A 56,444-nucleotide genomic window follows, 5' to 3' on the forward strand; every position below is an offset into this window, starting at 1 on the left:
GGTGGCAAAATACCGACGTTCCTTGCTTAAATAAAAGTACAGATACTAGTGTTAAAAATAGTCCAGACTTAAATAAAAGTGAAAAAGTACTGGCTCTGAAATGCACACAAAGTAGAAAAGTAAAAGTAGCTCCTTGAAGAACATTTCTACCACCTCTTTTTATTGAAATATTGCTAACCGAACCTTATACTGCATGTATGTGATAGAATATAAACTTTAAGTCTAAACTTTAATTCTAATAAAGTAATTATATTTCACGATAATTTCAGTTGAGAGGGTGAGTAGATTTTCTCAGTGTCCCAGCTGTGATCAGGCTGTGACCTGAATTCAACAAGAATTCAACAAGATGTCCTGGTTGATTTTCATCCTCTACACTAACACCGTTTATGCTGTCTTTATATTCTACACTATCGGCCCGAGTCTTGCTTTAATCATGTGTTGTGCATCTTGTAGCATGGGGTAACGAGAAGCGATTAACACCTCACGACCAGCTCCCAATCATCAACCGTATGGTCGCAAGAAAATCAAACCTGTTTGAAATCCTGTTGCCCCTCATGAGGGTATCAATGCAACCTCTCAGACTGCGCACGCACAAACACAGAATAGAAGTGAAACAGACGGAGTAGCACGGCAGTGCAGCGTGTGATCTGGACACAAGTGATGGAGGCACAACTTGTAGAACATTAGCAAGCTCATCCGAGCCTTTTCGATGTGGCCTCACAAAATTATCACGGCCGCACCAACCGTGAAAAGAGATGGACATTGCTGCTCAATTGCAGCTGCCTGGTCAATGTTTTTCATTAGCAATTTAGCAAAGTTGATGGTGGTGTGTGTGTCTGTGTGAGTGAAAGACAGAGAAGGAGAGCGAGAGACAGCTTTTGTGTTATAAGCTTCATATTATCACTTCATGTTATAGACGCAGTGTGAGCACTCAGGTCGCATCAGAGCATTGGGCTGTATAGTGTGAGACCCTGCATCATGACCAACAAACTTCTAATCCCTGCATTTCAATCGTACAGTTTGAGCAGGAGCTGACCAACGCGACTGAAAAAACCGAACAGTGTATGCCCAGCTGACTTTTCATTTTTTTCTGTTTAGGGTCAAATTGGTTTGATGTGTCAAGGTCCACAGTGACATGAAATAATAACTCTCCTCAAATGCATCAAACCTAAAGTAACGAGCCCGTTTTGACGTAAGGAGTAGAAAAACACTGGGAGTGAAAGTCAAAAAGTTGTCAGAAAAATAAATACTCAAGTACAGAAATGAATTGTCTGTACTTCATTATTTCCCACCTCTAGTAGTAGATAATATGCTGCATGTTTTTAAAGGTGATTAATTTAATACTGCCTAGATTTCAAAATTTTCTTAATACTCAAGAATTTGGAAAATTGTAATTTCATTCTTTAGGATGATATTCCAGGCTCTGATGCTTTAAGAATAAAGATATATAATACAAGACTTGATCTGTGTTTTGTAATACAAGTTGAGAAAGAGCACAGAGGTTGAAGAGGCCACTACCCTCTTACACATCTAGACCTTTCTTCCTTCTTTTTTCTAGTCTTGTAAGATGCATCAGTCTAACCTGGCTGCTAAGACTTGTGATGGCCAGGTCAAATATTTTTAGCATATTGTTTCTCAATGTAAGATTGCAATTGCTGAACCACACCTTTCTTTGAGTACAGCTAGTTTGATATTCTAGCAAACATTTTTTTTAAATACATGTGCATAAAATGTTTTGATTTTAGGTTGAAATGTTACATTTAAGTAAAAAGCAACACAATCTCATTTTTGACATTTATTTTGTTACTGACACAGATGGTGTGGATATTTAAAGCTGTGCTCCTTTTTCCTTAAACCCAGCTGCTATATAATATCTCCATCTGAAAACCTACTCCAGACTTTAGAGGGCATTTGAACAATAATAAGTTTGTTATTCAACTGAAAATATTGGCAAATTTACTTTTACGAAACTGTAAATTTAAGAGCAAAACTTTTAATCAATGAGGTTGCCGGCCTGTTTCCTGCCACATATTATCTATATCTTTTTATAAAACAGTACTGTGGTGGTAATGTGCAAATCAATATTAACACTTAGTAAACAGATTTGTTATTTCATTTCTTCATCGACATCTTAAACCTGTCTTGGCAGAACTTTGGTTTTTACTGAAGTGAACTGGTTCTGTTTTATTATATAAATCATAGGGCAGTTAGAGCCCTCTAACTCCCTCTAACTATGATTGAAGCATCACAATAATTTGCCCGTTTAGTACATCTACCCTATAGCATACAAAATTTAATGTATCTAATTTTCTTATATTTCCCCTGTGCTGTCTACTTCTTCTTTCCTTTTACATTTCTAATGTTTCATGAATTCTTGCATTCCTTGGCTTCACTCCTTGTGTTTGCAGTTTTTCTCAATCGATTGGAGTCAGTTCTAACCACTCTTCATGCAGTTCTCAAAACAGTTAAGGCATTTTTCATAACAAAGAGTCACACTACAACAATCATTGACATTTCTCAGAACATGAATACTCAGTAAATCCTTTAAGCTCTGTGATGAATGAATAAAAACGTTTCACTTCTGACCTGACATCTAGGCCTAACGTATAGTACAAATTTTTACTTTGAATTTTTTTAAACTTTACAAAACTGATGAAGTGGAGAAAAGCAAAATTCATCATTCATCATATAGTTTCATCGTGAAACCAGTGGTGGTCCTAGCCTGTTTGGCCCCTCCCGGGCCCCTCTTCTGGCGCTCCCCTACCCCCCCACACACACATATACATACATAAAACATATTAAGGATTGTACATTGGGCCCCCTTTCCCTGGTGGGTCGCGGAGTGTGGGGGTGCCTACTGGGGTCAGCGGGGGAGCTGGCCCCAGGGAGGGGTTACCTGCCCCTCCCTTCCTTCCCTCCCCATCTCCAGCTGCCTCCCTCTTCCCGCTCCACCACAACCACCCACACATGCAGGACCTTGGAGTAGGGGTATGTCACCAGGGTGCAGAGGAGGCTACCCCCCCCCCCCCCCCCCCCGTCCCCTTCTGGCTGCCTCTGCCTCAAGTTTCTCCTCTTCTTTTCTATTTTTTCTAAACTTAGCACCTGATGACTTTGAACTTTTCTTGTCCATCTTCCATTGGTTTTAATTTTGCACTCCAGTATGAAGACAAATCCCCCATATCGAGGATCGCCACTACTTAACCTAATAGACCTACACCTTAGTTCACATATTTACTTTGTCTAAGGTGTATTTCTGGGATTTCGCACAACCCGGGATTCAAATCATGAATACATAATGGTCTTGGATTTACATCATTATGAATGAAATGTGCTCTATTTGGAAGCAGCCGGCCCCCCTCCCTTTCGACGGGTTGTGTGTGAGACTTTAAATCATCAAACTGTAAATTATACATTTTAAATTGTTATTGATCCCTTTACCCTGAGTCCTAAAGCGTATATTTATTTTCTTACTCTTCTTATATTTATTGTTTGTTTACTTGCACTGCTGTAACTGCAGCTTTGTCATCTCGTCTCTCTATATACTGGACTGTATATAGCAGAGATGACAATAAAGTTTACTTTGACTTCAGCACAGCAGCAAGCAGGCGCACCGAGGGCTCTCGCACTCACTTTTCGTGTATAGAATTTCAAAGAAAAACAATCGTTGTTTTGTTTTTATTTTGCGAGTTGGTTATTAGATGCCGCTCCAGCCAGCCAGAGAATCCCACTGCAGCCCCGCCCTCTCCTCCCTGTGCCACAAGCAGGAGGCGTACCTTGCAAATGGAGGGCGCCCTTACTCCCAGCAAATGGGCGATAGAAAACCGAACAGTGCTTATGCCATCCCCAATATGCGCTGGCTGATGTCGGGGCAGCATGAGTATGAGCAATTTTTTTTTTTTTTTTTTTTGCCGATGCCCGTGATGCCGCCCCGGGCAACTGCCCATGTCGCCCGTATCAAAAACCGCTACTGCATGAAACTATATTTATTAGAAAATATATACAATCTGAAAACCTATAATCAGCTATTGTATAGTGCAGTAAAGTCACACTACATGCATTTAACAACCACTTCATTAGGTACGCCTGTTCCACTGTTCATTACAGTAATCCAAATATCCAATCAGCCTTTGACATCACTAGCAACTCAAAGCATTTAGGCATGTAGACATGGTCAAGACAGCCAGCAGAAGTTCAAACCGTGCATCACAACAAGGAAGAAAGACGACTGAATGTGGCATGGTTGGTGATGTCAGACGGGCTGGTATGAGTATTTCAGACAATGATGATACTGGGATGTTCCCACATAATCATCTCCAGGGTTTACAGGGAATGGTCTGATATGAAATAATGAAAAATACCTTGTTGATGTTGGTTACTGAGTGTGTGCTTGGTGTTCATGTTGTTTTGTTTCTATTACTATTGGAAGATAAAGGTGACAAATTTGTAGCACCTAGATTGTTTTCTATTTAGTCAAAAGTTGGTACAGAATGCCTATAAAGGCATTCGAGCCTTTATATTGCAATATTAGGATACAAGGGAGACTAATTGTTGGGTCTGTGTTTCCACAAGCCCCGCTAGTTTAGAGACATATTCCTCATGAAGAGCTCAAGACATAACAGAACATCTTCAACCGGTTTTTCACTCGCTAACGAGGGAAGTTTTCTGATGAGTCACTGCCGTATAGAGAGACAGAATGATTGCAGACAAGAGTTGAATTCATGGTTTGAATTCTGTTTAAATGTTTCAGTATCAATAATATGACAACGATCTTGATGACCATTTTCTCGGTAAAGAGCTATTTCTTTTTTCAATAGCGGATTTATTTTGCTTTCTTCTGTTAACCTTATTACAGGCACAATAAAATAAAAACCTTTTATCTGATTATCTGACTAGTAACGGATTGCATTTCTATAGCGCCTGGTGGAGGCAAGCTACACCAGTGCTGGTAATGAAAAGGACTTTCTATTGCTTGTAACCTACAGGCCGCCCACTCATCTCCTTGTATGTGTAATAAATAACTCTTAGTGAAAAAAAGCCCCGTGCCCATATTCAGAACTCGGTCCTACTTAAACAATTAAACCTATTTCACTCTCGGATGAGGTATTTTGGTTTTGTGAGGTAGAGCTTTTCTTCATTTTTTTTTAAAAATGGTAAATGGCCTGTATTTGTATAGCGCTTTACTAGTCCCTAAGGACCCCAAAGCGCTTTACACAACCAGTCATCCACCCATTCACACACTGGCGATGGCAAGCTACATTGAGGCCACAGCCACCCTTACTTTTGGAAGTAATTTTACAACAGGTTCTCATTAGCAGACAATGCTCAATAGACAGAAAATGGCCTTGTTTTACCCACACCGCGGGTCAATAAGATCGGTTCATCCCGGTCAATTACCTCCGAGAGCTCAGGATGCTTGAACTTCCTCCGTCGGGTACCATAAGCGTATAAGCAAAACCCCAGAGAACTTATTATTTTTTAAAAGAAAGAGAGAGAGAGAGAGAGAGAGAATATCGATGTTATGTCCCCCCCGAAGGGGTCTAGGCATGCGAGTGAGGGGACCAGTAACAAATGGGTCCAGAAGAGAAAGAAAGGAGAACAGACAGGATTTTTTAGTAAATAAAAAAAGTCTTTATTATAGATAATAAACTTAACATAAAGAGCCAGCAACGCCGTTTTATCAATAACACTTGGAAAAAGGAAAAAGGCTAAGTGTGCAAAACACACAAGCCAACCTCTCTGAGGTAATTACTTTAATAAACTGGTTTTCAAGAGTTTCAGATTATTCAATTAACTGGCCAAAATCTACAGTTCTCCCCATTAACTGCTCCTTCCATAATTCTTCCTCTGCCCCACTGCAGTCCAGAAATATTAAATATTTAGGTATTAATGTCTCTCCTAAGCTTTCAGACTTAACTAAATTAAACCATATCCCACTTCTAAAGAAAGTAGAAGGCGATCTGACTAGATGGAAATCTTTACCCATATCACTCATGGGAAGGGTCGCCACTATAAAAATGATGATCTTGCCAAAAATAAATTACTTATTTTTGATGATCCCTAACAAACCATCACAAGATTGGTTCAGATCTCTGGATTCATATATTTCCAAATTCCTTTGGAAAGATAAACCCCCGCGTATCAGCTTAAAAACGCTACAAAGAACCAAGGATAGAGGAGGATTAGATCTGCCTAATTTTCACCAATACTTCTTAGCCAACAGGCTTCAGTTCATCTCAGAATGGTTAAAACATACCTTCTTAGTTGAGCCTTGGCTAGATGTTGAACAGGCACTATGCAAGGATCTAGAGATTTCAGACCTACCATTTATTAGCTCAAACATCAAAAGACATGAATGCTTTAAAAGTATCAACATCAGCTTTTCTCTGACAGCATGGTGGGAGTTTCTAAAAATAACGGAGTCTTCATTAATCCCATGCAAACGTACACCTATCTGGAATAACCCTGACATATTACAAAACAATAATATGATTAATTTCCCAGAATGGAGTTGTAAAGGAATTAAATACTTAGAACATATATTAGAGGGAACAGAATTTATTCCATTTGACAGACTAGTTGCACAATATGGGATCAACAAGACAAGATTTTTAGAATATCAACAAATTAAATCCATAGTAAAAAAAAAATTTAACCTCAGTCAAGTTGAATTACAAACACCACTAAGTGCGGCACATTTTCTTACTCTTAAATCCCCCAAATTATTATCTAAAATATACAGAACACTTTCTAAATTAGATGAATCAATATCCCTTCCTATTGCAAAGTGGGAAGCAGATTTATCAGTCAGCTTAGACCAAAACTTCTGGTCTCAGATTTGCTCAAAAACCTTTAAATTAATTAAAAATCCCAGTCTGCAATTAATACAATACAAAATACTACATAGAGTGCACTATACAGGTCATCGGATGTTCAAGATGGGCTTTACATCTTCCAACAACTGCTCACACTGTCAAGGCAATACACCAGACAATTACATCCACGCTCTTTGGTTCTGTCCACCAGTGCAAAAGTTTTGGCGCGAGATATGTGAAGACTTATCAAAGTGTCTGAAATGTAACATTCCAACTTCCCCCTTAGTGTGTTTACTGGGCAGCTTAGATAATGTCACTTCAGAAAAGAATATAGCCCATATGATTTTCACTGCCCTATGCATAGCCAAGAAAACAGTCCTCATGAACTGGAAAAATAAAAATAATCTTAATTCTAACCAATATAGAAATTATCTATTAGATTACATTAGTCTTGACACAGCCTCTGCCACCACATCAGATCAATTGCTCTGGGCTCCTTTTATCAGCTCCATCACCTAGTGGGGGTGGGGGGGTCATAGTTTGGTCCCGCCTTCACTGTTGTGATTGGTGTGGGGGTAGGGACAGGCTTAGGGCGTCGGGGGTTCCCCGGAGGCAACTTCCTTGGGGGGCTCAACCCGGGGTAGCAGTCATGTCTGGTTGGGGGCTCTGTTGGCTCTCAGGTGACTGTTCCCTCGCGGCTGCGTGCAGCGGGGCTAGGGGAGGGTCTGTGCTGATGGACGTGGGTTACTGACCTGGTAGCCTGGCTGGCCCTGGGTGGGTCCGGGATGGGCGTGAGGTTCTGGGGGTGCTCCGTCTCTGGGCTGGGGCCCGGGCCGGGCCTTGGGGGCTTGGGTCCTGGTTGGTGTGTTGCCGGGGTTGTGGGCGGGTGGGTGCATGGGGGCCCAGCCCTGGAGCAGGGTGCCGCCGGTGCGTCGAGCCGCCTGGGGGGCTCTTCACCTGGTGGGGGAGATGGTCACATCTTGCAGGAGCTCTCCTCTCTTCAGGAACTCTCTCTGCAGGAGGGGGAGATACAGGAGAGGTGGAGGAAGATCTCAGCCTGGGCGTTTACGGTCTTATGTAGTCTGGAAGATGAGTGGATGGTGGGGTGGGTGCAGTTTTCTCTGTGGTGGGGTTGGGTGGACTGTCCCGGGCTCTGTGGGGCCGGGGGGCGCTGCTGCACTGGGCCCCGGTCTGGTTGGGCCTGGGCCCCCTTTCCCTGGCGGGTCGCGGAGTATGGGAGTGCCTACTGGGGTCAGCGGGGGAGCTGGCCCCAGGGAGGGGTTACCTGCCCCTCCCTTCCTTCCCTCCCCATCTCCAGCTGCCTCCCTCTTCCCGCTCCACCACAACCACCCACACATGTAGGGCCTTGGAGTAGGGGTATGTCACCAGGGTGCAGAGGAGGCTACCCCCCCCCCCCCCCCCGTCCCCTTCTGGCTGCCTCTGCCTCAATTTTATCCCACAACTTAGACATTCACATTATTCACACTCTCATTACACATACATTTAGGATCTTGGGGGTGGGAACAATCACGGAGTCCAAATTACCATCAGGGTGTACACCTCACCCCTGGCGTCGTTGCCCACCTCTCAATTTTAAATACACTTAGACATTAAGGGCTATCAGGAGGGACTATGCGCTTACCTGCTGCTCCTTGGCAGGTAGCTCCATGCCCTCCTGGGTTTTAATTGCACCTTAGAACACACATGCATCAACACTACAATGAGCGGGTGGAGGGAGGTTTGGAGTCTTCTCCCACCCCCGTTCTCTGCGGCCTGCTGGAGCGGGAGGGCTAGGAGAAGTTGGCCGTCCGACTGCGGTCTGGGGTGTGGGGCCTCCCTGCTGCTACGGAGTCGGGGTGGTCTGCCTCTCCCCACCGCAGGAAAAAGGGTAACACCACCTGGGTCTGGGTGCAGTTCCCCCCTCCAGGGGCAAGGGTACCTAGACCCGGTTTGTAGAGTACGCTTGGGGAGTGTGATCGTGTGTACAGCGTCTCTTTATGTCTGTCTCCACGTTGGTTGAGTGTGGAGTAAGTGTACATGAGAGCATGAGGGTGGGAAAGAAGGTTTGTGTCTGTGTGTGCCTGTATGTCTGTGTCTATATGTCAGGTTGGGTATCAGACGCCACCTCTCTGGGGACACCTCAGGCCCTCCAAGGTTTGGAGGCCTATCTCCACCCACCACCACTTCCCCTGCCGGTGGCGGACTCCCTCAGGTGTCGGTGCGTTGGTGGTTCTTTGTGTCTGGGGGTGGGTGTCCAGGTACACACCGGCTCACTCCTTGGCGGCCGCTTATCGGGGCCTGGAGCCTGGGGCTCGCTCGGGCCCCTTCGGAGGTGGGGTGCCCCCGGCCTCTCGGCCTGGGGCTCGGTCACTCAGGCACAGCTGGGGGCCGGCGGAGCTCATGGGCGCGTCACTGCAACTCCCCCTGGCTTCTGCTCCGCGGCTGCTGAGTGAACCCTCATCTGGGACTCTCCTCAGCTCTTACTGGAACAGTGGCGCGGCTGCCCCTCTGTTGGTCTTCCATGGTCTCTTGTGTTCTGGGGGCCTCTGGATGTCTGGAGTTTTGACCTCCTCCATACCCGCTTCACACCCTGGAGGACGGGGCTGTGGCCCCCCCACACTCCCTAGCAGATCGTTACATGGAGAAACCTTTGGAATACAAGCATGCTGATCCACACAGGTGTACACACGGGTGTTCACTGCTCGTAGACCCAAATTACACCTTTCTTGGCCGCTACTTCGAAGCACATCTGTCCTGGGTGCTGCACAACAACATTGAATATTTAGTATTTACTGCTGTTTACACTTAGCTAGATTAATGCGATGGTGTTGTGTTTAGTATGTTGCTTTGTTTTTTTTGCTTGTTTTCTATTTTTCTCTCAACAGGTGATCCAGGAGATTTTTTTTCTCCCCCCCCTTTCTCACTGTCCCTCTCCCCTTCTGTTTTTCCTTTCCTTCCTCTTTCTTTCTTCCTTTCCTATCCCTCACTCATGTCTGTCCCGTCTGTAAAATCTGAAAATAAAATATAATAAATAATAAAAACAAAGATCGACCAAATGGACCAATACGGCAATGCCACGATGATCCATTTGGCAAAGTAAATCCATTGGGTATCCTTGTTGGTCTTCAGACAACAATTCTGATGGCTAAAGAACCAAATGGGACAGGCAAAAAAAAAAAAAAAGAAAAAAAAAAAAGGAAAAAGGTTGCAGCAACACAGAACACAACAACCAAACAAACAACTCCACACCAAGAGGAGGCACTTCCAGGGGCCCACAAGCTCACCCTGCCGCTAGCAGCAGCTAGCTTTACTGCTTACGAGGCCGACAAGCCCACACTACTCACGTGAAGAAGCTACTCTCCCCACTGCTCCTACAACTATACACCATAGGTAGGACAATCACACACCTAACACTCAAAGCGGAGACACCAGAGAACGCCACTCTCCCACATCCCCAGCTTATATAACCTCAGAGAGGTGATTGCTGACTGGGCCCAGGCGGTAAATGAGGCCAATGAGCAGCAGCTGTGTCCTGGGGAGAGAGAGAGCAAGAGAGAGACAGAGGGTGGAGCAAGAGAGGAGGAGGCGGAGAAAAACACCACGCCCACACAAGGGCAGGTTCAGGAGGCCCAGCTAGGGCCGTAACAATCGATCAAACTTTTCTACAACACGTTATACCACTCCAGGTCGGGAGAGGCTATATAGCATGGACCGGTCGGATGACTACGCCGGATGGAAGCATGACCGGAAGCGTGGCAGGGACTTTCCCTTTGACCTTCATCCTGCTCCATGATCAACCCTTAAATGTTTCCTCAATATTGCTGTAATGTAACGATGAAGTTAGTTTTTTAAGATCAGACAGGGGTCCGGTCCCAAAACATTCCTTACTCACCGAATTAGCATCTGTGGCACAAATAAGCTTCAGGGACTGACTTGTTTTTTAGAACCGACCTTTTAGAGGCCTTTGACAATTGGATGTTGGCTTAATTTTTACCCAAAGAGAAATTTGACCCTCACAAACTAATATCAGAAAAACAAAAAAATTATACTGTTTAGGTGTGGTAATCACTTACATCAACTTTGATGGGTTTATTTCTCAGCCATTTATTCTGAAAAGAATAAATGCGGTTGTCCGTTTTTCGCATCTCCGACTGTAATAATATCGCTTAGAGAGTGGTTATTTGTTTGCTTTATGGGCGACGGGCGTCTGACTCCTTCTTGCTAATGAGAAAACCCGCTTCCCTGTTGTAAAAGCAGCTCTAAAAAAAGAAAACTCTTTCCCACGGGGGTGGGGGGGAATTGCTTTAATAAAGTTATTTGAGTTCTGAATATGTGTGCGGTGCTTCTTTTTCACTGAGGGTTATTTTACATGTACAAGGAGATGAGGCCTGTATGAAATTCTTTGCTAGGTTACAAGCATTAAGAAATACTAATATTAATTAGAGGGGTTGTTGACTCCTTCTTGATGTGTGCAAAAAAAGCCGTTTTCTTTTAGGGTTTCTGTGTTTTTCTGTCTATTGAGCTTTTTCTGCTACGAGAAAACCTGTTGTAAAAGTAGCTCAAAAGAAAAAAAACTCTTTGCTTTGGTCTGAGGAGTGGCTGCACAAAACCAAAATACCTCATCAGGGTGTTTTAATTGTTTAAGTAGGACCGAGTTCTGAATATGTGCGCAGTGCTTTTTTTCCACTAAGGGTTTTTTTTACACGTACAAGGAGTTGCGGCCTTTATGAAATTCTTTGCTAGGTTACAAGCAATAGAAAGTCCTTCTTTTCATTACCAGCACTGGTGTAGCTTGCCTCCACCAGGCGCTATATAAATGCAATCCATTACAGGTCAGATAATCTTAAAGTTTTTTATTTTATTGCGTCTGTAATAAGAAAGTAAAAATACATCTAAAGCCGCTATTGTAAAAAGAAATAGCTCTCAGTCTTTACCAAGAAAATGGTTATCAAGATCTTTGTCATAATATTGATGCTATTAGTGAAACATTTAAATAGAATTCAAACTATGAGTTCAACTCTTTTCTGTTAAAAACTAACTGCTGCGATCATTCTGTCTCCCTATAGAACATGATCTCCACTGACTCATCAGAAATCTGCTGTGTTACCCCCCCTGAACTTTCCATGCCCCTGGAATGACCCTCCTCTGATCAGAATTATCCCTCAACCATCCTCCCTCCACCGACCCCTCCCTCTCTGGACAAAACATCAATTTTTTTTCCCCGCTGGATCCGATTAGTCACACATCTGGAATCGATTAGACACTTCCGGAGTACTTCCGGTAAGGTCAAAAGGTCGAGGTCAATCAAACTCGCATTCTTGAGTGACACAAGCCATAGTGTTATTTTTTTGATATTCATAGATTTTATCAGGCTCATCTAACTTATATTTATAGTGATATTTACTAAGCCTCTGAATTACTTTTTAGAGTGTATGGAACTTGGCCTTCAATTTGAAGATGGTACTGGGGCTCACTCAAAATAGTTTAGTTATGTGGAAAACTTTGAGGTTGCACTAAAGCACCAAAGCTCTATCCAGATCACTCAAATGTGGCCTGCTTGGAGCAGACACCAGCAGACCGTTCCAGCTATAAAAATGCTTTCCCCCACTATAAGATTTTTTACCAAGAAGAACTGTTACAACAAAGGGATAATCAACCAAACACAAATTTCCTTACTTGTTTAATGTTTGTTTTAACTTTACAGTAAATGTACAACAACAAATATGAGCTTTGTTATTCTGTTTGGGATTCATTTCCATCAGTTCCCAGTTCCAGATCGGTCTCTGCATTTTCATTCATCATCTATGGATATTTCCTCTTGAAAAACCCAGCCTAGGAGTGCAAGGGGAAAAAATGAAAGTGCAGAGATCATTCATTAGACTTACATTCAAAATTAAAGCAAATAACTACATGAGTAAATATAAACTCTTGAACTTTGTTTAAAAAATTAGACATACTCTCTAAAAACCTTTCACAGCTGTGTGATGAGTTGAGAAAGTGTAAGAAGAGTCTTTCACCTTATACAGGCCAGCAGTGAGTAAAGCCAGAAAAGCCAACCCTCCCAGGGATCCTCCTATAATCTCTTTGGTGAAATTTGTCTGAGGATACACTTCTACCTCGACTATAATCTGAGAGATAAGGTAACAGAATGTGAATGATATTCAAGCTCTTGTGTAACTCAAACGAGAGAAAGTAATGCTAAATCACCTTGCGAACAGGAGGATTGTTGTTAGACACTGTTGAAAAGTAGATGTACTGGCTTTGGTCATAATCCACAGTGGCTGTACTGGTCAAGAGGAATTTGGCAGATTGAAGTCCAATCTTAGAAAAAATGAAATGAGTTAAGCCTAAATTAGGTATTATTTGATTTAACTGTAAAATGGTTATATCTGAAGATTTAATGAAGGTACTCATACATACTCAGGAAAAGTATTAATGAAACAATTTTAAAAAACTATTCTTTAATTACCTGCTCTATCCATCCTGAACTGAGATTGCCAGAGATTTCGTATGTCCTACTCTGCAGTCTTCCCATGAAGGTGTTGCACTTGAACACTCTGCACATGGCTACAGAGCAGTCCTGTGGGTGATTTAAAGAAGACTGAATGAAACAAATCTTGTATTCAGTACAATGTTGTGTTTTGAATCTGTACCATGGTTCAGTTTTAACAGGTAGGTAGCAAAAGTACAGACGGATACTTACCACCACTTTATCCTTTTGTATCTGTGGAACAAAATCTTTGACACTTGGTTCTTCATCATTTTCTGTCTGACAGTCTACAATCTGAAATACATTTAAAATAGCGTCAGGGTGATTGGTCCTGTTTTTACCTCATTCACCCATCACACAGCTAAATCTGACCCATTTTTAGATCTTCTCACACATATATTACCTGTAGGCTGCTCAATACCCAAATCTCTTTTTCACCAAGCTTCACTGGAACCTTGATCACCACAGTGAAATTAAACGCTCTGATATCATTTGTAACCTAAAACATGGGGAGTAAAGAAAAAGCAGTCAAACACTATTATGGTTAAGTCTAATTCACACAGTCATATTTATTATATTTTATTACATTTTACCTTGATTAATTGTTGGACTGGTATCTGCAAATTATCCATCCCAAAAGTGAAATTGCTGTAACTGAAGGAGCTAAACAGATACATGTTAAACATTAAATACATACTGTGTAAAACAAAATGTGTAATTCATCTTATAATGAACAGAACAACACATACTTTTCAAATGTCATGAAAATGCTGTATTTCACATCAATCCATTTATTTTTGTAGATTTCACTCGTTGTAGCGTTCTCCTGATTTCCACTGAAAGACAGAAGTGAAATGATTTGTACTGTGTCTGTGGGGTTATTGCTTAAATGAGAAGCACCTGTGCTAAATGAACAGTACCTGGTGGCATTAGCAGTGATAAAGATCTTCCTCTCTAGTTGAGTGTTTGTTTCGATACCATATGAGACAATGAAGAAAGCCTTGATTGAATTGAAGAAGAGAGATCAGAGTGATTGCTCATTTTGTTAAACTGTGTAGAAGTTAACAGACAAAATCATACCACAATAACAAACCTTAGTTTTGCTCTTGAAAATTGGCTTGTCAATAGTACAGTCTGTCCTTCCTCGGGATAAACCATCTTCACTGTCCAAAGAGTTGCACTCAATTCTTCCCTTTATTAGAAAATAAAATGACTGCCGGATGCACTGGGTGAGCAGCAAATCAATGATGAACTTGATCCTGACACATTACCTGCTGAATGGTGAACTTCCTGTAAGAGAGTCCAGCTGGGTACGTGAAAATAGCTCGACTGTTGTAGGAGTTTTCTCCTCTGTTCTCCACTGTGACTGTGACATTCAAAAGCTCATCGATGCCCACTTTAACCTCTGAGGATCTAACAAGAATAAAGGAAGAAGAAAACAAGACTGCACTGTGATGCTGAACTTGTAGGAGGCTAAATATAGTATAGCTTTGTGTTGAATTCTAACATATTAATAGTGGCTGTGTGGAAGCTCGCTATATCATTTTAATTTGCTGTCATTTCCTGGTGATCATAAAACACAAAAAATAACTGATGATGCATTATGAAAAAAGCTGTTACCATCCATTGATTTTCGGACACTTATCCAGGTTTGGATCATGGAGGCCTCTGTCTAGAAATGCCCTGGGTTCTTTCTCTCAGCCAGCTCCTTTAGCTCATCCAGTGGGAAATCAAAGCATTCCCAGGCCAATAAGAGATCTTGAGTAATCTAGTAATCAGAATGGATGTCTCTAGGTGTCCTAGTCAGATGCTGACCCACCTCAACTGTTTCCTGGTGATGGGTGGGAAATAGGTTTTTTTGCTACAACAGACCAGTACAGCATCCAGCATAGTTGGAGCATACCCTTCAGCATTAGTTGGTTAGTCCCCAGGAGAGGCATCTTCAACTACCTCATACAGGGACTTCATGGAAGCTGGGTACACTGACAATCAAGACATGTTTTCAAACCCAGTGGTGTAGGAAAGCAACCCTCTAGCTGGGAAAACAAAACCACGGTCATACAAGTATACCCAGCCTTGCTCGTTGCCTTTCACTGATTTCATGTTTCTTAATTACTGTCAATAAACCAACATCTCAATGATTTGAGCTATGTTTCTGTCTGTCATGGTTTGTGGGAGCATTGTGCTGGATGTTTCTGGATGGCTCTTCGGTTACGCCCTCTGGCAGGGCCACCAGCGTCGCATCTGAATTTCATCAACAGGCAGTCATAAGAGGACTACTTCAGGCAGCATGGTCTGCTGCTCCGTTCAGCCACTCTCAGTGGTCCTACCTGCCTGCCCTGCACACTGGATAACAGTCTTTGTAACTTCATCCCTCTAGATTCTCTCACAAACGTTTACCCTTCAAGCTCCGCGGTCTGGCTCGGACAGTAAACACGCAGCATCATTATCCTGCTTTGCTCTCTCTCCTCTGCTTCCCCACAGTTAAGTAATTGTTTCCTCTTCTGTTTCAGTTTTCCCACGGTCTCAATAATGCATTTTCTCCACACTCACCTCCATTTTTGCTCCTGTTTCCTCAGGCCTGAGTTTAACTTTCACTTTCAGAGTTTGCTATTGTTTTCTCACAAAAGAAATTAAATGTATATAGTTCAGTGCTAAATTTGTGCTGAGTCTGCTTCTGGGTCCAGTATTCATGACCCTGTCTAAGGTTTAGAGAACCTCAATGCCTTCTTGGGGATTGGTATAATTTTGAAATAAATATTCTCTGCCATTGTTGGGTTTGTTTCTTTAATTTTAATATGTGGTGGTGATCTCTCAATCACATACTACCACCATTGTGTGTGTGTGTGTGTGTGTGTGTGTGTTGTCATTGTTTGTCTCTTTTATTAGAATAAAATGATGGAGACTAAATACCAAACTGTCCCAAAATATCTATGTGCTTCAAACTTCATGATAAGTTTAAGTGTACATGTTATGAAACCTAACAAGTGACTAAAAACACAAGCAAAGCTAAACAAAGTTTTGTAATTCTGCCTCACCTGGTGAAGTTGAAATCCACTTTCAGGTTATCAACACATTTGTTGTCAGTTCCACAGTTGATCTCAAACCCTAACTGTGGAGGAGAGTGTGATGTCAAAAACATTTATATTACACATTATCCATCCATCCATCCATCTTCATCCGCTTTATCCGGGGCCGGGTCGCGGGGGCAGCAGCCTAAGCAAAGAGGCCCAGACCTCCCTCTCCCCAGCCACCTCCTCCAGCTTATCCGGGGGAATACCAAGGCGTTCCCAGGCCAGCCGAGAGATATAATCTCTCCAGCGTGTCCTGGGTCTGCCCCGGGGCCTCCTCCTCTATTACACATTATTCACAGAATAAATGTAAACGTTTTACAGATGAATCCAGCAAACAATTTGTGTGTTCTACCCAATGCCGGGTGTAAGATAAAGTAAAAAGTAGCCTTCTATTTTTCAGTAATGCAGTAATGTAATGTGTTACGGTACTGAATTAAGTAATTACACTTCAGTTACAATTATATTGTTACTAGTGTTGCAAAGTTTCCTTTAGTTATCTGCTGGTTGGTTGGATAAAAATGGAAAAAATATCTAATAAAATAGTGTTTTCTTGTGTGCACTTGGGCTAAAATTAGCCCATTCCAGGTTGTGTGCAGGAGGAGGGAAATAGTTGAGTGATCTACAGTAGAAATATGGACATTACTTTTATTTTTTATTGCACAAGAGGAGAAGACTGCAATGGTAAAACGCAAACTGCATCCAGGACAGAAACAGCAGCTGTTTGCACAGCTAACACTAATTGGATAATTGGAAGCATCTTTGCAGACAGCATGCTAGCAAAAAAACTAGCCAACAGAGGAACGTTAAAGCTGAGCATATGCAGACCCCAGCCCAGCTGCCAGAGCCCAGTCAGGTAAGAAAGGCAGTGATTAGAAGTCGAGCTTGAAGCCTCCATTTCTATTCATTAATGTTTCTGAAGGAGAATCACTGTTACAACCATTTCAAAATCTCTTGTGTTTATATGTAAACACTAAAGGAAAGATCATATGTGTTTTCTCATTGGGATAGGGATTGCATTGGCATGTCAGACTGTAGCCTAAGATTTATATTATTAACTTATAATTATGAGACAATGCATTTTGGGTCATTTCATGGAGTAACAAGAAAATAATGTAATGATCAGTGTAATAAACTCCTTTAGTAATTTTGTAGCATATTGGATTACTAACGATTAATTTCTAATACACAAAGTTTTTAGAGTAATGACCCCAAATATGTAGCTGTGCCTGCTGTTGGTACTGGGAATAAAGTTCCTAATAATATTCTAGTACTAATTTCAACTAGAAATCTCTCCAGAATGTATGGCCTCAGCGCAAGACTGCCCTCAGATATCTGATTAATAAAGTACCTATAAAGGTTACTTACAGGATGAATGGTTGCTGTTTGAGCCTGCTGGGCAAGGCTTGGTCTGAGATTTGTGTTTGAGGGCAAACCATCAAACTTGAATTTGAGCTCATTGGAAAGTGAATTGAGAGCATCTTCTGGGCAGGCCTGCAAGAAGAGATGAGTGCTGAGTTTAGATTCAGTGTTGGATGACTCTTAAAAACAAAATGGAAATTAAAATATATTGTTACACCAAGGTGAACTTTCTGATGTTGTTATTTGGTTTTACCTCAACAAGGAACTTCACAGTTGAGCATTTTTTTCTTATTAAGTCCACAGTAAGTGATCCTGACTGCTCTTGTTTCCCACCAACATATGCCCGGTTGCTTGGAGGTTTGCGAGTGGCATCCAGTGTTAAAGTGTAATTAATCCTTGCTTGAGCTGGAATAAATCAGTGTTTGATTTCAATGCTGCAATTTACATACATTTAGAAAACATTAAATTGCTGGGCAGTGGCTTTGTAGTTCAGAAAAACCAAGAATGATGAACCTGTGTTGACTGTAGACACTCTGCTCATGGTAAAGCAAATTTCAGCTGTGTTCTGCAATGGTTTTGAGCAGTCTACATTCTGAGTAGGGATTTGGTTTGGGCTGAATGACACCTCAGCTTCAACCATTACTATGGGTCTTGATCTAGAAAGTAGGAAAACACATGTGAACAAGATTTGACTTTTTGTTCTGACCTGAATTAGTAACAAGACTTCACTCTAATCTTTCCTCTGCCCTAACATTTCATATGAACAACTACAGCTCAAACATTTTGAGACATTTAACACCTAATAGTCCTGAAACCTTTTAAATGATAGATGATGATTTATGGAATAATGAATTATAAATCAGGAATGCTTTTTAATGGAATATCTATGTAGATGTACATCAACATAGACCTATTTCCCATCACCATCACTCTTGTGTGCCAGTGGTGTAACTTCACAGTATTAATGGGTGGAGTAAATGATACCTATTTGATAATGTCAGCAGTGCTGAAACACATGGTATTGTATGAAAACATTTTTTATATTGCATGCATTTCCATTTCTGTATGAACAAAGTTACCGTTTCACACATTTACTGCTTTTTTTAAATCAGCAGAGCATTTTTCATCATGTGGTAAAATAATTTGAAAAAAATGTCTAATCCCTTTGACTCCATAAACTTTTTGCCATGATCCTGTGTTTATGTATTTGGACATTTTGATTCTATCTTATTTAACATTCTACAGTTCAGTTTACGTTCCTGGTTTTGGCTCTTTTAGTGTTGTTTCTGCTTTGTGTAATATTTGTATTTTGTGGTCTTTGTTTTGTCGTCTAGCCTTTAGGTACCTCTTACCATGTTTGTTTATCTCTTGTCCCTGTGTTTTATGTTCCCTCCTGTTACCCTGGTCTGTTGTGTCCCCTTGTCAGGTTACTCCCAATCCTAATGTCAAGTTCATGCATCTTAGTTTGTTTCTCAGTGTTGTTACTTCCTCTTTTATTTTGACAGTCTCTTGTCCTGTATACTTCTCATGTGCTGGTAGTGTGTAAGTAGTTTCAGCTGTTCTTCCACCTGTTGCGCATCCTCTCATAATCGCACGTATTTAAGTCCTCAGTCTCCCTTTGATCTTTGTCATGTCATCTCCGTCTGCTGTGTCTGCTCTTTTCTTTTCTTTTGTTCCATGTTCACTCCTAGTCGTTAATTCCAAGTTTCTTAGTCCTAGCTTCCAGTTTATCTTTTGTTTGTTTCTAATGCTTCTAGACAACAGTTTTACCCTCAATCTGTATTTCTTGAAAAATCATAAATCCCTTATAATGAATGACTCAATCATTTATGATGAATTTATTGATATGTAACCTATATGCAGTTCTTATTATGGTGACCTTTCAAATTTACCTAAGATTTGACAGGTAGTGCATTTGTTAAGATTGCAAATTAACAACAATGGTGGAATTACCACAGATAACTATAATGCATGACTGGACTATCTGGACTGTGACTTACCTCAGTAAAACAACTCTACCCTTTGAACCCACCGCTAAGTCAGGCAGTTCATCACCACTCTGATCAAAAGACGACTGACTGATTGACAGGCCAAAGAACTTCAGTCCTGACTGGACCTCAGAGCCAGTTATTCTCTGTGTACATGAAAACATTTTAATTAATTAAGCTGCAGATTGTATATTGATAAATACGTTTAGTCATCTTTTTGAATTCCTCGATGTTGTGTACCTGTGAGTAAGTAGGACTGATTCTTCCTCCTCCTTCACTGTGGAATATGTAGATGCTGCCTTCACTATTATATTCCAAAGGTGCTCCAACTGCCAAATCCCTGAATCCATCTGAGTTTAGATCAGGCAGCACAGCAAGAGAAGAGCCGAACCTTCCTTTGACAGCTGCACGTCCTCTTAGTATTAACGGATCATCAAAATTACACTCCACAAACTAAAAGCAGGAGAGTGAATATTATATGATCATTAGGGAAGTTGACAAATAAACTAATTCATTTAATTGAAGTGGATAAAACTTTGATTTACCAAACCAGTTAGTCTGCAAACATAAACTCTTCCCTCTCTATCAGGCTCCATGTACATTGGGGCTGATATGAAGATTAGATCAGTGATATCATCGTCATTTATGTCCATGGTACACACCTCTGCCCCGAAATATTCACCAGTCTGATACTGTGTAAGAAACACATTATTGATGAAAATAGTCGCATAAAGCCAAATGACAACAATTTGTATTTAAGAAAGTATTTACTACCAGTTAATAATCCCAGTCAGTTTTGTCTTGCTGTAAGTACATACCTGTGATGCCAATGGCTCAATCTTTTGGTTTTCAAAGCTTTCTCTGTTAACAGCGACCACAGCTCCTCTGTGTTTATATCTTGGAGCACCAACAATTGTCAGGGAACCACTTTGGGTTTTAGCAGTTGCCATGGAGTAACCTAGAATTTAGGTAGGCAAAAAGAGAAGATAGATATAAAATCTGATATATGTATTTGTGTGAAAGAATTACAGCAGAGCTGTGTATATACATGATCACATGTGTATGAGTTAGATTGTTAAAGCTGTAATATTCTTACCAAGATAACTGTCAGGCTCCAAAGACACATCCTCATATGTTTTCAGCTTCTCCCCTCCAGTTGTGTATTGCACGTAGCCTCCCTTCCACTGGTTTGCACCAACAATAGACATCTGAATTCCCTACAGTGCAGACAGGAAATACATTTTATATACAATTTATTTTACCTTTAAAATCTGGACTCTTGTTTTTATAAAAAGTGTTTGAATCTCTCTTTCTATGACTAGACTGTCTGGTGAGTTTCAGGTAGTTTTAATTACCTCGGGCACAATAACTGCACTGAATCCCTCTTGAGACATTTCCATTTTCAGAGAGACTCCACCGGTTTGAGATCCTGTAAAAATATAAAATATAAAAAGGTTTATTGATAGACACAACACAACGCATTACACTAGTAATTTAGTGTAATGATATCTGTTTATTATAAAGGTGCCTCAATAGTTATTTTTCATTTCACTAATGCTTCGACCTTTAGCCTCAAGCAATGATACAATAATGCAATGTAACATTTACAGAAATTTTATCAAAGCTTGCTAAATGTTAAATATATAACTTACCTTCAATGGAAAAAATTTTGTCCTGCAAACTCTGCCGGATTATTTCAAGTGCGTTGAAGTTCTGCACTTGAAACACGTGATTGTCTGAGGGAGACGATGCAATGGTGCGTAGTTCTTTTTTTGCTTCAGGCTGAATAAATGCATTCCCCACCTAGGGTTGTTTAAAACATGTGTTTACATTTAATGCAAAATTATTTATCTGATTTTATTAAAACTTTAATGCAGTTTAATACAAAGATTAATACAGTCTGTTTAATACAGACATTAATACAATATCCATTATTAATTTAGCTTTTTTATTTATTGAAATTTGAGCATGGTACTGTAATTAGATACCACTCCTGCATATTCAATGATCAGCTGTAAATGCTGGGAGTGTAAATGCAGCTCCTCGTCCAGTTCAATTCAGTTTAATTTTATTTATACAGCGCCAAATCATAACAGCCATCGCCTCAAGGCGCTTTATATTGTAAGGAAGACCCTACAATAATACATACAGAGAAAAAACCAACACACATATGACCCCTGATGAGCAAGCACTTTGGGAAGGAAAAACTCCCTTTTAACAGGAAGAAACCTCCAGCAGAGCCAGGTTCAAAGAGGGACGGCTATCTGCCATGCAGATGCAGAGAGGTCTATTAACACATAGTGAGTGAGAAAGGTGACTGAAAAAGAAATAATCAATGCATCATGGGAATCCCCAGCAGCCTACATCTATTGCAGCATAACTAAGGGAGGATTCGGGGTCACCTGATTCAGCCCTAACTTTATGCTTTAGCAAAAAGGAAAGTTTTAAGCCTAATCTTGAAAGTAGAGATAGTGTCTGTCTCTCGAATCCAAACTGGAAGCTGATTCCACAGAAGAGGGGCCTGAAAACTGAAGGCTCTCCCTCCTATTCTACTTTTAAATAATATAGGAACAACAAGTAGGCCTGCAGTGCAAGAGCAAAGTTCTCCAATGGGGTGATATGGTACTATAAGGTCATTAAGATAAGATGGAGCCTGATTATTTAAGACCTTGTTTGTGAGGAGCAGGATTTTGAGTTTAATCCTGGCTATTGTTAACATTAACTATTATTAATGTTAATTTCTCCAATAGAGGAGAAATTAACATTAACAATAGTGTGAAAACAGTGTGATGGTATGGCCTGGGTTTCCATGGTTTCTGTGTAGGTGGCTCATTACTTTGCTCCATATACTGTAGGAACATGTGACTGTAGTCTAATAAATAACCAAAACACATTATTAGTATAAATTTCAACATTATGCAGGTTTAAATAATGGAGGTACTTACCCCAATCACAAATCGAACAATGTTTTGATTCCCTGCTAGCTGTGTTGCATTTTCCAGGTCATACCGGTCATTAGATTGTCCATCAGTAATTACTATCAAGACTTTCTTCACATCTGGTCTGGAACCTCTTTGTGGTGTGAAAACATTGTTTCTGTCAAATTAAAAATAAACAAATCTAATTTCAACATAAAACATGTTTTTACAGTGCACATTTTGATCATAGAGTAAATTGCATGAATGATTATTATTTTGCATGCATCCATTTGTTTTGTATAATCGCTCATGGACATTTTAGTATTTTGAAAATCTAGTTAATGCAAATTCTTCTTTTAAAACTCTTGCATCAGTCAATACAGTTTTTAGTGTGGTCAGTCTCAAAAAGAAAATCATCTGCACAGGAAGTCTGTCCAGATGATTTAACTGTAGAGCTTCAGTAATATCATTGCAACCCTTACACAACATGTCTGATGGCCTTAGCTGTGTAAGTTGATCCCTCCAACTGTGTGATTCCATCGATTTCAGTCTTTAGTGATCCAGATGAGGAAAATTTCTTGAAATAAAAATGAACCCGAGGTAAGGAGGAAAACTGGGAAACAGAAAACTGAAGAAAGGGAGAAACAATATAAAAAAAATATAAAATAGCCTTTTTTTATGGAGATAAATGAAAAGCAGGTGAAACTATTTGTGTCTGTAATACGATATAACTGACAGGTAGTACAGTGTCTTACCTGTGCATCAACTGACAGAAATGCCTGGATTAGATCTTCCACAAACTTCATCATTGTTTGAAAATCAGGGACAGATACGCTGCCTGAACCATCCAACAGAAAAGCAATGTCTACTTGTGTCGGGCACACTATCAAAGAGATGAATTGAAATTGATTATTTTAGGTGAATTTTAACATTTTAGCAAATCTACTATGAATACCCACATATTTAGACAATTAGTCATTTAAAAGAAGAAAGAAAAGAAGAAATTAAGATTAAGAGATTAAATTAGTTTAAACAAGTCTTAAAACTGCTTACAGAAGCCTAAATTTGTTATTAAACTAATTTAGTTATTTGTAGCCTTGATTTTTGCATTCAGTTCTAATTACTTTAATTTTCTTCCTGTATTACAGTCATAGAAACAATGGTTTGTGTAGGGAAGAGGAAAATGGTGGAGATTTGGACAATACTTTTATTTTTATTTTTTTTATTTTTTTTATTTTTTTGACCATGAAGGGACACGAGCATGATGGTAACATGGAAACCCCATCCAGGACATAAACAGCTGCATTAAACTGCTAACACAACATCAGATGTTTGCAAACATCTGTACAGACAGCATGCTAACACAACGCTTTGAATCAACCCAGAATGATGTTAAAGCTGAGTGTATAGAGCATGTGTTCAAACTTACAACACTAAAAGAAAGACCCTCTGTACTGTATGTTCTTGTTACGGTTGGAATTTGTGTTACTGTGAGCGACAATAGCCTCATGTTTACGTTGTTCTTATGTAACAGGAATACACCATAATGTAACACACAGCAACACAAATTATTTTCTCCAGGAAAACCATAATACATTACTTATTTGCATACAGAGCTTTAAAGAAGTCGTAAGTAGCTTTAGAGGGAAGTAAACTTCTCTGTCTCCTTTTATTTTTTTCCCCCAAAGATCTTGTGTGTATGTACTAGTCTTCTTGCATTTTGTCATGCATTGCATAACCCAAACAACCAGGCTTAGTTTCATTTTTGTAATGAATTTGAAATCAAAGGGTGTTTTTGTATTTGTTTTTCAAATAACACTTTCATTTTACATGCAGATATGGTTATTTCATTTTGAATAATTGAAGAGACCATCTCAAAAAAAATCTGATCATTAGAATTAAATACATTTTATGCTGTAGATTTAATCTTGGCTAGCTCAAATTTTACCAGCATTTGTTTCAGTGTTGATGGATTCAGGACAAATTAGTCCAGAAAAGCTCTTTGGATAAAACTACAATACAATTAATCCAAACAGACAATCTGAAGTAAGGCTTAGAGGGGAAAACTGTAAACAAACAAAAAAATAATCAACAAATCATACAACTTATACTTATATTCATCTATGAGTAATCACATCTCACACAAACATAATTTTCTATTTACTGTTTCTGATTAACCCTTAATTGCTGGAATATATAAGAGAAGTCTTGAGACAGTTTCAGTTGATTTGAGATTATACAAGGACAAATATAAATGATTGTAAGACTATGTTCAAGTAAAAATGCAAGAGATTTTTATTAAGGAGGCACCGGGACTCTAATTATTAAGGGCACATTTTCACAAACTCCATTTATTGTTACCGTCTGGAGAAGAAGGTACAGGTGGTCCAAATGTATTAGATCGATCCATGTGAAAACACACACCGTTGTACATGGTGATACTTTTGCAGTCCCTTGGAATTGTTGGACCACACACCTGAGAGGAGACAAAGTCAAGTTCCCATAAAGTCCCATAAACATCGGTTCAATCCTTATAAAATCAACCAAAACTGAAAAAAAAAAATCTCGCACGATCCAGCAGAATATGTAGATTTTAAAAAATAACTTCAGTCTATTTAAAGCCATTCAAATGTGTCCCATAATGCTATTAAAAAAAATCCATGTTAGAGGCCACCAAAGTATCTGGGGTGTGTAAAGACTTTTAGCGCATACATGTTTTTAAATAACAATTTTGCATTGACTTCTACTTCATTGAATATGCTGAAGTTATTGTAAACCCTGATTCTGTGAAGGACAGGTGGGAGGCACACTGGTTTTTATGGGATGACCTTCATGCAACAATAACAAGACATTTAAGGATAGAGGATGTTGATCCTCAGTGCTTTTAACAAAGTTCTCATAGTGTCTGCAGTTCAGTAACTCACCACAGTGTTTTGGTTCGTGGGATCACTTTTCATTGTCAGACCAAGAGACATGTTGACTGCAAAATCTGGTGCTGTATTGAAAGCATTCAATATTTTTTTAAAAAATACTAATAAAAGGCAATTGAAAGGAAAAAAACAAGACTTAAATCGATGACTGCAAAGAACCATGACTGAAACACTTCCCCATTTGATATGACAAGTGTTAGACATCGAAACTTCTCTCCACTGTGAACCAGGATGTATAACAGGCAGCTTTAATATCAATGCAAATAGGATTCAGTTTCACTATTGCTTCATTTTAAAGTTTTAAATAATTACAAAAGAAACATTGTAACAATAACATTATTAATAACATTGACTTCTTTGCTTATTTTACTTCATCAAGTTTCAGTGTTACTAAGATATTTACTTATTGTGATTTGAGTTAAACAAGTTTCTGTGCTAGCGTCTGTGGGGAATTTCTTTGATGTCAACATGGTTTCTGTCAGAGTTTCATCACATTTGGTTACCTACCATCAATTTGGATATTTTGGCAGTTTGGGGAAGATGTGGTGCAGCTATATACTTTTCCTCTTCCATTTTGTGAATACTGTTCAAGGGGAGCACTGACGAGCAAACTGAGGAAATAAATTCAGACAATGATGAAGTCTAGAGTGCAAACTGTGGTTAAATAAACCCCATATGTTTCCTGTTAAGAAGTATTATATCCTTGTTTGTTTATTACTGTGGGCCTTAACAGAAATGATTGTTAAACCTGCAGTTATAGATCGACATAACAATGTATGATGTGACTTACTTTGATTGTCTTTGAACCACCTGGTACCCAAAACCAGCAGCAGAGTTATTCAGGGCCTTCCATGCCACGGGATCAATAGTGAAACAAAGTGCAGCATTTAACACTGAGAATAAAGAAGAAGGAAGAACATCTGTAGTTTTATTTAAAGCCACTGTAAAGGATGATAACCTGGTTATATTATCTCTAATTCTAATCACATATGAGGAACTCCATACAGTGTATGTGTTAGTTTGATTCCACCTCTTGAATCCAGTCACAGCTTTCCACAGTTACCACTAGAGAGCATCAAAGTCAGATACTAGATTTGAACATACTGGCAGGTAATCATTCACTTGAAAAACATACTTAAGATTTTACTATGGAATTAGTTTTGTGTCTTTGATTCTTATATCTTACTCCATCTGTCAAAAGCAAAATACTGACACTTAAAACTTTCAAGAAAAGATGCTGTTGCTATGCTACAGTATGAAAAACTATTAATATACTGTACACATTTGCTTATTTTGCAGTACTAAAAATTGAATTGTGTAGAAAATTTTACTGGTGTGCATATTCCTCTTTCCTCTTAAACTGTCTGTCAGATTCATCAATACATGCCACACCCATTCTATGATCCATGCTATGATTACTGTCCAGTAAAAATCGTGTATTGTTGCGATCCTACAGCTGTCCGGTTGTTTATTTTTGCCACACAAATAAAGCCTTCCTTTTATGGACATGCTAAGAGTAGTCAAAACGTCACATAGTGCTAACACTTTTTTGTTTCCTGCTTCATGTCACAGCATTCAACAATGACAGTGTCATGATTTCAAAGTTTTGCGAAACCTATTTTGAAATACATTTTGTAACAGTGGTACGCCCTCAAGTTCTGCTTTTCCTTATTGTCACATGTTTTGATATTTTCAACATCAGTTAAAGAAAAAATGTACTTCTCCACTTGTTTGCTTTTTTTCATATGTGCATTTATATATTTCAGGTGTATTTTTATCTGAATATATACTAGTGTTCAATTAAAAAATAAAATAAAATAAAACAAGCATTAAAAAATAAAAATAAAGAATTTAAAAAATAACCACCTGTAGCAAAGGTGAGTGCAGGGTCATAAATACGTTGGATGGATGAAGTATGACGTCACAGTGGTGTAAAATGTCCTGTTTTTTGTAGCCCTGCACAAGGTAGTAAGGCAGATATGATAAATTTATTATCTATGTATCTTAAATCCAGTTTTACCATTTTCTAATGGTTTATAATCAAGCGTTTAGTTTGTTTCAGTAAAACTATTTATGAAAGACTTTTTCAATCAGTGAATTTCAACAACAAAAAAATTATGCTATTTACAGCTAGAAGCTAACTGAGCTAATCACACATTTAATTTGTGTTAGCAGAGGCTAAAATGTAAATACAGTAATGACCATCACTAAAGTATTTCTGGATATTATTTCACTAAATGATTTATAGTCCATGTTAGTTTTGGATACTACAGTTTTTCTTATTAAGAATGTTGCTGTGTTGTATGTATTTCCTTTCTAACCTTCCTTTCATATCAAACATCCTTGAAAGAGTAGTTGTCAAACAGCTAACAGATCATCTGCAGAGGAATGGCTTATTTGAAGAGTTTCAGTCAGGTTTCAGAGCTCATCACAGCACAGAAACAGCTTTAGTGAAGGTTACAGATGATCTTCTTATAGCCTCTGACAGTGGACTCATCTCTCAAAACTAGTTCATGCATTTATTACTTCTAGGCTGGACTACTGTAATTCATTATTATCAGGAAGTCCCTAAAAAGCCTTCAGTTAATCCAAAATGCTGCAGCAAGAGTCCTGACAGGGACTAGAAAGAGAGAGCATATTTCTCCTGTTTTGGCTTCCCTTCATTGGCTTCCTGTTAAATCCAAAATTGGATTCAAAATCCTGCTCCTCACATACAAGGTCTTAAATAATCAGGCCCCATCTTATCTTAATGACCTTGTAGTACCATATCACCCTATTAGAGCACTTCGCTCTCGCTCTGCAGGCCTACTTGTTGTTCCTAGAGTATTTAAAAATAGAATGGGAGGGAGAGCCTTCAGTTTTCAGGCCCCTCTTCTGTGGAACCAGCTTCCAGTTTGGATTCAGGAGACAGACACTATCTCTACTTTTAAGATTAGGCTTAAAAGTTTCCTCTTTGTTAAAGCATATTAGGGCTGGACCAGGTGACCCTGTATCCTCCCTTAGTTATGCTGCGATAGACGTAGGCTGCTGGGGATTCCCATGATGCACTCAGTTTTTCCTTTCCAGTCACCTTTCTCACTCACTATGTGTTAATAGACCTCTCTGCATCTGCACGGCACATAGCCGTCCCATATTTGCACACATTTATTATTACTAGAGATGGACCGATCCGATATTACGTATCGGTATCGGTCTGATACTGACCTAAATTACTGGATCGGATATCGGAGAGAAATACAAAATGTAATCCGATCCGAAGTATCACAAAATCACCTCACAAAACGCGCTACTTGGCGTAACCCAGCTCGGCGCATTGGAGCGGTATGTGTCACGTGATAGAGCAGCTGAAGTCTGCCAGACCTGTCCATTTCATCTTGGCGAAAACTATCCCAGAGAAGTAAAGCAAGTGTGTAAGTTCATCCCTGAATGTTTTCCTAGTATTTCCACGTTAAGCTTAACAACTGATATATTGAGCCACAGCTGGACTGGCCATCTGAGTTCCATATTGAGCTGAAAAGGAAGCGATTTGTCCCATGCATCAGCTAGAATTAAAAAATAGACACAAAGCTGGAGTTATTCTGTCTTTGCTGCGCAGTTGCATCTACTTCTCTCATTCACTCCCCCGCCCTCTCCTGTTATTATTTTATTATTTCAAACGTGAAACTGATTAATGATCAGCTGATCGGCTTTTCTGCCGAAAGTCCCGTCTTTCTTGTTTGTTTATCGCTCACTTTGCCCCAGAAAGAGGAAACCAGCGGCTAAACAACAGCAGCACGTTTAAGTGTGATCAGCTGTTCTTAAGAGTTTATTTAATAATACTTTCTAGTATCAGCTGGTGTTTGCTGGAGCCACAGCTGTAAAAGCTGCTGGTCATTATGTCGGTTTGGTTATCTGGTGAGAGGGAAACATGAAGATGAAACCAGGAGATGTCCTTACTGAATCATCAGTGCTGAACAGGTGATGTAGAAACAGGTTCACCTTTTAGGTGATATAAATGAGTTAAAGGGAAGTTAAGAACTGTTTCTGAGAGACAAATAACACCAGGATCCTTTTCTACATAGCTGACGGCTGGTAACTGTGCAGGGGCGGGTCTAGCAAAGTTTTGTCAGGGGCCAGGTTGGTCATTAACAGGGAGAGGGGGGCACAAAGAAATATTTTTGTTTGTGTTTTGTCATTTAAAAACTTTGAATAAATAATTGTCTGAATCTTACAACAAAAGTGGTCATCTGATTAAATGTATAGAAATCCATTACTGTATATAGTAACTAATAAGTCTAATACAGGGAGTGCAGAATTATTAGGCAAATGAGTATTTTGTCCACATCATCCTCTTCATGCATGTTGTCCTACTCCAAACTGTATAGGCTCAAAAGCCTACTACCAGTTAAGCATATTAGGTGATGTGCATCTCTGTAATGAGAAGGGGTGTGGTCTAATGACATCAACACCCTATATCAGGTGTGCATAATTACTAGGCAACTTCCTTTCCTTTGGCAAAATGGGTCAAAAGAAGGACTTGACAGGCTCAGAAAAGTCAAAAATAGTGAGATATCTTGCAGAGGGATGCAGCAGTCTCAAAATTGCAAAGCTTCTGAAGCATGATCATCGAACAATCAAGCGTTTCATTCAAAATAGTCAACAGGGTCGCAAGAATCGTGTGGAAAAACCAAGGCGCAAAATAACTGCCCATGAACTGAGAAAAGTCAAGCGTGCAGCTGCCAAGATGCCACTTGCCACCAGTTTGGCCATATTTCAGAGCTGCAACATCACTGGAGTGCCCAAAAGCACAAGGTGTGCAATACTCAGAGACATGGCCAAGGTAAGAAAGGCTGAAAGACGACCACCACTGAACAAGACACACAAGCTGAAACGTCAAGACTGGGCCAAGAAATATCTCAAGACTGATTTTTCTAAGGTTTTATGGACTGATGAAATGAGAGTGAGTCTTGATGGGCCAGATGGATGGGCCCGTGGCTGGATTGGTAAAGGGCAGAGAGCTCCAGTCCGACTCAGACGCCAGCAAGGTGGAGGTGGAGTACTGGTTTGGGCTGGTATCATCAAAGATGAGCTTGTGGGGCCTTTTTGGGTTGAGGATGGAGTCAAGCTCAACTCCCAGTCCTACTGCCAGTTTCTGGAAGACACCTTCTTCAAGCAGTGGTACAGGAAGAAGTCTGCATCCTTCAAGAAAAACTTGATTTTCATGCAGGACAATGCTCCATCACACGCATCCAAGTACTCCACAGCGTGGCTGGCAAGAAAGGGTATAAAAGAAGAAAAACTAATGACATGGCCTCCTTGTTCACCTGATCTGAACCCCATTGAGAAACTGTGGTCCATCAAATGTGAGATTTACAAGGAGGGAAAACAGTACACCTCTCTGAACAGTGTCTGGGAGGCTGTGGTTGCTGCTGCATGCAATGTTGATGGTGAACAGATCAAAACACTGACAGATCCATGGATGGCAGGCTTTTGAGTGTCCTTGCAAAGAAAGGTCGCTATATTGGTCGCTGATTTGTTTTTGTTTTGTTTTTGAATGTCAGAAATGTATATTTGTGAATGTGGAGATGTTATATTGGTGTCACTGGTAAAAATAAATAATTGAAATGGGTATATATTTGTTTTTTGTTAAGTTGCCTAATAATTATGCACAGTAATAGTCACCTGCACACACAGATATCCCCCTAAAATAGCTAAAACTAAAAACAAACTAAAAACTACTTCCAAAAACATTCAGCTTTGATATTAATGAGTTTTTTGGGTTCATTGAGAACATGGTTGTTGTTCAATAATAAAATTATTCCTCAGAAATACAACTTGCCTAATCATTCTGCACTCCCTGTATACACTCTAGTAAGGTGCAGTCTGCAATTCTGTTGAAGAAAGATCTTGAATCTATTTAATTATTGTAGAAAAAATAATTGATTTCTGTGCATTTGTTTTACACTTGCATTAAATTAAAGTTTACATCAATTAAGAGCGGGGGATGGTTCCCTAATATTTTTGTTGGCAACCCTATTAGTTAGGTGGGTAAGTACTCTTTAAAATACCAGAATAGGGAGGATGGTGTAGGTTTAAAGTTATTAGATTGATCAGTGTTGCTGAACTTCAAAATGTTTTGGGTGGAGTGTATTTTTTGCATACAGGTATAACAGAATAGCTTCAGTCTCTTGTTTTTTAAAACTTGAGTGTGAACTTATACAAAATGCAGCAAGATATTTATAAAAAACAGTTTTATTGATTACAAAATACGCTATATTGGATTCACATCGGGATCGGCAGATATCCAAATTTATGATATTGGAATCGGTATCGGACATTAAAAAGTGGTATCGTGCCATCTCTAATTATTACAGAGTGAAAAATCCGAAGGCACAAAATTTGTCTTACCTGATGAGAACAGTGTAGCATGAATTATCCAGTCCATTGTGTTAGTCCCATGAAAAATAATTCAAGCATTTGTTTGGTTTTTTGGGGGGGTTTTTATGAGTTGAGTGTTCTGCTGAAAGTATCACAACAGTTGTTGAAACCAAAATGCAGAAATCATAGGGTGTGATAACAAAGGTAAGGCAACCATTTAAAGCAATTCTTTGGCAGGAGGAGTCACAATGATGACAGCACTGTCAGTAGTAAGATAAGATAAGATAAGATAGATAAGATAAGAAGAACTTTATTTATCCCGAGGGAAATTCTTTTGTCATACACATGTTCAATGCAGCAAGAGAGACAGAGGAACAGAGTAATAAGATATACAATATGCACAATAGAATACAAGTATACAATAATATATAGTAGAATAGTGCAAAATATAATACTTTGCACTATTCTACTATATAGTAGACATTTATATATAATATAAATGTCTACTATATATAATGTAGTAGACAAAGGTGGCAAAAGTACCAACGTTCCTTGCTTAAATAGAAGTACAGATACTAGTGTTAAAAATAGTCCAGACTTAAATAAAAGTGGAAAAAGTACTGGCTCTGAAGTGCACTCAAAGTAAAAAAGTAAAAGTAGCTCCTTGAAGAACATTTCTACCACCTCTTTTTATTGAAATATTGCTAACCGAACCTTCTACTGCATTAATGTGATAGAACATAAATTTTATTTAAGTCTAAACTTTAATTCTAATAAAGGAATTATATTTCACAATAATTTCAGTTGAGAGGGTCAGTAGATTTTCTCAGTGTCCCAGCTGTGATCAGGCTGTGACCTGAATTCAACAAGACGTCAGCAGATGTTTTACGAGTTGTCCTGGTTGATTTTCATCCTCTACACTAACACCGTTCATGCTGTCTTTATATTCTACACTATCGGCCCGAGTCTTGCTTTAATCATGTGTTGTGCATCTTGTAGCATGGGGTAACGAGAAGCGATTAACACCTCACGACCAGCTCCCGATCATCAACCGTATGGTCGCAAGAAAATCAAGCCTGTTTGAAGTCCTGTTGCCCCTCATGAGGGTATCAATGCAACCTCTCAGACTGCGCACGCACAAACACAGAATGGAAGTGAAACAGATGGAGTAGCACGGCAGTGCAGCGTGTGATCTGGACACAAGTGATGGAGGCACAACTTGTAGAACATTAGCAAGCTCATCCGAGCCTTTTCGATATGGCCTCACAAAATTATCACGGCCGCACCAACCGTGAAAAGAGATGGACATTGCTGCTCAATTGCAGCTGCCTGGTCAATGTTTTTCATTAGCAATTTAGCAAAGTTGATGGTGGTGTGTGTGTCTGTGTGAGTGAAAGACAGAGAAGGAGAGCGAGAGACAGATTTTGTGTTATAAGCTTCATATTATCACTTCATGTTATAGACGCAGTGCGAGCACTCAGGTCGCATCAGAGCATTGGGCTGTATAGTGTGAGACCCTGCATCATGACCAACAAACTTCTAACCCCTGCAATTCAATCGTACAGTTTGAGCAGGAGCTGACCAACGCGACTGAAAAAATCGAACAATGTATGCCCAGCTGACTTTTCATTTTTTTCTGTTTAGGGTCAAATTGGTTTGATGTGTCAAGGTCCACAGTGACATGAAATAATAACTCTCCTCAAATGCATCAAACCTAAAGTAACGAGCCCCTTTTGACGTAAGGAGTAGAAAGCACAGATATTTGTTTAAAAATGTCGGGAGTAAAAGTCAAAAGTTGTCAAAAGTTGTCAAAAGTTCCGGTTAATACTTGTACAGCTGCTGTTATTGTGTATATATTTATTTATATTTCTTCATACATTCTTATATAGTTCTATATTGTGTATTTTGTTGTACAGTTATTTTATTTTCAACTTTAATTTATATATTTTATCTTATTCTTTCCCAGTTAAATTTACCCTTCATTCTAATTTGTGTTGTACAGTTATTTCATTTTTAACCTTAATTTATATTTTATTCCTTCCTAGTTAAATTTGCCCTTTTTAATTTTTCATATTTATTTCCTATCTTATTCATAGCCTTTTCCTTTTTTTTGTTTTCTTTAGGTCACGAGCAGTTGTCCAAGCATTTCACTACATATTGTACTGTGTATGACTGTGTACGTGACAAATAAAATTTGAATTTTGAATTTGAGAAAAATAAATACTCAAGTAGAAATACCTGTAAATTCTACTTAAGTACAGAAATAAATTGTCTGTACTTCATTATTTCCCACCTCTAGTAGTAGATAATATGATGCATGTTTTAAAATGTGATTAATTTAATACTGCCTAAATTTCAAAATTTTCTAAATACTCAAGAATTTGGAAAATTGTAATTTCATTCTTTAGGATGATATTCCATGCTCTGATGCTTTAAGAATAAAGATATATAATACAAGACTTGATCTGTGTTTTGTAATACAAGTTGAGAAAGAGCACAGAGGTTGAAGAGGCCACTACCCTCTTCCACATTTAAACGTTTCTTCCTTCTTTTTTCTAGTCTTGTAAGATGCATCAGTCTAACCTGGCTGCTAAGACTTGTGATGGCCAGGTCAAATATTTTTAGCATATTGTTTCTCAATGTAAGATTGCAATTGCTGAACCACACCTTTCTTTGAGTACAGCTAGTTTGATATTGTAGCAAACATGTTTTTTAATACATGTGCATAAAATGTTTTGATATTAGGTTAAAATGTTACATTTAAGCAAAAAGCAGCACAATCTCATTTTTGACATTTATTTTGTTACTGACACAGATGGTGTGGATATTTAAAGCTGTGCTCATTTTTCCTTAAACCCAGCTGCTATATAATATCTCCACCTGAAAACCCACTCCAGACTTTAGAGGGCATTTGAACAATAATAAGTTTGTTTATCAACTGAAAATATTGGCAAATTCATTGAAGATGCATCATTTTAACCTGGCTGCTAAGACTTTTGAGGGCCAGGTCAAATGTGCAGGTCAAATATTTTTAGCATATTGTTTCTCAATGTAAGATTGCAATTGCTGAACCACACCTTTCTTTGAGTACAGCTAGTTTGATATTCTAGCAAACAATTTCTTTAAAAATACATGTGCATGAAATGTTTTGATATTAGGTTAAAATGTTACATTTAAGCAAAAAGCAGCACAATCTCATTTTTGGCATTTATTTTGTTACTGACACAGATGGTTTAGAATTTAAAGCTGTAAAGTCTTTTACTTCTATTGTCACGGTCCTGGGCCTGTGGCCCAGTGTTTTGATTCTATATTATTGTTTATTGGGTCCTGTTTTGCTTTTCTAGATTTCTTGTCCTTCTGGGTTGTGATTTCTAGCTCTTAGGTTTAGTTCTACCCTCATGTTCCTCCTGTTTCCTCTGTACTGTGTTAGTATTGTCTCTGAATCCTGCCTGCTGTTTTTCCAGCAATAAAGCTGTGCTTTTCAAGTTTATCCCACGTGTCCCCGTGAGTTTGCGTTTGGGTCCAATCCCTGTCTGCCACACAGCCGAAACATGAGGGTAGAACGCGACCATTACACAGACCCAGAAAACCGCTCCCAGCTGCGTGAGCGTCAGGATGCTGCCTTTGCCCAGCTGGAGGAGGAGCTCCGCTGGAGGCGGAGCTCCGCTGGAGGCCGTGGCGCACTCCTGACTATGGGCGGATTTTCCGAGGAAATCGGCTGGCTTTCGGAGGTCCCCGAAGTTGCCAAAAGCCTCCGCCTGTTGCCCCGCTCGCACCCAAGCCTCGGCCGCTTCAGGTGGGAGTGCTCAGTTTTTCTTCTGATGCTCATGCGCCAGCCTCTGCATTGCCGTCCTGCACGTCAGAGGCTCAGCTGTACACCCCGTCAGATTCCTCACCTCAGAGGAAGCGACGCTCACGCCGCCGTCACTTTTCACCTGCTGAGCAACTCCCGGTGGTGAGTCATAATGACTGCCTTTCACACATTCCACCTGAAGCCACAACTGAGAAGAACGATAAACTCACCTCTGATCCATGGGGAACTTCCCTTATGGATGATGACAATGACTGGGAAAATTATTTTCATTCAGCTCCCTGGGAGGGGGGATTAATTAAGGACAAGTCAAACTCTTCAAACCCTTTAAACACTACTAAAACAAAGACTGTAAAGCGTGGTGGAAAAAGTGCAAAATTCATTTTTGATAAGTTTGTTTTTGCTGACCCAGTACATTTTAACCCTGAGCCTGCCCATTCTAAGACTGTTTTTTCTGGGCCCAATCCTTTGCCTACTTGTGTTCCTGCTCCCAGGGCAGCTCGGGCCCAGCGTACCCCTGCACCCGTATCAGTTCCTCGGGTGTGAGAGTCTGGGGCCCAGTTGGTCCCTGCTCTGGTTTCCAGGCCGACTGAGGCTCTGTCAGTCTCTGCACCCCCTACCAGCGCCTCGGGTGAGAACGGCAGCTGCCCAGCCGTTGCCGGTGCCTGTCCTGGCTTCCAGGGTGAGGGGGGCTGTGAACCAGTCCACCCCTGCACCCATGCCGGTCCCCAGGGTGAGGTCAGCCAGGATACAGCCCGTCTCCGCACCCATACCTACTCCTGGGGTGGGAACGGCTAGTGTCCGGCAGGTGCGTGCACCCGTTCTTGTTTCTGCTGAAGGCTCAGGCAAGCCCGCCCAGCAGTCCTCCCTGTGTTCCAGAGGCTCAGGAGAGTTAAGTCCACAACCATCATCACCACCATCACTACTGCATGCATTTCAGTCTATAGCTCAGTCATTGGCTGTATCCCAATTGAGGGTCTGCAGCCTTAAAGTACGCAGCCTTAACGGTCCACAAGGGCCGCGTACTCAAAGACCGCTAAGGCCGGAAATGCGAGGCTTGTGAAATGGGACAGTCTAGCCTCCGTCGCGCTGCCCAAGTTGCCTAGCAACCATGATACTAACAGCTGGAAACGTTTCATACAGCTTTGTTTGACAGAAATGAAGGAGAAAATCTTTTGTTCATTTGTTTGTTTGTTTCTACATGAGCTTTGATCATTCTCTGTAAGATTAAGCTCAGCTATTGAACGGCGTATATTTTAAAGTAAAGGCTTTAAAACCAAGTTAGTACAAACGTCACTAATGTCACATAACTTTGCCGACATGTGGCCAACAGTAATGTTTTAATGTTCTTCGTTATTAAACATTTGCACATAAGTGACATAATATTCAGTACTTACTTAAAGTTTACTCTTCGGGCGCCCCTCATCTGCCGTTTTTTTTGGCAAAATTATCCACACAAACCGCCGCGCTATGCATTCTGGGATATGTTGGGCCACGAAGTCTACACCGCCACATCCCTAAAATTCAGGGAAATGAAGGACGCATTTGAGGGCCGCATTTCGAGCAGCCTTCGAATTGGGACAGCCTTCGTCGCGTCGCTGTGACGTAATCGGCCTTAAAATGGGGCCTTTAAGGCTGCAGACCCTGAATTGGGATACAGCCATTAGCTCTGTTAGCAGCCCAGTCCATAGTTAAATTTCCTGTGTTACTGTTAGCTCACCCCTTAGCCCACTGTGCAGCTCAGCCATCTCCCCAGTGTTCAGCTTAGTCATTTGTTCCACCACCTGCCTTCTGTTCAGCCAGTGGTCTCTGTCCCTACTGGTCATGCCACGTCAGCTGGGGGGCCCGAGGAGCCCGTCCAGCCTCATGCCACGTCAGCTGGGGGGCCCGAGGAGCCCGTCCAGCCACCACCTGGGGCTGCCACGCCGTGGCCTGCAGCACCTACGCCGTCGCCTGGTTCAGCTTCAGCTTCGCCGTCGCCTGGTCCAGCTTCAGCGTCGCCTGGTCCAGCTTCAGCTTCTGCACCAGCCTCAGCTTCTGTATCAGCCTCGCCTGGTCCTGCAGCTGCCACGCTGCCGACCAAGCCACATTCTGCACCTCGGAATCGCCGGCCACTTTCCGGGCCACCAGCTGGACGTTATCGCCGTCGAGGTCGGCCCCCAGAACTGTTTCCCCGTTGCCGTCTGCACGGTCGGCCCCAGAACTGTTTCCCCGTTGCCGCCCGCACGGTCGGCCCCCTGAGTTATTGGTGAACTGTACGCCAGTGATTTTTTTGTTTTTTTTGTTCCGTTGAATTTATCCCCCGTGTCCCCATGAGTTTGCGCTTGGGTCCAATCCCTACCTGCCACACAGCGGAAACATGACATCTATAGCATTGTTTTGTAAAATGATGGTCCTTTTGCCAATACATAAATTATGCAAGAATATGCTGATGTTATCTTCTTATTAAAAGTGAGATAATAAGTCAAATAAGAATGAAAAAAGGAAGCATAGTTGCGTTTACATGCTGCACATGATAGACACTGATGATTAGTTAAAAATTCACATCACAAAGCTGACAACACATATTTTATTGTTGATCAGATTAGAGAGTAAAATTCTTCACCAAAGAAAAAGTCACCCTGAAAAGACACTTCCAACCATAATCCATCACAGGACTTTCACAGACTAAATTTAATCTCATCTAATTCATTTGAGAATGCAGACTTTGTGTCTCCTTTGTCCTCGGGTGTCTAAAGTTTAAGGCATTGATTGACAGTTGTATTTTTCTGCTCGGATGATTTAATTTCAGCAGTTTTCTGCTTCTGAAGGTAGTGGAAGGACACAGCTAGGAGCCTCTATATTAGATAATAGTAAATGAGCAAGCAAAGGAGTAATTTCACACAGCAAGCTATCTTTTGTTGACTCAATCAAATGTGGTAGTATGGACATTGCTACACACACTGGGCCTTAAATTTTTCATATAGAGTAAATGTACAACTACAAATATGATTTTCTTATTCTGCTGTGAGTGCACTTGCATCATTCCCTGGACCATCTTCTGTACTGTCGTTCATCATCTGTTTGTATTTGCTCTTGAAAAACCCAGCCTAGAAGTGCAAGGAAAAAACATTAAAAGGCAGATATTGTGTATTGCAGTTGCAAACAAAATGAATGAAAATAACTATATGAGTGACTATAAAAACCTTTAACCTTTGTTTAACTGGTCATGATCTCTAAAAATCTTAAAGCTATGTAATGAATTGAAAAAGTGTAAGAAGAGTCTTTCACCTTATACAGGCCAGCAGTGAGTAAAGCCAGAATAGCCAACCCTCCCAAGCATCCTCCAATGATCGCTTTAGTGAAATCTGGCTTAGGGTAAACTTCTACCTCTGCTACAATCTGAGAGATGACGAGACACAATGTGGATGACATTTAAGCTCTTGTACATCTCAAACAAGAGAAAGTAATGCTAAGTCACCTTGCGAACAGGAGGATTGTTGTAAGACCCTGTTGAAAAGTAGATGTATTGTTCTTTGTCATACTCCACAGTGGCTGTACTGGTCAAGAGGAATTTAGCAGATTGAAGTCCAATCTATGGAAAAAAAAAATAGACTAGGATGAGGCTGAATTAAAAATATTGTTCAATTTAAGGGAGAAATTGTTATCATATTCAAGTACATAAGACCACCTATAATCCAAATATGTATAAATCATTTATAAAAAAAACTACCCTTTAATTACCTGCTCTATCCATCCTGAACTGAGGTTGGCAGAGATTTCGTATGTCCTACTCTGCAGTCTTCCCATGAAGGTGTTGCACTTGAACACTCTGCACATGGCTACAGAGCAGTCCTGTGGGTGATTTAAAGAAGACTGAATGAAACAAATCTGTGATTCAGTACAAGGTTATGTTTTGAATCTGTACCATGGTTCAGTTTTAACAGGTAGCAAAAGTGCAGAGGCATACTTACCACCACTTTATTCTTTTGTATCTTTGGAACAGAATCTGTGACATTTGGTGCTTCATCATTTCCTCTCTGACAGTCTGCAATCTGAAATACACTTACATTAATGTCAGGGTGATTGATCCTAATTTTAGCAAATTCACCCATCACACAGCTAATTGTGACCCATTTTTGTATCTTTTCTATTACCTGTAGGCTGCTCAAATTCACCCAAATCTCTTTTTCATCAAGCTTCACTGGAACCTTGATCACCACAGTGAAATTAAGCGCTCTGATATAATTTGTTACCTAAAACATGGGGAGAAAAGACAAAGGCAGTCAAGCATTATAATGGTTAGGTCTAATTCACACAATAATATTTATTATATTTTATTATATTTTACCGTGACTGATTGTCGAACCGGTTTCTGCAAATTATTTATCCCAAAAGTAAAATTGCTGTAGCTGAGGGTGCTAGAAAGATTTAAACATTTAAACATTATATAAATAATGTGTAAGACAAAAGAATGTTGGCTTGCAAATAATTTCCTTTGTTACAAATACAAACACACGTACTTTTCAAATGTCATGGAAATGCTGTATTTCACAGCAATCTCTTTCATTTCGTAGCTTTCACTCGTAGTAGTGTTCTCTTGATTTCCACTGAAAGAGAGAAGTGAAATGGTTGTACTGTATCTGTGGGGTTATTAAACAAGGAGTACCTAAATGACCAAATGAACAGTACCTGGTGGCATTTGCAGTGACAAAGATCTTTCTCGCAAGTCGACTGTTGGTGTCAATCCCATAGGAGACAATGAAGAAAGCCTTAATTGAAATAAAGGAGAGAAATCTTGATTCCCTCACATCTTTTTACTAAACTGTGCAGAAGTGAGAAGAGAAAATTGCATCAAAAAAAACAAACCTCAGTTTTGCTCTTGAAAATTGGCTTGTCAATAGTACAGTCTGTCCTTCCTCGGGATAAACCATCTTCACTGTCCAAGGATTTGCACTCAATTCTTCCCTTTATTAGTAAATAAAATGACTTCTGGATGCACTGGGAGAGCAGCAGATCAGTGATGAACTGATAAAGACTTGATCCTGATGCCTTACCTGCTGAATGGTGAACTTCCTGTAGGAGAGTCCAGCTGGGTACGTGAGAATAACGCGACTGTTGTAGGAGTTTTCTCCTCTGTTCTCCACTGTGACTGTGACATTCAAAAGCTCATCAATGCCCACTTTAACCTCTGAGGATCTGACAGAGGACGAGAATAAAGGAAGAGGAAAACAGATTGCACTGTGTTGGTGAGCTTTCCATAAGCTAAATATAGCATGTATTTGTGTTGAATTCTAACATACTATGTTAGAATTCAAAATATGTAGTATGTAACATATATGCTGTGCTTCAATGCTGATGCTGTTTTATTATGTTTTGTGTATTGGTCAAATCTTTGAGCCCTTTTAATGTATGACACTTATGTATGTGTTGTATGTGAAAGGCCATATTTGCTGGTTTTTCGTATCTTTTTGAAATATGAATGACTTTTGTATTTTGTTTTATTAAGAACCTGAGGGCCTGAAGTGGAGGTGTCTGGGTGCCTTTGGTGGGGGCATTTGCGCTGTGTTTTTTTATGCAACCCCGGTTTAACCTGCAGATTAGTGTGAAGGTGTGTAGAGAAGAGATATACGTGAATTGGCAATTTTTTGATACTCTTTTCATCTAGGAGCCCATTTGCCCACTGGTGAGCTGATATGCTGTTGATTAATTTTGTGCAAGTGGATTGATGCCTCTTTTGTTTCGTGTTTCTTTAATAATTGTCAAAAAAACAGCTTCTTGAGTATTTGTCTCTGTGTAAAGAATAATGGACCATGATGCTTTCTTGGTGAATTGTAAAGTTCTCGACAAAATATATAATATAATATATCCATCCATCCATTCGCTTCCGCTTATCCTTTTCAGGGTTGCGGGGGGTGCTGGAGCCTATCCCAGCTGTCATAGGGCGAGAGGCGGGGTACACCCTGGACAGGTCGCCAGTCTGTCACAGGGCCGACAGACAACCATTCGCACTCACATTCACACCTAGTGACAATTTGGATTATCCAATTAACCTATCCCCACAAGCTGCATGTCTTTGGACGGTGGGAGGAAGCCGGAGTACCCGGAGGGAACCCACGCAAACACGGGGAGAACATGCAAACTCCACACAGAAAGACCCCGGCCTGATGGTGGAATTGAACTCAGGACCTTCTTGCTGTGCGGCAACAGTGCTAACCACCGTGCTGCCTTATATAATATAATATAATATAATATAATATAATATAATATAATATAATATAATAACCTGGTGAAGTTGAAGTCCACTTTTAGGTCATCAACACATTTGTTGTCAGTGCCGCAGTTGATCTCAAACCCTAACTATGGAACACAGCATGATGTGAAAAGTATGTATATTACACATTATTTACATAATAAATGAAACATCGGTGAATCCAACGAATAATCTGTTTGTTCTGTCATCTAACTTTACTTTTACATTTTTGTTAATCTGAACAAATTGAATATTCTTGATACGCTTTTGGAAAACAGCAAAGTCCTTTTCACACCCAAGAATTCTTCGGTAGAAGAAGTGTTAGTCAATTTTATGGCAACAAAAAGTTAATTCAGAAAAATAAGGTCAAAACTAATGCTGTGTTCTTCAGTTCATGTCCAGCTAGTACATTTTTAAAGGTATTTACAGGATAAATTATTGTTGTTTGAGCCTGCTGAGCAAGGCTTGGTCTGAGATTTGTGTTGGAAGGAAAACCGTCAAATGTGAATTTGAGCTCATTGGAAAGTTGATTGAGAGCATCGTCTGGGCAGGCCTGCAAAAAGACAGCAGTGTTAGATTTAGGTTCCGTGTTGGAAGACTCTTAAAAGCAAAATGGAAAACAAAATCTGCTGTTCACCAAATTGAACCTGATTTTTGGTTATATTAGTTTTTCTCTGATGTTGTTTTACCTCAATAAAGAAGTTTACAGTTGAACAGTTTGGTGTACTTAAGTCAACAATGACCGATCGAGGCTCCTCTCGTTGTTTCCCACTGATGTAAGCTCGGTTGTTTGGAGGTTTGCGAGTAGCATCGAGTGTAAAAGTATAATTAATTCTAGCTTGAGCTGGAATAAATCAGAGTTTAAAATGTTACAAATGTACATACACTAAAAAATGAAAATGGATGGGCAGTGCCATTTTGATTTTGAAAAAGTTAGGAGAATAAAGAACCTCGATCAACTGTAGACACTCTGCTCATGGTAAAGCAGACTGTAGCTGTGTTCTGCAGTGGTTTTGAGCAGCTTACATTCTGAGTAGGGATTTGGTTTGGGCTGAATGACACCTCGACTTCAACCATTACAATAGGTCTTGATCTGGAAAAAAGGAAAAGCACATATGAACAACATTTGGTTTTTCAATTAGTACAGCAGCTTTCTGGGTAATGTAGTCATTTCCATTTCTGCTTGGAAATTATTTTTTAGAACAACAAGGCTACTGTTATAAATTACGCATTTTATTTTGAGACTTCAGTCTCAACCAACCACATTTATTCCACCTTTAGTCACCAGAGCACCTCTCATTATGCAACCCAATATGATGGCAAAACGTGTAATAGACACCAGACCACCATTTTTATTTCACGCTTCTGCAAAACATGAAGTGGACACGCATGCAGTTGCATTTCTGCATGCAAAAGTTGTATTACCAGCACAGGGAGATAACATATGTAAAGACAAATCAATAGTGAACACAAAACATATAAAGAACATTTCAAGGTCCTTAATTGCCAAAAACGTTTAAGCTAGGTGTCTAATATGTATAAACATGTAAATGTGTTAATAATGTCTGCTAAAACGCTTTCCTGTGATAATGTTCACGTCGGATTGAAATAAAATCGCTCCCTCTGCTGTTACGGCAGCTTACTGCAAGTTCGCATGCATGTCATGTTTTGCCATTTTCCTGGGTTCCATCATGTCGCAACGAAAAAAATTTTTATCTCATGATCAGAAAGGCTTTTGACATGATAAACTTTAAGTCATATAACGTGACTTCTGGGAGAAAAAAATAGATGCCTGTTTTATCCTGCATATGTATTCCATTAAAGATTAAAAATTACTTTTCATGAATCACTTTATCATTGATGATGATTTATGATTCATTATTATATTATATAAAACCAATGCACAGGTCTTCAAATTGACCTAATCGTTTGACAGTTGGCGCATTCATTTGACATTGACAAAGTTGGTAGACATACCACAGACAATAATAACACATGACTGGAGTATCTATCTGGACTGTGACTTACCTCAGTAAGACAACCGTGCCCTTTGAACCCACCGCTAAGTCAGGTAGTTTATCACCACTCTGATCAAAAGACGACTGACTGATTGTCACTCCAAAGAACTTCAGTCCTGACTGGACCTCAGAGCCAGTAATTCTCTGTGTACGTGAAATATTTTAATTAATCAAACTTTATTGTATAGATATGGGCCTTAAATGATAACTGTGTTAATATATCCTCGTGAGTTCTTTGATGCTGTGTACCTGTGAGTAAGTAGGACTGATTCGTCCTCCTTCACTGTGGAATATGTAGATGCTGCCTTCACCATTATTCTCCAAAGGTGCTCCAACTGCCAAATCCCTGAATCCATCTGAGTTTAGATCAGGCAGCACAGCAAGAGAAGAGCCGAACCTTCCTTTGACAGCTAAATGTCCTCTTAGTACTAACGGATCATCAAAATTACACTCTACAAACTAAAAGCAGGAGAGTGAATATTATATGGTTATTAAGAAAGTTGAAAAATAAACTGATTCATTTAATTGCAGTACATAAAATTGTGATTTACCAAACCAGTTAGTCTGCAAACATAAACTCTTCCCTCTCTATCAGGCTCCGTGTACATTGGGGCTGATATGAAGATCAGATCAGTGATGTCATCATTATTTGTGTCCATGGTACACACCTCTGCCCCGAAATATGCACCAGTCTGATACTGTGTAAGGAACAAATTCGTAATGAAAGGATTCATGTTTAGGGGAAAAAAACAACAGCTTTTATTTAAGAAAATAATTCATATATAGTTTACAATTCCATTCAGATCTGTCTTGCTGTAAATTCATACCTGTGATGAAAAGGGCTCGATCTTTTGGTTTTCAAAGCTTTGTCTGTTAACAGCGACCACAACTCCTCTGTGTTTGTATCTTGGAGCACCAACAATTGTTAGTGAGCCACTTCGGGTTTTAGCAGTTGCCATGGAGTAACCTAGAGGTTAGGTATTCAAAGAGAGGAAGATTCCTTATTCCTTCTTTTAAAATGTGTTCATTTTGCAAACACATTAGTGTGTTTGGGTGAAAGAATTACAGCAGAGCTGTGTATATACATGATCACATGTGTATGAGTTAGATTGTTAAAGCTGTAATATTCTTACCAAGATAACTGTCAGGCTCCAAAGACACGTCCTCATATGTTTTCAGCTTCTGGCCTCCTGTTGTGTATTGCACGTAGCCTCCCTTCCACTGGTTTGCACCAACAATAGACATCTGAATTCCCTACAGTGCAGACAGGAAATACATTTTATATACAATTTATTTTTCATTTCAAACCTGGAGTATGTTTAACTAGATAACTGTCTGCTTGCTTTTGGGTTATTATAAATGTGTGAATCTCTCTTTCTATGACTAGACTGTCTGGTGAGTTTCAGGTAGTTTTAATTACCTCGGGCACATAAACTGCACTGAATCCCTCTTGAGACATTTCCATTGTCAGTGACTCTCCACTGCTTTGAGATCCTGTAACAGAAAAATAAATGAGAAGGTAAAAGACACACTACAACAAATTTCACTTTAAAAGAAGTTTTTTTTTTTTTAATTATTCTAAGTTAAGTAGTAGCTCCAAATAATTTTTTTTCTCTTGATTACAAAAGCGAGATTGAAATGAGATTGATTGTTAAAAACTAAATGAAAAGTAATACCATGTATGTCATTTTAATTGTAAAAAAGCTATTACAATACATTTATCTTTGTACCTTCAATGGAGAAGATTTTGTCCTGCAGACTCTGTCTTATTAATTCAAGTGCGTTGAAGTTCTGCACTTGAAACACGTATTTGACTGAGGGAGAAGATGCAATGGTGTCCAGTTCTTGTTTTGCTGCACTGTTAGTAAATGCACTCCCCACCTGGTGTTATAAAATATATGTTTGAGTTGTTATACTATGCAGCAGGATTTGCTCAGTACAGATTATGGTCCATAACTTTACGCCTTTCACCCAGTTTATAGACAGGTATTGTGCACTCACTGAATATGACCCACATTCATGATAACAGTTACGTAATTCTGCAAAATATTTTTCACATAAATTTGATTATGAACAGTTTAGGTTCCCATCAAAAAATTCTGCCTTTTCATGAATTTAAGAAATTCTATTTTAAGTTTATGTGGTCAGTGAAATGGGCTTTGATTTCACTACGTTAGCCTTCAGGTGTTTTTTGCATCCCATTGTCACAGATATAAATAAACAAACAACTACCAGTGTAGGCCTTCTTTACAAACATTTATGAAAGAATGGGTTGTTCTAAAGAGCTCACTGAATTTGAGTGTGGTACTGTCAATTTGTGAAATTTCTTGCCTCCTGTGTACTCCATCATCTACTGTTATAGTTGTGCATATAGTGTTATATCTTGTGAGTTTTGTCTGATAGTTGGCTGAAACACATTGTGAGTAATAAAAATAATAATAATAATAATGGAAGTACTTACCCCAATAGCAAATCGAACAATGTTTTTACTCTCTGCTAGCTGTGCTGCACCTCCCAGATCATAACGATCATGAGATTGTCCATCAGTAATTACTATCAAGACCTTCTTTACATTTGGTCTAGAACCTGGTATGAAAACATTGTTCCTGCCAAGTGAAAAAAGAAATCTATTTTTAACACAAAACAACTTTTCAAAGTGCATCTTATGGTCATGACTAAATTGCATGTGTTATTATTGTCTTGATATGCATCATTTTTGTATTATCTTTTAGTATTGCAGATATTTTTGCACTTTGCAAATCCAGCTAATGCAAGTATTTGAATTTAGCCTTGGTTATGCTCATCTCATCAAATCTGTGGGAAATAATTCTTCAAAACCCAAGTCTGTCTTTTTACAGGCTTTCAAACACACAGTACTTAGTGTGGTGAGATGCACCAGAAGAAAATAATCTGGGCAGGAAATCTAGACAATAAGTTCACTGTAGTGCTTTAGTAATATTATTGCATCACTGACACAACATGTCTGATGGCCTTAGCTGTGTAAGTAGCTCCCCCCAGCTGACTAATTCCATCTATGTCAATCCATGGTCCAGATGAGGTAAATTTCTTAAAATAAAAATGAATTAGAGGGAACGTGGAGAACTGGGAAACAGAAAACTGCAAAAAAAGAAAAGAAAAAGAAATTGTCATGCTTTGTGAAAATAAATAGAAATAAAGATAAAACAATTTTATGTGCCATGATTTAAATTACAGAGGGACTGCAGGGCCTTACCTGTGCATCATTTGAGAGAAATGACTGAATTAGCGTTTTCACAAATGTCTTCATTGTTTGAAAGTCTGTAGTAGATATGCTGCCTGAACCATCCAACAGAAAAGCAATGTCTACTTGCGGCGGGCATGCTATCAAAGAGATTAATTTCAAAATGAATTTAATTTCAAAGGGTTAAAGTTAACAGTACCACACAGTACCACATGCTGAAATAAACTTCTCGTTAATGGCCCTTTGAGTTCATTTACGTAGTAAATACTAAATGTAATCTGATTTGACAGACAAAACATTAAGAATAAAAGATTAAACTAGTTTGATCTAAAACTAATTTTAGAGGTTCATGTAAAAAGAATCTACCTCTGGCCACAATCAGCACACTAAAAAAGAGACTGTGTCCTAACTAGGATAGGGGTTTGTGTCAGTGTGTGGGATTTTAGCCTAAGGTTAAAACTTACTTACCAATAGGAGTAAATTGACAACTTAAAACAATTTTATTGTTTTTTTTGTTTTGTTTTTAAGGTGACAACTTCCTATTGGTTATTTTGTGGTATGGCAGTTTTGGATGCATCTATCCATCCAAGCTTAGATCTTGAGGTTTGGTCTCATCTGTAATCTTAGACCACCAAATCATACAAGTCATACACAAAACCTGGCATCAATCCCTTTTTTTTAATTTACTCCACTTCTGTTTTGACTAAACCTTATTTTTTGCTGACATGTATAAACAGAAGTCTCAATATAGTTTCAGTTGATCTGAGATTTAGAGATTGTACAAGCACCAAAATAAGTCATTAGAACTCTACGTTCAAGTATAAAATCCAAAAGCTCTTTTTTTAATTAGTGAGGCCCCAGGACTCTAAGCATTATGGGTATATCATCACAAATTTTATTTACTGTTACCTTGAAGAGAAGAAGGTATGGGTAGTCCAAATATATTAGAACGGTCCATGTGGAAGCACACACCGTTGTACATGGTGATACTTTTGCAGTCCTTTGGGATGGTTGGACCACACACCTGAGAGGAGACAGTGTCAATTTTCCATTAATACAGTAGGCTGATTACTTCCCTGTCCTTCATACAATGATTACTTTGATATAACATCAAACATACCTGAAATTAAGCTGAAATTTTCTTTTTTTTACAACTTTAACATATTTAAAGAAGCCACACTAAATTCTACCATGAAACATTTCCAAGCTAGAAGTCCTTAAAGTATTGGGGTTGGTTCAAAATTTAAGCAATTTATAATTCTTACATGTTTTTAAATAACCTTTTTCAACATTTTTCAGTCTTCCAAACTTCTTGTTTATGTATGTGATATATCTGCATTAACATTTCAGGACTGAAAAAATACATTTAGTTTTTCACAGAGCTTGAATATGTTAAACAAGTGAACTAAAATAAGCAGACCCAGTCCTATACACCTGTCCTATGTCTTAAGTGTCTCTAAGTGTTTTTCAGTAAACAAGGTAAAATTTTGAATGGCTTCATTAAATATGCTAAACGTATTGTACCCAAAACATCAGCTGATTTTATGGGGTGTTGGTGGAAGGCACACTAAGGCTATGTTCACACTGCAGGCGAAAGCGCATTGACCCTATGCGACCCATATCCGATCATGGTATGACAGTGTGAACGGCACAAATCCAATATTTTCAAATCCGATCTGGGTCACTTTCATATGTGGTACTGAATCTGATAAATATCCAATGTTTTAGAAAGCGACTCTTGTTTGAACGGTCAAGTCGCATTAAATCCATCTTTTACGTCACTGACACAAGACAGACGCCAATTATCAGCTCCGGAGAAGACATCGCAAACGCTTCCTGGCCATCCAGCAGTGAAACCTGTGTCAGTGTTGGGAAGACAACGTTGGAGAAACGTGAACATGTTATTTATAACTGTATAATCTGCAGATTCTGACAGAAATCTGCAACTATCCTTTGAAGCAAACAGCAATAAGGATAATTATTAGGTTATTTACATATTTACATTTACATTATGTAAATAACAAAATAACTTAAAGCAAAAATTGGGAAACGTAAAGTCCGAAGTCTTTATATTAACCCTCTCGAGGCAGGCGTTGCCGATTTACAACAGTTAAAAACTAACAACCTGATTACCCCACATACATATTTTATGAGTTTTTTTACTCAGAAGTACCACTGCAGGACTTGGTTGTGCATTAGCAACAAAAAACTTAATTTGAGCCTGAGAGGGTTAAGGGCCATCAGTCAAACAATATCGTTTGCTCTGGGTCTAAACAGAGCACGTTGTGTGTGACGTTTTCTTTTGCGCATGTGCGCCGCTTTGAGGGTTCACACTAGAGCGCGTTTGCTGTCGCATTTTATTTGTAGTGTGAACAAGCAGACAAAAAAATCGGAATTGAGCATTAAGACCTGCAGTGTGAACGTAGCCTAAGTTGTCATGGAATGGCCTTCATGCATTTTCTAATTATAACTGTCATGGTCCAGAGTCTGTGGACTCCATGTTTATGTTTAAGTTTATTATTATTATTCTGTGGTTTTGTTTATTTTGGGTTGTTTTTTATGATTATCCCTAGTGTTTTGTGTCCTTTGTGCTCTCCTGTTCCATGTTTCACGTTCCTATGTTCTGTCTCCGCAGTCTGTGTTAAGTTTGCATGTGTAGAGTTCAGTCAGTGTGTTTCCTGTTTTATTTTGAAGGTCTGTGTCTCTTGTCAGTGTTTCTAGTTTCGCTTCCCCTTGTCTCGTTATGTCCAATTAATCCCAGCCGTGTCTCCCATTCCCTGATTGCCCTGTGTGTATTTAAACCCTGTGTTTTCTTGTGTGCACGTTGCTGGCTCATCTGTGTATTTCCCTGAGTCTCCCTACACCTCTGTTTCTGGTTTGTTTCAGTTAGTTTTCCCAGTTTAGGTTTTGCTTAGCTTCCATGCTCACCTTCGCCGTATCTATTTGTATCACCCTGTATCACTCTTGGGTCCTAATTCTCCACCTCCACATGTCTGCCACAGTGGACGTGACAATAACAAGAGATTTTGACAATGTACTGGTAATGTCTGCAGTTCACCAACTCACCACAGTGTTTTGTGTTGTGGGATCACTTTTCATTGTCAGACCAAGCGACATGTTGACTGCAAAATCTGGTGCTGTATTAAAAACAAGCAATATTTTTTTAAATACTCATAAAAGGCAATTGAAAGGAAGAAAATAAGACTTAAATCAATGACTCCAAAGCAGCATGACTGAAATACTTCCCATTGGAACTTCTCTCAACTGCAAACCAGGATGTAAACCAGGCCGCTTTAATATCATATAATTTAGTTTCACTTAAAGAATTATCTTAACATTAACATTCCTAATGCCATTGACTTTTTTCTTTGCTTATTTTAGCAAGATATTTCTAGTTTTAAAGGCTCAGTGTTACAAACTAAGATATTTACTTTGAAAAATCTAATTATAATTTGATTTACACATGTTTCTGTGCAGCTCACGATAAAACACATGCCGTTAGAGTTCCATCACATCTTGTCAATACATTCAATAATGAATGATTACTTACCTTCAAACGGGATATTTTGGCAGTTTCGGGGAGAGGCGGTGCAGCTATAAATTTTCCCCCTTCGATTTTGTGAATATTGTTCTACTGGGGCACTGACGAGCACACTAAAGAAATAAATCCAGTCAATGAAGTAAGTCCAGACAGAGAATTGTAGGTAAATAACAATAATCTCTATGAACAGTTCCAGTCTGGTTTTTGTCCTTGCAATAGCAGAGAAACAGCCATTATAAAAATAATCAACGATCTGCTTATGGCAGCTGACTCCTGTTTACTCTTCATTCCTGGCTCAAAAATCCATCAATAAGCTTCAACGTGTCCAGAACTCTGCTGCCCGTATTAACACTAGGATTCCCTCTATTCACCACATCACCCCTGTCCTGAAGCAGCTTCATTGGCTTCTGGTCAAACATCGCATCAATTTTAAAATACTTCTGTATACATTCAAGACTATTCATCTTCTCTCCCCTCCAAATCTCTCTGATTTGGTTCAGATCACCATTCCATCTCGGTGCCTCAGATCCTCTTCTCTCTCTCTCTCTGTTCCTTCCCAGTGTCTGCCTTACCACTACATATTTCAAATACAATGAGGGTTTCTACAGACAAAAACATGGCTGTGCCATGGGCTCCCCGGTGTCACCCACTGTAGCCAACCTTTACATGGAGGAATTGGAAAGAAAGGCTCTTGGATCTTTTAAAAAGGAGATTACCCAGCCACTGGTACAGATATGTAGACGACACCTGGGTCAAAATCAAAACACAAGTAGTGGAATCCTTCACTGCTCACATCAACGCTGTGGATAAATAGATCAAGTTCACCAGGGAAGACACAAAGGACAACTGTTTGCATTTCCTGGACTGTGCCGTGCACATTGAAGAGAATGGAAACCTCAACATCGAAGTTTACCAGAAGCCCACACACACGGACCAGTACCTCCTCTTTGACTCCCACCACCCTCTAGAACACAACCTTGGAGTATTTAGGACCCTACACCACCGGGCAGAACATGTTTCCTCTAAGCCTGAAGGGAAAAAGAAGGAACGCACACATGTAAAGGAAGCTCTTAAAACATGCGGTTATCCTGTTTGGGCTTTCATCAAGTCAGCAAAGATGCACAGAAAAGAAGATCAGACACCAGCGAGGGAGAATAAGAAAGACAGACGCAACAACATTGTCATTCCCTATATACCCGGTGTATCAGAAAAACTCAGGAGAGTTTTCTCCAAGCACGACATCGCAATTTACTTCAGACCCAGCAACACACAGAAACTGGTTCATCCCCAAGACAAAACTCCTAAACACAAACTCAACAATGTAGTGTATTCTGTACAGTGTAATGAGGAATGCTCAGACCTCTACATTGGAGAGAACACACAGCCACTTCATAAACGCATGGCACAACATAGGAGAGCCACCTCCACGGGACAAAACTCAGCAGCCCATCTGCATTTAAAGGACAAAGGTCACTCTTTTGAGGATGCCATTTTACACATTTTGGACAGAGAACGCCCACTCACATCCTGGGCCATCTGACCTCAGGAAATCACATGATAGGGTGGGGCTAGGTTTCACAATGAGCTCACCTGAAATCTTGGCTGATTGTGACCTACACCCATTTTCACACCTTGGTTCATGTGATTAGGTAGAGGATCATTAGGTGGTCCATTGTCCCTCTCGGGGGATACTCCCACAGGGCTTAAAATTCAGGACTCTCCACCATTTGACCCAAGACCGGCAGAAGCTTCTCGGATGAGAGGTGAAACGTCTTCAAGCAACTTAAAGAAGTCTAGACGCTTTTCTTTCCAAGCTCCTTAGACTACGATGACCTGGATGACTGAGAACCTTCACTGACATATTCCCACTCTCTTGTCACTATGGAGGGCAGGCCCTTCAGTTGCTATGCTCCTTAACTTTGGAATTCCCTACTTCCTGATATGAGAAATATCATCTCATTTTCTCTTTTTAAGTCTAGACTCAAAACTCACCTGTTCAAAATAGCTTATTCCACATAACCTTTCCACCCTGCTAACTTTTAATCTGTTCGTTCTATTATGTTTCTCATTATTGTGTATATTCCCTGCTTTTACTACTTTGCTCTTCACAGTGTCCTTGAGTGTTCTGAAAGGCACTTTTGAAATAAAATGTATTATTATTATTATTAAATACACTGTATGTTTTCTGTTAAGAAGTATTGTTTAATTATTACTGTAAGGCATAACAGAGAGGCCAGTTCAAAAAATGTTAAATCTGTAAAATAATCTTAACCACGCAGGTGCAGACCCACATCCAACATAAAAATGCATGTCCTGACTTACTCTGATTGTCTTTGAATCACCTGGTAGCCAAAACCAGCAGCAGAGTTACTCAGGGTCTTCCAAGCCACGGGATCAATATTGAAACAAAGTGCAGCATTTAACACTGAGAAATGTTTTTTTTTTAAAAAGCAGAAGAAAAAAAGAAAAAGAAAGAATGACATCAATAATCTTACTTAAGGTCATCTAATAATGTAATTATAGCCTTTCTCAATGTAATCACATTTAGGAAATTATACGCAGTCTGTTTTATTTTCATACTATGTCTAGACTACCACTATAGCAGAGATGTCAAAGTCACTTCACACTAGGACCACATACAGCTCATAGTACAACTACACACTCCCTGAGATAGCTAAATATAAGAATAAAGAGTGCAATTTAAAGAGTATGTCTCAGTTTGTATATATGATAAAGAAATTTTGCTGGAGTTAATGAAGAACATCTTGTCAGCATGACCCTTTGGGCTTAAATTTTAGATAATCAATGTGTAAAACAATAAAGTTATATTAGATCATTGCAGACTGTCCTGTAATTATACAAGAGAACCTTTTATTAATTCACATAAATAATCCTTTCTTTGTTTTCTTTCACTGGACCCATTGTAATAAAAAAAATAGAGATTTAGAGAAGATACTGAAAAAACAGGAACTTTTCTGTCATTTCATTGTTCATCTATTACTTATTTACTTTGGTGTGGTACAATTCTCTATCTTTATCAGGAGGAAATGCTGTAAAACCTATGAAAATATATTTTAAAGTCTTATTAAATTTATGCCCTTTTTCACTTGATCCAAAGCCATCCAGTGGGTCTTATTGGAGTCTTTGCCAGGCATATTTTAGCCCTCTGGCCTTATGTTTGACACCCCTGCACTACAGTGAATCTGTCATTACCACTACAGTGCTCTAAAGCCAGATATTTTACAAAGCTAAAAAACATATTGAAGATTAAAATTTAAACCAGATTCTATCTTTTCTTCTTATATCTTCCTCCATTTAAAAAATACAGACATTTAAAGCTTTAAAGGATGAAAATCAATGCTTAACTCTACAATTAGTTTCAGGATATTCCACAGTATAAAAATAGACAACCTTTTTGTATGCATGTGCTTACTTACAGTGCTAAAAAATAACAGAATGGAGAATGCTGCTTGCGTGCACATTCTCCAGTCCTCCCTAACAGTCAGACTCATCAATACCTACCACACCCACATGCAAGTAAAGGAAATGAAGTCTCTGAGGGAAGTAAGTTTGATGTCACAAATGTACATCCCCAAAGAAGAAAATCTAAATCAGTAGCGTGCACTTTAGATAATAAAAACAGTATAGAGGCACGGAAATTGTATTGTTATATGGTTGCCATAAAGTGAAACTCTGATATTGTTGCAATACTACATAGCCCTTGTTCTATATAAGGCTAGACCTGAATTTTTGTGCCAATTATTTTTATGAAACAACTTACATTTATCACATTTCCTTTTTTGGGTCATGCTATGAACAATCAATATATTTTTCTGTTCAATAATGAAATCTTAATTTGATAGTTTTGCAAAAACCAAATGTATTTAGACATAGATATTTTATAATACTGACACCCTCTCAAGTTCCTCTTATCACCACTGTCTCTTTAGATTACTGTAATCTTTTGTAATTAAAGATTTTCAGTACATGGAGAGAATAAGTTGGAAGGAAGAATATGGTGTGTCGTGGTCGTAAAAAGTTTACAGTTTTGTGTCGCCCTGCATAAAACAAGGAGGAATATATAATGACTGCATAAACTACTAAATCATTTGGGTTCATAAATCCAGTTCTACAGGTTTTGTGGGGTTAATAATTAAGAATGTATTACTTCGTGAAATTTTCACACTGCATTTCTACGACAGACAACATCAAAACATTTTAGTTATAAATTTATTTTTAGAGTCAGAAGTTGACTGAACTCATGACACATTTCAGCAGGTAGTTTAATTCACAGAGGATAAAGTGCAAATAAGGAAAGGGCCATCACAAAAATATGTCAAGGTCATATGGTTTCACTTTATATTTTACCGTCAATTTATTTGTGGGTTTTTAATACTAAAAGAAATATTTTATAAATAGAAAAATGTGGCTGTGTATACTTACAGTCATTTTTCCACAGGTTGTACTCATTCATAATTAAAGAACTAAAGACAAAATCAGAAGGCACAAACTTGTCTTACCAGATGAAAATAGTGTAACACAAATTATCCAATCCATTGTGTTGCTTCCACGAAAAAACCCCAGTCTGTTTGTTTTTTTAATTTGACTGATACAGTAGGTGAGGAATTACTTCTGCTCTGTGTCACAGGAGTGGTTTAATCCAAAATACAACAGTCATAGGATGACTGATGAAAGGTAAGGCAGGTAACGTTTTCATGGGAGGAGCTACAGTATTGACAGCACTGTCTGTTTTATAAGACACGCTGCTGTGGTGGTGTTTAATTTTGATCCATTTGTTCAAGTATTTTTTTCTAAGCGAAAAAATGTAAATCAATATAAACTGTTAATGATTAAATAAACTGAATCGCGTTTAGAAGATAAAATGCCTGTGTTCATGAGAAGCTTAGTATCACACTGGAGGGGAAACTGTGGGACAGCAGGTTGAATGAAACACATGCTTTTTGTGAAAGGAGGGAAAATGTTAGGATTGAAAATGTTTGATTTCTTTTTGATTTCTTTTACTACAATACGTGATTATAATCATTTTCATACACACATTGCAAATGTGCTCATGAGATTTGTCACTCAGTCTTCTGACGGTCATAAGCTTCGTTCGGCGTGACTGTCCGGACTGATATATTGTAGGAAATGACTTAAATTGCAGAGGGGTAACTGCAAACACGCTTACACACAGATAATAATTAGACTAATTTTCCAGGTCAGAGGGTCCCGGATATGATATTCTAAACCAATTTTGAATCACTAGAAGAACAGTGGATAATAACATTAGATTATCTAGGCTAGGCAGAGAAGTGTTTGGTTTTTCCGTCTTTTACAGAGCTAGGAGCAGACACCAGATGAGGTCACGAAGATATCCTTCGCAGCAGACACCAAGACTGCCAAGACAGCAATTGGGGTCAAGGGTCATGCCGTTTGGGCTCCTGCTAGTCACCTCGAGAGGATCCCAGAACCACAGCAATAACCACGAAGTGGTTGGCGGAAATCCAGAGGCAGACCAAGGAGGGTCTGACCAAGAAAGGGGGACACTGCTGTGACCCCAAAAGAAACATGGATCCCGGCCAAGGGGCAAAATAAATCCCCTGATCTATTCAATGAACCGAAGGGTAGTCTAACCCCTAACGTTGAAGAAAGAAGAGGAAAAGAGTGCAGAGAATCGCCCGTCCCGGAAGGTAG

General features: G+C 39.3%; 2 protein-coding genes and 1 pseudogene across 2 annotated transcripts; 1 reads left to right on the forward strand and 2 right to left on the reverse strand.

The window, feature by feature from the left end:
* Positions 1 to 12,614: 12,614 nt before the first annotated feature.
* LOC146626608 (integrin alpha-M-like) lies at positions 12,615 to 31,995 on the reverse strand. Its single transcript, XM_085361382.1, has 30 exons — positions 31,959 to 31,995; positions 26,362 to 26,464; positions 26,079 to 26,182; positions 25,566 to 25,636; positions 25,003 to 25,117; positions 23,397 to 23,524; positions 23,124 to 23,269; positions 22,669 to 22,819; positions 21,376 to 21,526; positions 21,079 to 21,152; positions 20,820 to 20,940; positions 20,542 to 20,681; positions 20,269 to 20,415; positions 19,964 to 20,176; positions 19,736 to 19,869; positions 18,249 to 18,391; positions 17,989 to 18,140; positions 17,742 to 17,867; positions 16,341 to 16,414; positions 14,574 to 14,715; positions 14,396 to 14,494; positions 14,223 to 14,302; positions 14,052 to 14,138; positions 13,896 to 13,965; positions 13,706 to 13,801; positions 13,516 to 13,596; positions 13,282 to 13,392; positions 13,020 to 13,133; positions 12,830 to 12,940; positions 12,615 to 12,644 (listed from the first exon to the last, which is right to left on the reverse strand). The coding sequence occupies exons 1-30, from the start codon at positions 31,993 to 31,995 to the stop codon at positions 12,615 to 12,617; spliced, it is 3,351 nt and encodes a 1,116-aa protein (XP_085217508.1).
* A 6,740-nt stretch (positions 31,996 to 38,735) lies between these two features.
* LOC146626609 (integrin alpha-M-like) lies at positions 38,736 to 55,307 on the reverse strand. Its single transcript, XM_085361379.1, has 30 exons — positions 55,271 to 55,307; positions 53,073 to 53,175; positions 50,760 to 50,863; positions 50,276 to 50,346; positions 48,119 to 48,233; positions 47,222 to 47,349; positions 46,964 to 47,106; positions 46,451 to 46,595; positions 45,720 to 45,870; positions 45,410 to 45,483; positions 45,123 to 45,243; positions 44,817 to 44,956; positions 44,541 to 44,687; positions 44,239 to 44,448; positions 44,000 to 44,133; positions 42,922 to 43,064; positions 42,661 to 42,815; positions 42,399 to 42,524; positions 42,005 to 42,078; positions 40,776 to 40,917; positions 40,588 to 40,686; positions 40,411 to 40,490; positions 40,242 to 40,328; positions 40,070 to 40,139; positions 39,876 to 39,974; positions 39,693 to 39,773; positions 39,463 to 39,573; positions 39,200 to 39,313; positions 39,010 to 39,120; positions 38,736 to 38,828 (listed from the first exon to the last, which is right to left on the reverse strand). Exons 1-30 carry the CDS (start codon positions 55,305 to 55,307, stop codon positions 38,736 to 38,738), a joined length of 3,408 nt encoding a protein of 1,135 aa, XP_085217505.1.
* LOC146626610 (uncharacterized) lies at positions 51,378 to 52,399 on the forward strand (annotated as a pseudogene).
* Positions 55,308 to 56,444: the final 1,137 nt, after the last annotated feature.

Source organism: Diplotaxodon limnothrissa, linkage group LG8 (assembly GCF_057381915.1).
Source record: "Diplotaxodon limnothrissa isolate DT_005_m linkage group LG8, D_limnothrissa_male_GT1.1, whole genome shotgun sequence".
NCBI lineage: Eukaryota > Metazoa > Chordata > Actinopteri > Cichliformes > Cichlidae > Diplotaxodon > Diplotaxodon limnothrissa.

Bases quoted from the DNA above. Each gene is read 5' to 3' on its own strand.
- LOC146626608 (XM_085361382.1), bottom strand. From the start codon at position 31,995: ATGGACTGGATAATTCATGCTACACTGTTCTCATCAG. The intron at 19,870-19,963 runs GTACACAACATC...TCATGTACACAG, and splicing joins TCAGTCCTACTTACTCACAG to AGAATAACTGGCTCTGAGGT. The intron at 13,802-13,895 runs GTAAAATGTAAT...CCCATGTTTTAG, and splicing joins CAGTCCAACAATTAATCAAG to GTTACAAATGATATCAGAGC.
- LOC146626609 (XM_085361379.1), bottom strand. From the start codon at position 55,307: ATGGATTGGATAATTTGTGTTACACTATTTTCATCTG. The intron at 50,347-50,759 runs GTAAGTAATCAT...TTTTTAATACAG, and splicing joins CCAAAATATCCCGTTTGAAG to CACCAGATTTTGCAGTCAAC. The intron at 40,491-40,587 runs GTTTGTTTTTTT...ATTTCAATTAAG, and splicing joins TTTTCAAGAGCAAAACTGAG to GCTTTCTTCATTGTCTCCTA.